The sequence below is a fragment of the Pinus tabuliformis genome, chromosome 2_2 (assembly GCF_031772625.1).
Source record: "Pinus tabuliformis cultivar Carrire ecotype Pingquan chromosome 2_2, CPIR1, whole genome shotgun sequence".
NCBI lineage: Eukaryota > Viridiplantae > Streptophyta > Pinopsida > Pinales > Pinaceae > Pinus > Pinus tabuliformis.
The window spans coordinates 136,383,380-136,455,468 of NC_142300.1; the positions used below are offsets into that span (position 1 = coordinate 136,383,380).

At 40.4% G+C, this 72,089-nt stretch overlaps 2 pseudogenes; both read left to right on the forward strand.

Annotated features, from left to right (window-relative positions):
* Positions 1 to 37,712: 37,712 nt before the first annotated feature.
* On the forward strand, positions 37,713 to 40,213 carry LOC149191687 (protein unc-13 homolog pseudogene; annotated as a pseudogene).
* A 2,979-nt stretch (positions 40,214 to 43,192) lies between these two features.
* Positions 43,193 to 45,692, forward strand: LOC149191688 (protein unc-13 homolog pseudogene; annotated as a pseudogene).
* Positions 45,693 to 72,089: the final 26,397 nt, after the last annotated feature.

Consider the following 72,089-nt stretch of genomic DNA (forward strand, 5'->3'; position numbering starts at 1 on the left):
ATGAGTAAGAGATCTAAGAAATCTCCAAGTGGAACCAATTGTAACAAGTGGAATGACATTAATAAGACCCCATGGATGACTCACACCCTTGCACACATCTATAAATGGATCCCTCATCTAAGAGATCTAGTGGCTGGAATATTGTGAATTGTAAGGAAGTGCTGATAGTTTGTAATTGAGGAAAGAGCATTGTATTGTTGGTGTGATCTTGCTATTTCATGAGCTAAAGAGGGATTGAAGCTGGGGGGATGATGCTGGATCAGACAACTGGGTTTTAATTCTCCCTTTTATTAATAAAGTTCTTCAAATTTTCTTCCATATGATTGTGCAATTGTCAATGTTATCATTTGTGAATGCTATCATTTGTTCATTATATATCTGATTCTGTAATGCTTATGTTGTAAATGATCACGATGCTTTGATGGTTCTTTGTTGCTGTACTTGTGCAGGTACTCTCCAAGCGTGTTAAGTACAAGGAGGAGTTGCAGGATCTGTCAAAGGGGAGAGAGAGCAAGCAAGGGATTAAGCGGAAGTTCTAGGTTGGTTCCATTATCTTTCTCTTATCTGTTACACATAGAAGAAATCATTGGATTGCTTTAAACTGTTGTTTCTAGGGTAGCTGCCAAACATAGAGGGCTAGTCGTTTGACAAGACACTAGTTTTCCCAAAAACAAATTAGCGACTCCGCTGGGGAATGAACAAATGTTTGTTTGTTGTTATTATTTGTTTTATAAACTATAGACAGAGTTTGAAGTCAGCCAGGTAGCCTTCTAACTGCTCTTGCTCTGCAATTGCATAGTAGATGAATGTTGCTTCAGTCAATATTCGTTTAGTTTATGAATTAAACATTTGACTTACAAGCACATCTTGATTCCCTTTGGTAGCTCAGTAACCTCTCAAGACATTCCTTCATACTTTGCTCTTTATTTTTCATCAAAACTCAGCTTAACTCATTGAAAACAATTGCACATCTGAGCCAAAACCCATTTTAGTTGCGCTCCCTGGACCATCGCACTGTCTTCCACTGTAACCCAGTATGCATCACACCTCCCGAGTGTAGTAAGTGTGATGCATCTCTGTTTCTGTGAAGCCCAGGTGTGATGACTGACTGAACTCTTTTTCCATTCTAGAAATTGAGTGTTTTTGACCTTGTTTTTAGTTTTGTTTAGTTGTTTTGCTGCATATGAACAGTGCCTCGTTACTGAAGCCTACTTGCATCACATAGATCAGCCTCAATTACATTAGGACTAGTGAGTGTTTTTGTGTATTTGTTCATCATTTACAATCCTTTGTCGAAAAGTTGTTTAAATCGATTTGTCGCTTTGATACAAAAGTGTCATAATCATCGTTTTGTGTCGAAAAAAGAAGTGTCGTGAATTCTTCCTTCCCTTGATAATCGATTGAACATTTCTTCATATATTTGGTTTGTTTTTTTTTATAATCGAAGTGTCGAAAGCATTTTTATTCAAAATTGAAAAGTGTCGTTGAGTCTTCCCTTCTCTTTTGAAGAAGAAATTGTCCAAAATGTCACTTTGAGTGAAATATTTCAGATATTTGCTGCATTTAGTTTTCCTTTTTGGCATTTTTCACATTAAGAAGAACGAAAACAAATACATGCATTTGCATTTAGCATTTTTTAGTTTGTGTGCGAAAATATGATTTAGGGAAATGCACTAGTGTGTGCTCTTTGCTCTTTTAAGCACTGTAATTTTCTTTCCCTAGTAGCTAGGATTTTCATTGCTCAAAATAAACAAAGATTGTTTATCATTGTAGATTGCATTTTAGGAATTTAAAATCATCATCACGTGGTGAACCATTGAAAGGCAAACTCTAAACAAGATCAATTTTAAAATAAATTTCAATGAACCTAACAACGCTTTGGAACTTAACGCAACATATCTAAAGGTCTAGGCTAGAGACGTGTTTTGGCTTCCTTAAAACTAGCCGCTATCGTTTTCATTGAAGGTTGGGTGATTCCTTCTCCTTGATATGACAAATGCTAGCACAGACTTGTGTTCCCTGTATCGTCGTGTATATATTGGGAGACCATAATAGGCTTAAATCCTTTATCCATAGGAAGTTGAGTCTGCCGGCTTGTTGGTCACAATGCAATGAACACAACATTCAAGAAGATTGACTGCCGTACATAAGTCCTTGGTAATTTCTTTTTAATTTATGACCAAGGTGTATATTGCAGTTTCACGATTGGTTTGGTAACCCTCTGTCTAGATTTTCCAGAGTAGTCACTTGCGTTCCTTTTCGACTCTTTAAAAGAAAAGGTCAATCTGAGCACTTGTCCTTTCAGGCTCATTAAAAATCAAAAGAGACTAGAGTCATCTTTAGCTTTTTCTCGACTCCTAAAAATTGAAAAAGCAAAGTTGTGTCCAAGCATCATTAAAATTAATTTAATTCAGAATAACATCCCTGTTCCTTAGTTGATCTTAATTTGAGATATATGGAGGCAAATCTGGAGTCTACCAATCAAGGAATCCCTTTTGAAGGGAATCCTAGTCCTTTTCCTTCTTTCAGAAATATTGGTGCTCCTTATATGGCTACATTATCCCTTCCGGGGTTTACCATTGGCATACCAGTATGGCTGTTTTCAACCTTTTTGGTTCAAAATGGGGGTAAACCTTCAACGGAACAAAATCAACCCCCAGTTGATCCTGAAGTTGACCCTTCGCTTTCTTCCTCGTTTGTTTCTCCCTCCCCTTCTTCCTCTTCGCTTGGTGAAAGTAGTGATACTAGTAACTAGGTGTCTGAGAAGAAGAAGAAAGGGAAGGAGAAGAAGAAGAAGCCAATTCAACAAGGGGGCAACCAAGCAACCATTGCTTTGAATGCATCATTTGATGAAAATTTTCCCTTTAAACTTCCCAAAGCCAAATATCCATGCATAATTTGTACGAGAGACCATTTTCATCGAGATTATCCTCACTTTCCTCTGATCTTGAAAGAATGCTCTCCCTGTTCACATCATCCCATGTCATTAACCTCTAAAGATCATGTTGATAACACACCATCAACTAGTGATAGTAAAGTTCATGGACAAGAGGGAAAGGTCAGATTCCATGTAGGTCATGTGAAGGTAATCATTCCCTTCACCTTTGTCCTTTTTAGGATGAAGCCAAAAGAGTGTTGGATAACCGTCCTGCTTCACCGCAGTGATTTCCATCTGGTTACAAGAAACTCTCCCTAAATCCTTCACTAGTTGAAAAACCGACTGACTTAAATCAACCATCGGTCGAAACCACTCTCTCTGAAAGTGAATCTTATGAGTCAATACCCGACCAAAGTCAATAGGTCGAGGTAATAGTTGACCCAACTTCACCTTCAGACAATCGTACCTTTCCCGAAGAGAGTGAAAATGATACCATTCAAGTTCTTTTCATTACTTCAGATTCTAACGACCTTGGGGGAAATCTGCCTGTTCCATCAAGACAGGAAGAAAACCCTCTAGTTCTCGTAACTCAAGGGGTGAATTCTCCCATTTCTTCAGTACCCCCTCCAAGTAGTCTAGTCACTTCCTTTGATTGGAATCAACTAGCAAGATCCCGCCTTCCTTCTTATGTACCTTTCCGGATCATAGTTGTTACTGGGAAAACTAGTGTCTATTCAGAGCTACTAGTCCCACTAAGACGGGTAGCTATCTTAGAAACAAACAATTCAAAGTAACTTGTGTTTTCCTTTATGAGAGATAGATGAGAGAGAAGCATAGAGTACCAACCTCAGTCTTTCGCTTGGCTCCTTACTTGTTTCCTCTCTTCTTTGATAGAGCTTCGCCACTCCTTTCACACTTGTCCCGCTTCAAAGAACACTTGTAGAATCAAAGCAGTAAAATACCATCAAAGCATAGAGATCTATAACCATAAACAATGCAGAATCAGATGTACATTAACCATACAAATGCATACAAAAATACAAGATTAAGAAATATACAAGTATATGGAGGAAAACTCAAATAGCTTTATTGATAGAAGTAGTAGAAGAGAGGATTACAACCCAGTTGTCTGATCCAGCATCATCCTCCGAACATGAAAGCCATCTTCACCTCATAAAAATCAAGATCACCCAACAATACAATGTCTCAAAGAGAAACCAACAACACTTCCTTACAAATTACAAAATTCCAGCCTCTAGATCTTTAAGATGAGGGATCCATATATAGATGTTTGCAGGGGAGTGAGTCAACTTCTGGGATTTTGATTAGTGTCATTTCACTGATAGTTCTTGGTTCCACTTGGAGATTTCATTATCTCTTACTCATCCCTGGGCGAATTCAAAGAGGCAAGTGTCATATGAGCAGTTTCTAGAAGATTCTTTGAGTTTCCACCTAGCAAACTATCTCTGCCATTTGTCTGCTCTCACTTATTGCACCCTACAGAAGGGATTTTCAATATGCATCGCACCCTCAACATGGAGCAATCTGTATGGTCCATTTTTGACCAGTTCTGAGCAGTTTTTCAGGGAGAACTTCAGGGAAATGATGTAATCAGTTGACCTTGATCTTTTAGGGTATGAAACAACACTTTTAGGGGTTTGAAAGGCCTTGGTTTATTGACATATGTGATTGGGGTTGCAGTTCCCAAATATGTCTATAACAGTTGCCCCCTAAAGCATGAGGTCGTAAATCTTCTAATGTCGGGTGAAATGCTTTATCATGAGCATCCAAGGTTTTTCGAACTGGATGGTGACCTATAATAAGATACAATACAATACATTATCTTCATAATATTTTAATGATCTAGCTGAGGCAGGAATTCCCATGCTAAACTTTATAAATTCACTTTCATGTACATAGGACATACAATCATCTGTGTGGCAAACTAATGATTCTAGTAGATCCATCATCCCTTAGCTTGGATGATTATCTGTGCAGCTATGATGTACATTTGATGTCTTTATTTTCCTGAATATATCGCAACCCAGATGGATGAAACTAGATCCAGGGTCTTCAAACTCGTTCAATCTTCGCCCGAAGTACAAGTCGATCCATGTGAAAAGATGTTTGATGACGAACATGGAAAGACATAACCTGATTACCAGCCAATGATTTAAGCTATTAACAGGCGCGAGAGGAATCACCGATAATGATGATGACCCTCAAGGTACTACAGTATAATTCATGTGGTGTGAATACATGAGTCGATGTCGAACACCACGCAAAATATTTCGGTCGAAGGCCATTGATATAAACCTGTCGCCGGAAGTGAGAAACTTGCCATTGAGGCATGTAAGCTTCAAAGTAATGAAAGGGTTGTTCCTAAGTCAACTTCTTGAATAATGAACTGATGTTGAAAAGAAGTGACCCATCGTAGGAGGGCCTTAATGAATCCCACATCTATGACACGGAACAGAGCAAATGATTTTGTGGAGGTGAAAATGATCTGACGATACAAGGTTCAAGGTGGCGGTCATGAAAGAATGGAGTGTTAAGGTATTGTAGCGGACGAGGCGTTAGCTGGGTTGGTGAATTCTCTGAGTGACTTGTCTTGAACATATTGGTGACACTGGAATGTATTGGTAGAGTTAACCCCAAAATGGATGGTACTAAGGACCAATGGTGATAAGACTGGTGAATGGAATAACCCAACCTGACTCAATCATGGTGATGGAGTGAAAGTGTCATGTTCAAGAGTGACTTGCTACCAATGAAGTTCTTCCAGTTTTCTTCCCATTTTCCCCAGTCATTTCTGACTAGTACCTCTTTATTTTTGTCAAGCTTGAGGAGGATAACATATGATTGTTCTATAATTTGCCCTTCGGGCAAACCTGTCGCTATGTTTTAGCGAGCTACAGTGAAACTCCCTCTTGTCTACATGGACAAGTTTGTCGCTATTGTTTTAATGAGTTTAATGACAAAGATAGCTCGATCCTTTTCAGTTTTACAGAGTCTGAAAAGAGATGGAAAGGAAACTCTAGTAGTCCTTTTTCATAGTATAATCCGTTAAGTCCAAAAAAGTATAAAATAATATGAAAGGGATGACTTTTCTGATAGTTTTAACGAGCCGAACAAGACAAGCACTTGATATTTTTGTGTAATGATCCCTCAGGTCCAAAAATATTAAAATATAAAGGAGGGATGGCACTTCCAATCACTTTAACGAGGTGGAAAGGCCAATTGCTTGGCAATATTTTCATATTTTACGAGTCTAAAAAGAGCTTAAAGGAGACTCGTTTTTTGAGGAATGAGTGATGTTTTCAGATAGAAACTGATTCCAGGTAAGGTTTGGAACTTTTCAATCATGGCAGTGTAAATAAGGTGGATAATAGAATCAATTGTTGCAGTTGTTTCTCAAAAGGGTAAACAATCAAGTGGAGGCGTATGATCGGCCTAAAAAGTGGAGGTGATGGTAAGAACACGACCAAGGCTCAAAATCTGATAGAAATGCAATCACAAACGTTATTTACCAAAGGCGGGTTTATTTTTTAATGATGTTGAACCTTGTGCCAACATGTGCTCAGTGCAGGTTGATTTTTTAACAAGCTTGAACCTTGCAGGAACATTGCTCTTTTTCCTTTTTATGTAAGCTAGGAACGACCAAACTATAAAGCTAAAAAGCTAAAAACGCTAAATTGGTTGTTTTTTCTTACATAAAAAAAGTTTGGATGCCCCAAACATAAAAAAGTTCTCAGTAGCCATATGGAAACTTATTGTGGTTAAGCAGGATGATTTTCTGTCAATACTTAGACAAAACACTTCCTTCACTTTGTCCACCAAATAGACAAAGTGAAAGGTCACCCGGACTACTCGCGGTAATTAGGTGGATGGAATGAAGGTTCCTTTACGAGATCAAGTGAAAGACTCAACTTGGAACTTTGCTCAGCCTTTTTCATTTTTGACAAGCTTGACACAAGCCAAGGAATTCTGCTTAGATCCTTGGTTTCATTTTTTAATGAGGTTGACACCAGTCAACAAACTATCCTCTGGCGACCTTTGATCACAACTCATAAGGGGTCATGAAGGAAAGATTTGGTTCCAATGCCCCCAGTACATATTGTACCACATCACTTAATTGAGTCATGTCGGTCGGATTTTCAACTATGAAAACCTTGCTATGATCGACATTATCGGAATGGTCAGAGTCCTTTTTAATCTTTGATGATGTAGAAGATATCATATGACAGGTTTCCACTGTGGCCACTTTCGCCACATTACTTGGAGGCGGGAGGGAAAAAGTACCCATGAAGGATGAGCCTTTTAGGAGACCTACTCTGAAATGTTGAAGCGATTGAGAACTTCCATTAATCAATGGAATGATTCCTGTAGCTTGTGAACTGTTGGGGAAATGGTTAGTTGGTCAACGATTGTAATTCCACCTTAAAAGGGGAATGCAATCTTTCTAAAATATGTTGACACAACAGCAGCCATAGCATAAATCCAGGGCCTGCCCATTAGGATATTGTAGTCAAGGTTTCCATCAATGACCTCGACTTCAATTTCTACTGTCTTGCCTCCCAGTTCGACCTGCAAGTTACTTAATATCCCATACAGCGTGTATGTTCTTCTGTCGAATGCGTTTAATGTCGTTGATGATCGTGACAAGGGTAGAGAGCCTAAAGTTTTCCAGTAACTCATTGACATAATACAGGTAGATGCCCCCTCATCAATGATTGTTCGATGAACACTTTTGTTGAGGGCTTTTACTTGTATGAGGAAAGCGAGCTGAGATGGTAATTGAGGTTCGTATCCTTTATGATTAAAGGCCACTAGATTGGAGTCCGTTGGATCAATCCCACCTATCGTTGATAACAAATCCTGCTTTTGGGAGGGGCAATTTTGTAGTACTTCAAGTGTCGACATAGCGGATGGTGGTTAGCCAGATCCTCCACTATATTATAATTATATGTTGCTCAAGCACAAGGATTAAACATCGATTTATGTACTACTCCCTTAGGCAGTTTTATTGTTAATTCAGGAATGATTGGTGGAACAAATTTTGGTGAAGTTGTTGTTGAACTACTGGGTTGATCTGTAGCCTTGCTATTCGACGAATGTGGATTCCCATAATCTTTATTCCTTGTTGATATCAAAGCATCATTTTGCTATTTTGAGATGGATATCATAAGCACTTGGGATGGGGAAGCATGATCGATAGCAACCAGATTTGTTTCTGGGCTCGAAAATAGATTAGTCAACACCGCTGGGGTATTTGAAGTTTTTAAAAATTTCATAACCTTTGTGGACAATATTTCATGAAATGCTTGTCGTCGCATATCTAACATGGATAGCAAGGTTTCTTTTGCCTAGTAGGGGTTTCAGAATATTTTTCAGGAGGCGAATCATCCTTTTTCTTTTCCCTTTCTTCTTGCCCCCTAGTTGCTTCGGTTCTATTCCTTTGTAGGTCGACACAACATTAACCTCCGAGACAGGAAGTTTATCATTTTCCTTTTTACTAGAAACTGCAAGGGCTTTACTAGATGAGACCTTTGCAGTTTGTGTACTTGAGGTGCCAATCACACCATCACCGCATGAGAGTCCTTGTTTGATTTAGGAGGAGGAGGAACGGAAAACTCTAGTCTAGGAGCATCATGAATTTTGTTATAGAGCGTACCAGACTGAGTATAGATCAAGTCTAGATATTTCACATGAGCAATGACTTGCTCTTCAGTGACAACTCCCCCCTTAGCCACATCTTCTATAATAGAAGGTAACAATGACTTAATAAACCATTCAGCTAGCAGCTGATCAGGAACATATGTTTTTACCATTCAACGACAACATCGCCACTCATGAATATGATTAGATATGTGAGTGGCTATCGTTTGCTTAAAATTGGTAAGAAGCTCCGTTCCTGTTTCGTACCTTATTGGTAACTGAAAATGGGTTAAAAAGGTGGCAGCAAGGGTGCTAAAGTTATCGAATGAAGCTCTAGGCAATTTGATGTACCATTTCAATGCCGGACTAGTTAGCGTTCGCTGAAAAAGGCAAAGCATAATCGAATCATCATTGAGAGTGTTGGATGAACACCACAGATGAAAGGTCATCGCATGATTCGATGGATCTTCACCTGGATTTCCATTGAATTTAGGAATATCAGACGGAAGTTTATGAGGAATATTGGATCATTTGTTAGCCTATTCAGATCTGGTAATTCTAGAGTTGCGACAAAAGGCAACTGTTGATTCAGGTTTGGCTAAGCATACCCAGGATAAGATGGGATCGCCTGAGCAGTGGGTCTTTGCATACCAGCATAATGTATTTGATGCTGATAACTTTGATAAGGTTGATGGACATAACCATTATGATATGATTGATGGTAACCGTTTTGAATATATGGCTGCCCATTACCCGCAAAGCTTTGTTGCTCAGGTCCTCGGTAAGCTTGCTGGAATTGCGGTTGTTGATATTGCACCAGCCATGGTTGTGAGGCCATTTTCTGTTGTCCAATACTGGATGTTTGACCAAGATGAGGGGTGATAGTACCTGTTTGAGCCTGAGTCGCTCCAGATAAGGAGGCTCTAACCTGAGGTTGTGATTGAATCATTGAGACGAGAGGCTGTTGTATTGCAACCTGAGAAACTTGAGGTTGACATACAACAGGTAGCGCTTCTACTTGCAATACAATCACAATAGTAGGTGTAGTGGGAATATTCAACACATGATGGATTGGTTGCATTGAATATACAACCCTTGGTTGTTGAGGCAGTATTGGTACCCAACTGCTGGATGTAATTCCAGTTTGACCTGAACTTTGTTGTAAACTCTCATATGGTTGTTCTCCAGGAGGGAACAATGAAAAGGCATACTGCCCCCCATATGGTGGCAATCCAGTACTGAAATGGTAGATTGTCCTTTGAAGACACATTGGATCAACTTGTTGAGTTTCAACATAAGAAATACCAGATGAGAATCCAGATGAAGGAATAGGAACTGACCATGTCGTCAAAACAGTCCCTGATTAGACTCAGGCTTGTTGTTGATAACTTGTCGGGACAGATGGTATACTAGCAATCATTGTAGGAATGGCAGCAGGAAGCTCCACCATAGCTGTGTCGGTTGATACAATCCTAGATGTTGATGGTTGTTTAGACATGTTTAGTCTATCCAAAAGATTTCCTAGCGATTCGACGGGAACTTATGATGAAAAAGAACTAAATTCTGTAGTAGAAGGATGTAAGTGGATCCTAGTTCCAAAATGCACTGGAGTACTGGGTGGAAGATCCTCTACTATCTCTTCTATAGCAATCAATCCAGGTGGAAGAGGTAGACCGTCAGGTCCGTAAAATATTTCTGGAGCCGAAGAAAGTGTAGCTTCTGCAGTAACAGATACTGGAGGGGTGACACCTTCTGAATTCTGGAATTCAACTTCCAGATGTTCAGGTAAGTGAACTTCAGTTTCTTGATCAGTCCTAGGTGGAGTTGCTTCAGGAATAGAGGTGTCTACCATTACACTAGGATCAGTTCTAATGTCCTCTTGTAACTGCGAAACTTCTTCTGTAAAGGCAGATGTACCAGAGATAATTGGAGTAACTGTAGTCTCTGACGATGTTGAAATGCAAGTTTCAAATAAATTAGGTGAATTGGACTTAGTTAAACGAGAACGCTTTGCCCGGGATGGTTTCATTTTCGGGGTCAAAGAAGGTTGATTCTCTAGTCTCCATGAATGACGGGGTTTTGATTGACTTTCTTCCACAACTTCAAATTACTTGATCAACTCAAAAATTAAAGGGGAAAAATGTTATTCCGATTTACATGAATTTTAAGACACTTTGACGCAACTTGCTTTTTCAATTTTTAAGAGTCGAGAAAAAGATAAAGGTGACTCTAGTCGCCTTTGATTTTTAATGAGATTAAAGTGACAAGTGCTCAGATGGAACTTTTCTTTAAGGAGTCGAAAAGGAACGAAAGTGACTGCTCTAGAAGTCTAGTTAGAGGGTTTACAAAATCGATCGTAAAACTGAAAAATACACCTTGGTGATAAATGATAGAGAAATTACCAAGGACTTATGTACAATAGTCAATCTTACCGAATGCTGTGTTCAGTGCATTACGATCGATAGGGTGGCAGACACGGCTTCCTAAGGATAAAGGATAATAGCCTATTGTGGTCTCCCAATATATACTCGACGGTACGGGGAGCACAAGTCCGTACTGGCACTTTTTGTATCAAAGAGGAGGAATCACCCAACCTACGATGAAAACAATAGTTACTAGGTTTTACGACGCTGGAACACGTCTCTAGCCTAGACTTTTAGATGTGTTGCGTTAGATTCCAAAGCGTTTTTATGTTCATTAAGGTTTATTTTATGGTTGATCTTGCTTAGAAGTTTGTCTTTCAAGGTTCACCGTGTGATGTAGATGTGAAATCCCTAAATATGCAATCTAAAATGATAAATAGTCATTTATGTTCTTTTAGCAATGAAAATCCTAGCTACAAAGGAAAGAAGATAACGATTTTTCTTTCAACAGAGAGCATAGAGCACACACTAAATGCACTTTCCTAAACCAAATTTTGCAAGCAGTCAAAATGGAGATGCACATGCATGTATTTTTTTTCCGCTTTCTTAATGTTTGAAGGACAAAAAAGAAAGCTAAGTACAGATCTAAACTATTTTCTTTCGAAGCGACAGTACTAAAAACAAAAGGAAGACTAAGACGACACTTTTCAATTTTGAATTTAAAACTGTTTTCGACACTTGAAATACTAATAATTTCAAAATCAAGCACAATGAAAAAAGTACAATGAACTATCTAGAAGAGGAAGACTTTACAACACTCTTCTTTTGATTCAGAATGACAATTACGACACTTGCATAAAAAATGACAGTTCGATTAGGCTACTTTCGACAAAGGAGGATTGCAAATGGTCGACAAATACACAAAAGCATTTACAATTCCTAACTGATGGAGGCTGAAATAATGTGAAGGAAGATGGTTACAGCAACAATGTACTGATCATGGAACAAAACTACTGAATAAAGCTGAAAAGAGAGAGAAAAAAACCAAATTTCAGAGAAGAAAACACAGTTTACTCAATCATCGCACCTGCAACACAGGGAAACAGGGATGCATCTCACCTGCAACACATGGGAGGTGTGATGCATCCAAGTTGCATAGTTACAGACAGTGCAATGGGTTAGGGAGCGAAACTAAGCTTGGTTTTTGCTCAAAACTTGTAGCTAAGTTCAATGATTTAGGCTAAGTAATGATGGATAGTAAACACAAAGCATAAGGGTAGGATCTGATGAGGTTCTGAGCTACCACAAGGGCACTTAGGATGCTTTGTAAGTCAGATGTTTAGTTCATAAACCAACTCGGAGATTGACTGAAGCAACAATTATCTACTTCGCAATTGCATAGCAAAGGTGTTTCGAAGGCTAGCTGGCTACCTCAGGCTTTGTCTGTAGTTTATAAAGCAAGCAATAATCAAACAAAACAAATTATTCATTCCCCAGTGGAGTCGTCATTTTTTTATCAGGAAAACTAGTGTCTATTTAGAACTACTAGTCTCACTAAGATGGGTAGCTATCTTAGAAATGAACAATTCAAAGTAACTTGTGTTTTCCTTTATGAGAGATAGATGAGAGAGAAGCAGAAAGTACCAACCTCAATCTTTCGCTTGGCTCCTTACTTGTTTCCTCTCTCCTTTGATAGAGCTTTGCCACTCCTTTCGCACTTGTCCTGCTTCAAAGAACACCTGTAGAATCAAAGCAGCAAAATACCATCAAAGCATAGAGATCTATAACCATAAACAATGTAGAATCAGATGTACATTAACCATACAAATGCATACACAAATACAAGATTAAGAAATATACAAGTATATGGAGGAAAACTCAAATAGCTTTATTGATAGAAGTAGTAGAAGAGAGGATTACAACCTAGCTATCTGATCCAACATCATCCTCCCAACATGAGAGCCATCTTCACCTCATAAAAAGCAAGATCACCCAACAATACAATGTCTCAAAGAGAAACCAACAACACTTCCTTCCAAATTACAAAATTCCAGCTTCTGGATCTCTAGGATGAGGGATCCATATATAGATGTTTGCAGGGGAGTGAGTCAGCTTCTGGGATTTTGATTATTGTCATTTCGCTGATAGTTCATGGTTCCACTTGGAGATTTCATGATCTCTTACTCATCCCTAGGTGAATTCAGAGAGGCAAGTGTCATATGAGAAGTTTCTAGAAGATTCTTTGAGTTTCCACCTAGAAAACTGTCTCTGCCATTTGTCTGCTCTCACTCATTTCACCCTACAGAAGGGCTTTTCAATATGCATCGAACCCTTTGTGTGTAGTAGGTGAGATGCATCGCACCCTCAGCATAGAGCAATCTGTATGGTCCAGTTTTGACCAGTTCTGAGAAGTTTTTCAGGGAGAACTTCTAGAAAATGATGTAATCAGTTGACCTTGATCTTTTAGGGTATGAAACAACACTTTTAGGGGTTTGAGAGCCCTTGGTTTATTAACATATGTGATTGTGGTTGCAGTGCCCAAATATGTCTATAACGATAGTGCAAGTTTGTAAAATGATCATGTCTAGCACTATTATAGATGAAGGTGCATCAGTGAGTATCCTGTCCTCAACTGCTTGGAAAGCGCTTGGTTCGCCACTGCTTATGTTTGTTACGCGGAATCTGTTAGGCTTTAACAAAGGAACCAGTCGACCGTTAGGGATCCTTCCTAAGTTACCTATCTGTTATAGACATTTTTGTGCCTTATAGCTATAAGCATGAAATGTCCATAATCTAAGGGGTCCAAAGTCCCTAAACATGTTGTTCCTACCCCTAGAGGAACAAGGCTAACAAACAACAGCAATTCACAGAAGTTCTCCACCAGAAAATGCTCAAAAACAAGTCAATTCAGGATCAATTCAGTGGCTCCACTAGCTGTCTGCGCTGAATGTCAAAGCCAACACTGGCTACCTGCACTGCAACGCAGGTAGAAGCACTACCAGGGTGTGCTGAGCGAGAGTTGAAAAATGGCAAGTTCATTCCAAGAGGTGTCAAGACCCAGGAAGCTTCCAGAATCTTCCTCAATGACACTTGCCTCAGTGAATTCGACTGGTGATGAGTAAGAGGTTCCTAATCTACAAGTGGAAGCAAGAACCTCCAAGTGGAATCAAGAACTGACAGAGGGAGAGGACACTAGTCAGATCTCAAGCTGACTCATCCTCTCTCCAAACATCTATATATGGATCTCTCCTCCATGAGATCTAGAGGCTGGAATTTTGTTATTGCAAAGAATTGCTGTTGGTTTGAGATTGGAATCATTGGGTGCTTAATGCTTTGAAGGGGGTGAAGATAGGAATTCCATTTGCTGGGAAGGAGATGCTGGATTGGAGCCCTCTGGGTTGTATCTCTTCCTGAACCTTGTTATTCATCAATAAAGCTATCTTGGTTTCTCCTATATACTGATGTATCTTTGATGTATGATTGCATTAGTATGTTTAGTTTATTTCTAATCTTGAACTAGTTATGAATATGAATCTATGTCTTTGTGTAGTGTTCTCTTCTTGTGATCTTGCAGAAACCTTTTGAAGCTGGGTGAGTGAGAAGGCAAGTAGCTGGGAACTCCCAAAGAGAAGAGAAACTGGATCGAGGGACAAACGGAAGACACTGGTTAGTCCATCCATCTCTCTTCATTCTTAATTCATAAAGGAAGAATACTAGAATAGCTGTTTCTGTTTGTTGCTAAGGAACTGTCACACCTTAGGTGGATAGGATCGTCCTGCATAGGCATTTTTCCCCACAAAAAATTGGCGACTCCACTGGGGAAATCTGTTTAGTCATTTTATTTGTGTTCCCATCATTGTTTGTTTCATAGACTCAACAGCAACAATCGAACTGCATTTGCTATTCTCAGATGCAAAGTAGACAACTGGTGCTTTGATCCAATCACTGGATTTGTCTATGATCTGAACAATGGACTCACAAATGATTTGATGATCCTTTGTGATAGATCTTAGTAACCCCTCAAAGCATCCCTTTGATTGCACCTTGCTTGTTGCTTTTATTTGGCCTGAAACAGTAGATTAATCAGCAATCTGTGACCCAGAACCCAGTGAGAAACTCTCATTTCTCCTTCAGCACAGACCCTGTGAAGAGGTTCTGCATTTCAACGCAGGTCCCGTGAAGGCTACCTGCGCTGAATGTCAAAACCCCTGTGTTGAGGTTGCGCTGATCCAGTTACGCCTTGTGCAGCTGGGGTTCTTTGCTCTGTTTTGCCTTGTTTTGATCTCTGATTTTTGCAGCCTGTAACCAGCATAGGTACCAGTCTGATAACTCCTTTTCTCTGCTTAAATTCCACCTCCTTTTGTACAAAAAGACTGTGAGTGTTTTTATGTGTTTGTGGCGTCATTTACAGTTTTCCTTTGCAAGAGTGAAATAGTCATCCTGTAGCCCTTGATTCAGATCTGTTGATTGCGATCTTAGGAGAGAGTTCATTGGCTATTTACAGTTGATTATACGTTTACTTTTGCTTTTGGTTTGAGTTTGTCTCTTTTAAGTGTCGAAACAAGTATTCATTTCGAAAATCATTAAGTGTTGTAATCTCTTCTACCCTCTCTGATTTCGAAAAAGTAAACTTGTTTGTATTTGTCATTTAAAAGCAAATTCAAAGTTGTGCAAAAAGCTTTCTTTGTAGGCATCAATACTAAGAAAGCGGAAAACAAACACCTGCATTGTGCATTTGCATCTTGATAGTTTGCATGTTTGATTTAGGAAAAGGGCATTAGAGTGTGCTGATTGCTCTTTGAGAAAAGATGGTGTCTTTCTTTTCCCTTTGTAGCTAGGATTTTCATAAGTTGAAAAGATATAAAGCTTTCTTATCATCTTTAGACTGCATTTAGGAATTGTATCATACATCTCGTGGTGAACCTCAAAAGGCAAACTTCTAAAAAGATCAACCTAAAATAAATTGAATGAACTTAACAACGCTTTGCAACATAACGCACAACATAGAGGTCTAGGCTAGAGACGTGTTCCGGCGTCGTAAAGCCTGGTGACTGTCGATCTCGTTGATGGTGGGTGATTCCTCCTGAGGGACGACAACGCCAGTACGGATTGTACTCCCACGTACCATCGCGTATATATTGGGAGACCCCTATAGGCATAAAACCTTTATCCTTAGGAAGCCGTGTCGGCCACCCTATTGATCGCAATGCACTGAACACAGCATTCAGGAAGATCGACCGCCCGTACCCTAAAAAGTATTCTGTGGTTTTGCGAAAAGTTTGGCACATCCTCTGCCTAAAACTCCAGAGCAGTTCCTTTTGGCATTTTTCAGACTCTATAACGAAAAAAGTCCATCCGAGCATTTGTCACTTCGGGCTCGTTAAAACATCGAAGGAGACTAGAGTCATCTTTAGCTTTTTCTCGACTCTTTAAAATTGAAAAAGCAAGTTGTGTCTAAGCGTCGTTAAAAATTTATTTTAAACGGAACAATCACCCTTTATTCCTGCGTTGATCTTTAGGTTGAGAAAATGGAGCACACCAACCAAGGAATTCCCCTTGGTGGAAATCCTAGTCCCTTCTCCTCTTGGGGAGATGTTGGTGCGCCCCATATGGCCACATTGTCGCTTCCAGGACTGAAAATTGGCTTGCCGGTCTGGCTCTTCTCAACCAATGTCGTTCAAAACACCACTATTCCTTAACAGTCGAGTCAACAGTTAGACCAGACCAGAGTTGCTCACCAGCCTTCTACTTCATCTAATTCTTCCTCTCCTCCTTCCTCTTCGCTTGACGGAAATGGTAGAACAAAAAACCGAGTTCCTAAGGAGATGAAGGAAAAGAAGAACAAAGAAAAGAAGAAGAAGGAGCCAAAGGCGACTGGGGGCAAACAAGTGGCGTCTGACAAAAATCCACACACAGCACTGACTAGGCCTAAATCGCCATGTGTCATATGCAAGGGAGACCACCTCCACAGAGATTGTCCCTGCATCCCTCGGATACTAAGGGACTGGTCTCCCCGTTTGCACAATTCGGTGGCGTCAACCTCTGATAGCCATGTTGACAGCTCACCGTCAACTAGTGAAAGTGAAGTCCCAGGACAGAGAGGGAAAACTAGATTTCCCTGCAAACTGTGTGAAGGCGACCATGCCATCCACCGTTGTCCCTTCTTAGACGAGGCTAAAAGAGTTTTGGAAGATCGCCCGATTTTACGAGCGCAACTTCCTCCTGGATATCAAAAACTCCTGCCAAGTCCTTCACTAGTTGAGAACCCGGCTGGCCCACCCAGGTGGTCAGCCGAAGTACCTATCATTGAAGATGAACCGTCTGAATCCATACCTGACGAAAGTCAAAAGGTTGAGGTGGCAGTTGACCCGGTTTTGCCTTCAGAGGCTCTATCTTCGAATGATACCATCACAGAGGAGAATAAAGACGACACCGTCCAAATTCTCTTCATCAACACAGACTCCGACGAACAAAGGGGCAATTTGCCCATTCCTTCATCGCAGGAAGGAACTTCGTCAGAGTCATACCCGGCCATCTATTCAGTCCCACCACCAAGCAACCTAGTTGTCTCGTTCGACTGGAACCAACTAGGCAGACCCCATTTGCCAGCAAGCATACCATTCAGAATTATCGTTCAAATATACAGAATGGTAATGGCTGGCACTATCATTGATGAGGGGGCATCTGTGAGTATCCTTTCCTCTATTGCTTAGAAAGCGCTTGGTTCGCCAGCGCTTTTGCCTGAAATGAGAAATCTATCAGCCTTTGATAAAGGAACCAGTCGATCTTTAGGGATCCTCCCCAATGTGCCCATAACATTGAAAGGGAAGACCGTTCAAATGAACGTGATGGTCGTTCAAGGACCCTTGGATTATAACCTACTCCTTGGACGAGACTATATATATTGCATGGGAGCCATCGTCCCATCACTCTTTAGAGTAATGTGTTTCCCGCACGAAGGAAGAGTGGTCAAGCTCGTGGACCAGCTTTCATTTCCCGGATCACGCATCGCAAATAGTCATATACCATCCCTAAATGGTCTCTTCACGCAAGAAATGTCTCAACCCATGGTCCATCCTCCTGATGAGCGCGAGTAATCCGGGAGGATATGACTGGAACCCAGGGGGCATGCGTCCTGGTCTGCTTCGGCAGGAAAACTCTGGGTATAGGGTAGGTTTCCGCGGGAGAATATGACTAGTCCGTACCCTGTCCGTGAGTGGAAGAGGGGTTGTTCTAGAATAAGATTCTTTTGTCAAAGTTATGTGAGTTGGCGGGCATCATCACTCACCTTTGTCTATTTCGGTAGACATCACCGAGGAAGTGTTTTATTCGTGGCCGCGAATGGAGCAATCTTTGGTAACATGAAAGAGGTAGGCCTCTCTCGGTAAAACAATTGTTTTGCCGGACTAAAGTAGGGGTAACCTTGAAACTCTGTTTTATACCTGGGGGCATGCAAACCTTTCGAAGTGCAAGCAAGGGACGGCTATTTATTTTTTAAATTTTTAGGTCCTCCCTTTAAACCTGTAGGTCTAACCCTTTAAACTCGTAGGATTAGTCGTTTCCGAACTTGCATAACGAAAGGATGCGGGGCATAGCTTTGTAAGATGAAGCTCCATAAAAAATAGAATCTTAATGAGATATTCTTATCATATGACTGGGTAATCGAGCAGTTTTAACACACAGTTCATGCTCGTTAAAAAATAAACGCAAGATCGAGCAGTTTTAGCACACAGTTCATGCTCGTTAAAAAATAAGCGCAAGATCCGAGCAGTTTTAGCACATAGTTCATGCTCGTTAAAAAATAAACATAAGATCGAGCAAATGTTTCCACCCGCGTTTAAGCTCGTTAAAAAATGAACTATCCCGGTAGATAACCACAGTGAATGTAACATTATCAGCCATTAAAGCCTTGGTCGTGTTTGCCCGTCACCTCCACTTTTCCATTGGCCGATCATTCACCTCCATATGTTTGTTTACCCATTTTGAGGAACAGCTGCGAAGAGTGATTTCACTAGCCATCCTTGTGACACTGCCGTGATTGGAAAATTCCAACCTGTACCTAGAATCAGCTGCTAACCTGCTTCATCACTCGTTCCTCAAAAGTCGAGTCTTCTTTAAGCTCTTTTCATCTGACTCGTAAAATATGAAAAGATTGCCGAGTCCTTGGCCTTCCAGCTCGTTAAAGGGACAGGAAGTGCTATCCCTCCTCTAGATTTTAATCTTTTTGGACTTGAGGGATTATTGCACAAAAAGATCGAGCGCTTGTTTTGTTTGGCTCGTTAAAACTATCGAAAACTCATCCCTTCTGTATTGTTTTATACTTTTTCGGACCTAAGGGATTAGATGACGAAAAAGGACTTTTGGAGTTAACTTTATGTACCTTTTCAGACTCTCTAAAAATGAAAAGGACCGAGTTATCTTTGTCGTTAGACTCGTTAAAATCATTAAATAGCGACAAACTTGTCTTTAGATGAGAACGAGTTTCACTATCGCTAGGCTCGTTAAAACATAGCGATGGGCTTGCCCGAAGGGCAGGTTATAGAACAAGCATATGTTATCCTCCTCAAGCTTGACAAAAATAAAGAGGTACTGGTCAGCAATGACTGGGGAAAAATTGGGAGAAACTCAAGAAAACTTTGATGGTAGCAAGTTGCTCTTGAACATGACACTTTTCCTCCGTACCACAATCGGGTTGGGTTGTTTCATTCACCGGTCACATCCATGGTCTCGCCATACCATCCATATTTGGGGTAATGCTACCGATCCATCGCATCAGTGTCGCCATATGTTCAAGAGAAGTTGTTCAGAAAAGTCAACCGTGTCCCATCCACTGCCGTACATTATCCTTCATCCTTTCATGACCGCCACCCTGAATCATATGTCACAGATCGTTTTCACCTCCATCAAAATCATTAGCTCCGTTCTGTGTCATTGATGTGGGATTCATTAAGGCCCTCCTTTGACGGATTGCTTCTTGTCGACATCAGCTCATTATCCAAGAAGTTGATCTAGGAACAACCCCTTCAGTACTTTGAAGCTTGCATGCCTCAATGGCAAGTTTCTCACTTCCGGCGACAGGTATACATCAATGACCTTCGACCAAAAGATTTTGCATGGTGTTTGACGCTAAGTCCTTTATTCACACCACGTGAATTGTACTGCAGTACCTTGAGGGTCATTATCATTATCGGTGATTCCTCTCGCGCTTGTTAACGGTTTACCTCATTTACCGGTAATCAAGCAATGTCTTTCCATGTTCGACTTCAGAACATTTCTCACATGGATCAACTTGTACTTAGAGTGAAGATCGAACGAGTTTGAAGACCCCGGATCTAGTTTCATCCATCCGGGCTGCGATATATATTCAGGAAAGATAAAGACATTGACATGTACATCATTGCAACAGATAATCATCCTACCCAAAGGATGATAATTTCATCAAAATTATCAGTCTACCATCAGACGATTGTCTGTTCTATGTATAGAAAAATGAATTTATAAAGCTGAGCATAGGAATACCCGCCTCAGCTAGATCATGAAAGCAGTATGAAAAATAATGTATTGAATTGTATATTACTACAGGTCTCCTCCCAGCATTGGATGAACTTCGGATCCTCCTGATAAAGCATTTCACCCGATAAACGGCCTCATACTTTAGGGGGCAACTGTTATAGACATTTTTGTGCCTTACAGCTATAAGCATAAAATGTCCATAATCTAAGGGGTCCAAAGTCCCTAAACATGTTGTTCCTACCCCTAGAGGAACAAGACTAATAAACCACAGCAATTCACAGAAGTTCTCCACCAGAAACTGCTCAAAAACAAGTCAATTCAGGATCAATTCAGTGGCTCCACCAGCTGTCTGCGCTGAATGTCAAAGCCAACACTGGCTACCTGCACTGCAATGCAGGTAGAAGCACTACCAGGGTGCGCTGAGCGAGAGTTGACAAATGGCAAGTTCATTCCAAGAGGTGTCAAGACCCAGGAAGCTTCTAGAATCTTCCTCAATGACACTTGCCTCAGTGAATTCGACTGGTGATGAGTAAGAGGTTCCTAATCTACAAGTGGAAGCAAGAACCTCCAAGTGGAATCAAGAACTGACAGCGGGAGAGGACACTAGTCAGATCTCAAGCTGACTCATCCTCTCTCCAAACATCTATATATGGATCTCTCCTCCATGAGATCTAGAGGCTGGAATTTTGTTATTGCAAAGAATTGCTGTTGGTTTGAGATTGGAATCATTGGGTGCTTAATGCTTTGAAGGGGGTGAAGATAGGAATTCCATTTGCTGGGAAGGAGATGCTGGATTGGAGCCCTCTGGGTTGTATCTCTTCCTGAACCTTGTTATTCATCAATAAAGCTATCTTGGTTTCTCCTATATACTGATGTATCTTTGATGTATGATTGCATTAGTATGTTTAGTTTATTTCTAATCTTGAACTAGTTATGAATATGAATCTATGTCTTTGTGTAGTGTTCTCTTCTTGTGATCTTGCAGAAACCTTTTGAAGCTGGGCGAGTGAGAAGGCAAGTAGCTGGGAACTCCCAAAGAGAAGAGAAACTGGATCGAGGGACAAACGGAAGACACCGGTTAGTCCATCCATCTCTCTTCATTCTTAATTCATAAAGGAAGAATACTAGAATAACTGTTTCTGTTTGTTGCTAAGGTACTGTCACACCTTAGGTGGATAGGATCGTCCTGCATAGGCATTTTTCCCCACAACACTATCACTTTGGGAGGGAAAACCGTTCATCTGAATGTGATGGTAGTCCCAGGGCTATTAGATTACAATTTACTTCTTGGGCATGACTATGTTTATAACATGGAAGCTATTGTTTCAACACTCTTTCAAGTGATGCGTTTCCCGCATGAAGGCAATATTTTCACTGTTGACCAGCTTTCATTTCCTAGTCCAAACATAGCTCTAAGTCAATCATCATCCCTAAATGGTCCATTTACATCAGCGGTATCGCTTGAACCTTCATTCCATCCACCTGATAGGCAGGATTAATCTTTTCAATGTAATGAAGCTTGGGGGGCATGCACCTAGTTGTAAAGATAAGTTTCCTTGTAGGTTATGTGATTGGTGTGACACACCATCACCTTTGTCTATTCTGGACGAAGCCAAAGAGGTGTTTTGTCTATTCTAGATGAAGCCGTCCTACCTCACCACAGTGACTTCCATCTGATTACAAGAGACTCTCCCTTTCATCATGCTAGGGGCATGCAAACCCATTTTCAAGCATAGTTTTTTGTTTCAAGCTTGTGTAAAAATGAACTGAATCCAAGCATAGTTTTTTCATTTCAAGCTTGTGTAAAAATGAAACCGAATCCAGGCATAGTTTCTTCGTTTCAAGCTTGTGTAAAAATGAAACTGAATCCAAGCATAGTTTTCAATTTCAAGCTTGTTTAAAAATGAAACTGAAGCCAAGCATAGTTCCCCATGGTTCAATCTTGTCTAAAAATGAACCCATTTTCAATTTTTAAATCCTTGCGATTGCCATTCTATCAGCCTTTTGAGCCTTGGTTGTTTTCATCTCATCACCACCATCTCTTCGGCTGACCATACGCTTTCACTTGGTTGTTTTACCTTTTTCAGGAACAGTTGCAATGAGTGGTCTTATTAGCCAGCCTCTTCACAGAAATCAACATGTTTTGAGAAGTTCCAACATCACCGGAACCAGTTGCTACCCTTGACACCACTCGTTCCTCAAAATCGAATCCTCTTTAAACCGTTTTCAGACTCGTTAAATATGAAAAGATTGTCGAGCGCTTGTCTTTTTTAGCTCGTTAAAGTGACTGGAAAAGTCATCCCTCCTGTATTATTTTATCCATTTTCAGACCTGAGGGATTATTTTACGAAAAAGAACTTATGGAGTTTTCTTTTCGTCCCTTTTCAAACTCTTTAAACATAAAAAGGAATGAGTTATCCTCATCGTTAAACTCGTTAAATCAATAGCGACAAACTCGTCCACCTAGAAGAGACCGAGTTTCACTGTCACTAGACTTGTTAAAACATCAAATAGTGACAGGTTTACCTGAAGGGAAAATTATAGAACAAGGATATGTTATCCTCCTCAAGCTTGACAAAAATAAAGAGGTACTGGTCAACAATGACTGGGGAAAAAGGGAAAAAACTTGAATAATTTATGGTAGCAAGTCGCTCTTGAACATGACACTTTCACTTCATCTCCATTATTGAGTTGGGTTGGGTTAAGCTGTTCACCGGTCATCTCACCATTGGTCTTTCATACCATCCATATTTTGGAGTTAACGCTACCAACTCATCTTAGTGTTGCCAACATGTTCAAGAGAAGTCATTCAGTTGAGAAAACACCATCCAATTAATGTCTCATCCGCTGCAATACCTCCAACCTTCATTTTTTTATGACTGCCATTCCTGAACCTTGTGTTGTCAGTTCATTTTCACCTCCAGAAATCATTTTCTTCGTTTTGTGTCGTAGATGTGGGATACATCAAGGCCCTCCTACGATGAGTCACTTCTTGTCGACATCAGCTCATTATCCAAGAAATTGACTTAGAAACACCCCTTTCAGTGCTTTGAAGCTTGCATACATCAATGGAAATTTTCTCACTTCCGGCGACAGGTTGACATTAATGGCCTTCGACCGAAAGATTTTGCGTGGTGTTTTACATCGGATTATATATTCACACCACGTGAATTGTACTATAGTACCTTGAGGGTCATTATCATTATCGGTGATTCCTCTCGCATCTGTTAACAACTTACATCATTGGCTGGTAATCAGGCGATGTCTTTCCATGTTCGACTTCAGAACATCTCTTCACATGGATTGACTTGTACATCGAGCGAAGATTGAACGAGTTTGAAGACCCCGGATCTAGTTTCATCCATCCGGGCTGCGATATATTCAAGGACATAAAAACATCAAATGTACAAAGGCTCTACACAGATGGTCATCCTAACCATGGATGATGACTCTATATCTGAAGAATCACTAGTCTGTATCTACAAATGACTATCTGATCTATGTACATGAAATGAATTTATAAAGCTGAGCATGGGAATGCCTCCCTCAGCTAGATCATGAAAATTATATTATGATGATGTATTGTATTGTAACTTATGCAGGTCACCTTCCAGTTCGAAACTTCGGATCCTCATGATAAAGCATTTCACCCGACATCAATATTTACGACTTCATGCTTTAGGGGGCAACTGTTATAGACATATTTGGGCACATCAACCCCAAACTTATATGTCAATAAAATAGGGCTCATCAACACCTAAAAGAGTTGTTTCATACCTTAAAGGAACATAGTCATCTGAATACATCATTCCCCAAAAGTTCCATCTGAGAAACCATCCAGAAATAGCCTAAACTGAACCATACTGAGTGCTCCACTGGCAAAGTGCAATGCATAATATTTGGGCCTTCTATAGGGTAGATGACCGAGGATGGACAAATGTCCGAGGTAGTTTGCTAGGTGGTTGTTCATGGAATCTTCCAGAAACTTCTCCTGTGCCACTTGCCTCTCTGAATTCGCCCAGGGATGAGTAAGAGATCCAAGAAATCTCCAAGTGGAACCAATTGTAACAAGTGGAATGACACTAATCAAACCCCATGGATGACTCACACCCTTGCACACATATATAAATGGATCCCTCATCTAAGAGATCTAGATGTTGGAATATTGTGAATTGCAAGGAAGTGCTGATAGTTTGTAATTGAGGAAAGAGCATTGTATTGTTGGTGTGATCTTGCTATTTCATGAGGTGAAGAGGGATTGAAGCTGGGGGGATGATGCTGAATCAGAAAATGGGTTGTAGTTCTCCCTTCTATTAATAAAGTTCTTCAAGTTTTCTTCCATATGGTTGTGCAATCGTGAATGTTATCATTTGTGAATGCTATCATTTGTTCATTATATATATGATTCTGTAATGTTTATGTTGTAATAGATCACGATGCTTTGACAGTTATTTGTTGCTGTACTTGTGCAGGTACTCTCCAAGAGTGTTAAGTACGGGGAGGAGTTGCAGGATATATCAAAGGGGAGAGAGAGCAAGCAAGGGATTAAGCGGAAGTTCCAGGTTGGTTCCATTATCTTTCTCTTATCTGTTACACATAGAAGAAATCCTTGGATTGCTTTAAACTGTTGTTTCTATGGTACCTGCCAAACCTGGAGGGCTAGTCATTTGACAAGACACTACTTTTCCCAGAAACATTTGGAGAAGGAGTGCTTGGAGAGCTTAAGCTTGGACTTGGACATTCATTCAAGGAGAGTCTATTGACATCAAGGCTTGGTTGTATGCTTCCTCCTTTATTCTATTAATATACAACTGTTAGTTCACTTTCCATAAATGTTTGTATTGATCCATCATTTATCTTAATGCTCCTTGATCTGTTAAGTAGGTTACATTCAATTACACTATTTGTACTTGTATGCTTTGTTGTGTCTTAGATCTCTTTTGTAGGCATTCAAACGCTGTGAGCAATAGGATCGAGCCTGAGGTGCAAGCAATTTGAGGTCTTCAACAAAGGAGGACATTGTAGCATTGGAACGAGGTAGGATATATTCCTCTTTTCATTTCGATTGTAACTTAGGAAAGAGTCTATTATATTGTCACGTAGGTTGGTAGTCCCACTCATTGGGCTAGAGCGATCATCTCTATCCGCAGAGAGGATTGCCTAGACAAAAAATGGTGACTCCATTGGGGAAGCTATAACCATTTCCATCCAATCCTTAACCCTGATTTTGTGATGAGTTTGACCAACCATCAATTTTCTGGCTTGTTTGCTTCTCTGTAGTTATTTTCACTTACTAGTTATTGCTTGAGGACACTCAACATTTTCTGATCTTGAAGTTTTTTTTTTTCCCTCATTTTTCTTGCCCATTGTAGGTTTGGTCTTAACAATCGCAATGTCATTGTTGTTTTGTTAATTACAGTCACACTGATCACCTTTACATCGCCCTTTTGCCTTTAACAGGCACGATGATCCCCGAGGATATGAAAAATTAATGTTTTTTCTTCTTGTTCTTAGTATTTTTTCCCCTCTGTCAATGGTTTTCCAGTGTGTCTATAATGTATTTTTTTATTGATTGTCTTAATTAATTTGTAAAATTTGTCTCATTGGCTTCGAAGTGAAATCTGACTGAGTTCTAGGGTTTCTGGTCAATTGGTCATTGCTGGTTGCTTGTTGGTTTCATTGAGATGTTTGTTTTGTTGTTCTATTGAGTGTTGTTTTCTATAGAAATCATTGAAAACATCATTTTGCATTTGTTTTATCTTGCATTTATAAATTTACTTTTCATGAAAATGCATTAGATTAGCTACATTGAAAAGTTATTTTTTGAGATTCATCATTGAATATCGATCACATTTTTCAGTGATTGAAAGTTAAAAACTGTATTAGGTGCATCAATTAATTCAAAATGAAAAGAAAAGCATAATTCATATAAGTGAATCTTAGTAAAGTTAAAATCATTTTGCTTTCAAAAAAGTTGCATCTTCTTTACTTTTGGCATTGCATTTGGAAGACGAAAGTGAAATTTAGTGGAAGGCATTTTGCATGATGCATTTTGTTTGTGGCATTATTGATCGAAATTTCTTCCCTTTATTAGTCTAGCTTTCATTGAAATGAAAATATTTCCTTTTCTCATATAGTTGCATCATAGGTGTTCAGGTGACATCATTTTGAGCCTTAAAACCGAAACTTAATTGAAGATAAACATTAAAATTTACCTCGATTAACCTAAGGAGAATTTGGAACTTAACGCAAATATCTATAGGTCTAAGCTAGAGACGTGTTCCAACGTCTTTAAACATAACAACTATCGTTAACAACCTGCAGCGTATCCTGGGGGTGAAATATCATCCTAGTATGGAAGTATATAGAAGATTCTCCAGTACTTTCAGGTATATCGGAGGCACTTCAATATGATAAGTATATAGGGACGCTTTCATTGAACGGTTTTGCATTAGATAAATCTGACAAAGACTTGTGCTCCTCGTACCGTCGTGTATATATTGGGAGACCCCACTAGGTTGTTATCCCTTAGCCACATGTGACTGAATCAACTACCTTATAAATGTTATACACCGAACATAGCATTCAGGGAGATTGGCTACCGTACGTTAAGTCCTTGGTTTCAGCTAGGGTGTATATTGCAGTTCACAAATACTTGGTAAACCCTTTTGCGTAGATTACCCATTTTTTTATTTTTGTTTTGTTAATTTATAAAATCAATTAATTGACTACGGAAAAACATCCTTCCTATGGAAATACTCCTTAGTATATCTTAGGTTGATACCAATGGCAACATTTCTTGAGTTTACTAGTCAAGGAAACCCCTCTAATGGGAATCCTAGTCCTTTTCCTTCTTTCAGAAATAATGGTGCTCCTTATATGGCAACGTTGGCCCTTCTTGAATTGACCATTGGTCTGCCAGTTTGGTTATCTTCGACCTCAGTGATTCCGAGTGTCCAAACTGCTTTTCAACTGAGTTCTCCTCCACCTAAACAACATCAACCTCATCTTGATCCTAAAGTTGACCCCTCGCCTTCTTCGCCTATTTCTTCACCTCATTCTTCCTCTTTGCTTGGTGAAAGTATGGATTCTAGTAACCAGGAAGCCAAGAAGAAGAAGAAGAGGCAAAATAAGCAAGGGGGAAACCAAGCAGCCATTGCTACAGATGCAACTGATGTATAAAATTCTTCCAATCAGCCCCAGAAAGTAAAATTCTCTTGCATGTTATGTAAGGGTGATCACCTTCTTCGGAATTGTCATGGTATTCCAAAGGTCTTAGAAGTGTGGTCTACAAGTTCAAATCAACCTTTGTCATTAGCCTTTGGAGATAATGTCAGTGATAAACCCTCAATTAGTAACAATAAAGCTCATGGGAAAAAGGGAATAGTCAAATTTCCTTGCAAGTTGTATGAAGGTAATCATCCCATTCACCTTTTTCCTCTTATGCATGAAGCTTCCAAAGAGTTGGAAAACCTTACAGTTTATCAACCTTGTCTTCCTACCGGGTATCGAAATATTTCCCCTAATCCTTCACTAGTTGATCTAGTGATTGATCAAAAGTCATCTTTGGTCAACCTCGCTCTCTCTAAAAGTGAGTCTCATAACTCCATTCTTGACCAAACATTGGTTGAGAGAACGGTAGACCTAGCTCCACCTTCATTTAACCATACTTTTCCGGTAGAGAGTGAACCTCATACTTCTCAGGTTCTTCTGGTTTCTTTAGTTTCGAATGAACTGGAGGGAAATCCTCCTGTTCCCGAGGTTCATGAGAGCATTTCTCCTATTCCCATCGAGTAAAAGGACAACTCTCACATTCTTATGACACCCCCTGAGTAGTTTAGTCACTTCTTTTGATTGGATTCGACTGACATGATATCACCTTCTGTCTTATGTGCCTTTCCAGATTACATACAGGCTTACCATATGGTCATACCTAACACAGTCGTAGACAAGGGTGCATATGTTAACATCATGTCGTCAACTTCTTGGCAAGCTTTCAGTTCTCTTCAACTTGTCCCTATCACCCAAAATATGTTAGCTTTTAACAGAGGAACCAATCAACCATTAGGGATCCTTCCTAAGTTACCTATTACTTTGGGAGGAAAGACTATCTATATAGATGTGATGGTTTTCTAAGGCCCGTTGGATTTTAATCTACTCCTTGGTCGTGACTATGTTTATGTCATGGGAGCTCTTATTTATTCTCTCTTTCAAGTGATGTGTTTCCCACATGAAGGAAGCATGGTGATCATTGATCAACTTATATTCATTGGTCATGAATCAACTCCCCATCAACCATCATCCCTGTATGGTTCTTATGTGCAAGCGGTATCACCCCTGCCATAGGTTAAGTACGTGACCACCTATTCCATGCCCACATCTACTGATGATCTAGTGGATGATGTAGTACACCATGTACTGGGAGCATTGGAGCTCCATTTTTAATTTGGATCCCTGGATATGTATCCCTTCCAGAGTGTTGTTCTCCCATATGGTCAGAACCTCTTGGAAGCCATGGCCTCTTTTGGGTTATGATAAAGGGCCTTGGTGCAGAGTTCCTTGTATTGTATCAAGCTCCTTAAAATATGAAATAAGGGATATGAGGATAATTCTTTTACTATGTCAACCTCGTTAAAAAATGAAATAAGTCTCCATGAGTAGAGTTCCTTTACTTGTGTCAAGCTCGTTAATAAATGAAACAAGGTGTCATGAGCATGGTTCTTTTCCAGTGTCAAGCTCGTTAAAAATTGAAATAAACCCCCTTCCAATCCGAGTCTTTGATTAGATATCGTAAAATCCTAGTCGAGTATTTCACTTGATCTCGCAAATGAACCTTCATTCCATCCACCTATTATTAACCTGTAGCCTAATTAGGTGATTGAAATGAAGCTTGGGGGAATGTACCTTGAATTGAGTCATTATGTTGGGGGCATGTAAACTCATCTCAAGCGTAGTTTGTTTCTGTTTCAAGCTTGTGTAAAAATGAAACCAATTCCAAGTATAGTTTGTTTCCATTTCAAGCTTGTGTAAAAATGAAACCAAATCCAAGCATATTTTTTTACCATGTTTCAAGCTTGTGAAAAAATGAAACCATCTTCAAGTATCCTCAAGAATATTTTCCCATGTTTCAAGATTGTGTAAAAATGAAACCATTCCCACTTTACATCTCATGAATGACATTTTTATCAGTCGGTTTTTTTGCCACATGAGCCTTGATTCTTTCATTCCATCATTACCATATCTTTGGCCGATCATATGCTTTCACTTGGTTGTTTTACCTATGCTTGAGGAACATCTATGATGAGTGGTCTTATTAGTCAGCCTCTTGACCATTACATGTTTTGAGCAAGTCCATCATTACTGGAATCAATTGCTATCCTTTTATACCACTCGTTCCTCCAGAAGGAGTCATGTTTAAGCTCTTTTCTAACTCTTAGAATATGAAAATATTGTCGAGCACTTGTCGTTTCAAACTTGTAAAAGTAAACAAAATGACGTCTACTTAGTATAAGTTTAACCCTTTTCTGGATTGAGATAGACTATTGTATGAAAAAGGAACACCTTAGTCGAACATGGCTAGGAGGTTCTCTCGAATATTATTTTCTACCTTTTCGGATTCGAGAGAAAAATTACGAAAAAGGGACATGATGGGGTTTTCTTTTTCGCCTCTTTTTCAAACAAAAGATATTGAGTTATCCTTTCATCAAACTCATAAAATTTAAATGACGAAAGACTTGTCATCATGAAAAGACTGAGTTTATCCTTCCTAGGACTCGTAAAACTTACTAGGATGGATTCATCCAAAGGGTGAACTTATACGACAATCATATGGTATCATTTTCAAGCTTGTGTAAAAATAAAGAGGTACCCGCTAGAAGTAGTGGCGGAAAAGTGAAAGTGAAACATCTCTTGTATAGGCAGCATGTCGCTCTTGAACATGACACTCATTTGTTTATTGTGTTGGGTTTGGGATATCCTCACTCAATCACTTGTTCTTTCGGGTTTGGGTGATCCATTTTACCTCTCATCTAACTATTCCACTTCATCATTATTGTTATAGACATTTTTGGGCACTGCAACCCCAAGCATAAATGTCCATAAACTAAGGGCTCCTAAGTCCCTAAAAGTTTTGTTTCATACCCTAAAGGAACAAGGTCAGCTGATTACATCATCTCCCAGAAGTTCTCCATGAAAAACTACTCAGAACTGGTCAAAACTGGATCATCTCACTAGCTCCATGGCCAAGGTGCGATGCATTGCACCTTGTACACATGGGAAGTGCGATGCATTTCAAAAATCCCTTCTATGGGGTGCGATGGACGAGAAAAGACAAGTGGCGGAGACAGTTTGCGAGGTGGATGATCTTGGAATCTTCCAGAAACTTCTCCTGGGACACTTGCCTCTCAGAATCGCCCAAGGATGAGTAGAGATCAATGATATCTCCAAATGGAAGCAAGAACTATCAGAGAGAAGACACTAATAAAAAACCCAGAGCTGACTCACACCTCTGAAAATATCTATATATAGATCTCTCATCCTAGAGATCCAGGAGGTTGGAGGTTGGAATTTTGCATATTGTAAGGAATTGTTGTTGGTTTCTTGAGACAAACATCAGATTATTGGGTGATCTAAGCTTTGTATGAGGTGAAGAGGGGCTTCCTTGCTGAGAGGTTGATGCTGGGTCAGAACAACTGGTTGTAACTCCCCTTGGCTCTTTCTTGTTTATCAATAAAAGCTATTCAAGTTTTCCTCCATGCTCTTGTGTCATTATTGTTTGTTGCATTTGTATGGTCAATTTACATCTGATCCTAGATTGTTTATGATTATAGATCCATGTCTTTGTATAGTGCTATGCTACTGTGACCTTACAGGTACTTTGTGAAGCTGGGCGTGCAAGGGAACAAGTAGCAAAAGACTATCAAGGAATAGAGGAATCAAATCAGGAGATTAGCGCAAGACAGAGGTTGGTATTTCTGTTCCTCTCTATCTATAATTTATAAAGGAAAAACAAAAGTAGCTTTACTCTGTTTGTTTCTAAGGCAGCTGTCACACCTTAGTGGGATAGAGCAGTTCTATATAGACACTTTTCCCTGTAACAAAATGGCGACTTCGCTGGGGACGAATTAGTTTGTTTGTTTATCTTCCTTGTTGTCTATTCCATAAACTTACAGGTAGCATTCGAACTGCATTTGCCATAGCAAATGAAAAGTAGATAAATGCTACTTCAGTCCATCTATGGGATCGGTTTATGATTTAAACAACTGATTCACAAACTCTCTAATTGCCCTTGTGATAACTCTTAGGTCCTCCTTAGATCTACCCCTGATTGTTGCATTACTGATTACCTTTTGCTCGGCCAAAACCCATGAACTGAACTGCAAACTGTGACCTGGAACCCAAACAGAGTCTCATTTCTGGCCCAGCGCAGGTACTATTCAGAGAATTTGAACTTCAGCGCACTTCCCGAGTGGAGAAAGTGCGCTGCATTTCAAATTCCCTGTGTTACAGGTGCGCTGATAAGACTAGGCTTTGTGCAGTTTTGGTTTCTGCGATTCATTCTTTCCAGTTCTATTCCTGAATTTTGCTGCCTGTGATCAGTATATGTCTGTTTGAAACCCCTTTTCCTTGCTGTTATTCTGCCTCCTTTGTACAAAAGAACTGTAAATGTTTTTGTGTGTTTGTTGAGTCATTTTCAATTCTCCTTTGCAAAAGTAGCGTAATCGTACTGTCGTCCTTTGATTTGAAGCTGTCGCAAGTGTCGATTTCGATCATAGGAAAGAGTTTGATTGCTTTTGATGGTCGATTATCCTGTTACTATTGTTTTTGGTCTGAATTTGTGATTTTTCTAGTGTCGAAAACAAGTGTTCATTTCAAAATCGTAAGGTGTTGTGATCGTCTCCATTTTTGATTTCGAAAAGAAACTTGTTGATATTTGTCGCTTGAAAAGAAATTCAAATTTGTGCATCAACTTTCTTTTTAGCATTCATATACTAAGAAAGTGGAAAACAAATACATGCATGTGCATTTGCATATAGACAGTCTGATTGGTTTGATTTAGGAAAGTGCATTTAGAGTGTGCTCTTTGCTCTTTGTGAAAAGATTCTATCTTTCTTTCCTCAGTAGCTAGGATTTTCATTGCACAAAGAAGATAAAAAGATTGTTTATCATCTTAGATTGCATTTTAGGAATTACATCTACATCTCGCAGTGAACCTGAAAGGAAAACTTCATAAACAAGATCAACTATAAAATAAATTCAATGAATCTAACAACGCTTTGGAACTTAATGCACAACATTTAGAAGTCTAGGCTAGAGATGTATTCCGGCGTCGTAAAGCCTAGTAACTGTTGTTCTCACTGATGGTTGGGTGATTCCTCCACTTTGAGACGATAAGTGCCAGTACGGACTTGTGCTCCCACGTACTGTCGAGTATATTTTGGGAGACCCCAATAGGCTTAATCCTTTATCCATAGGAAGCCGTGTCTGCCGCCCTATCGATCGCAATGCACTGAACACAACATTCGGGAAGATTGACTGCCGTACCGTAAAAAGTATTATGCAGTTTTGTGATTGGTTTGGTAATCCCTCTACCTAGATTTCCAGAGCAGTCCCTTTCGTTCCTTTTAAGACTCTTTAACAGAAAAGGTCCATCTGAGCTCTTGTCACTTCAGGCTCATTAAAAATCGAAGGAGACTAGAGTCATCTTTTGTTTTTTCTCGACTCTTAAAAATTGAAAAAACAAGTTGTGTCAAAGCATCTAAAATTCATTTAATTCGGAAGCATACTTCCCCTTTATTTTTAGTTGATCAAGTAATCCGAAATCGTGGAAGAAAGTCAATTGAAACCCCGTCGTTCGCGGAGGCTTATGAGTCAACCATCTTTGTCTCCGGAATCGAAGCTAGTACGGACAAAGCGAACTCGTTTAACCGGTTCCAAATCTCCTGTTAAAGTTAGAACAAGTGTTCCAACAACATCAGAGACTCCGGTTACTCCAAACATTTCTGGAATCCCTGCCTCTACAGAAGAAGCTTAGCAGCCACAGAAGGATAGTAGTACTGATCCTAGTCTGAGGGTAAACACTTGTGTTACCGAACCAGTTCCATTTACAACCGGTTCGGAGAGTCTTGCTCCTCAAACATATGTCACTGCCGATTCCATACCTTCTTTGGCACCAGAAATATTCTACGGACCTGACGGTCTACCCCTTCCACCTAGTCTGATTTCCATAGAAGAGATTGTGGAAGATCCTCCAACTAGTACTCCATCGCAATTTGGAGTCGGGATCACTCTGTATCCTTCTTCATCAGAAGTTAGTCTACCGCCAACGGAAGCTCCTGGAGAATCGCTAGGTAATCTTTTGGATATACTAGAAATGTCTGAACAACCGTCAACATCTAGGACTGTGTCATCTGACACAGCGATGGCAGAACCCCCTGCTATCATTCCAACAATGTTTTCCGGTATACAATCTGTCCCAACTAGCTCTCAATCGCTAGAAGGAGTCCACTCAGGGGCCATTTCGACGGTATGGTCTGTTCCTGTTTGTTCATCCGAAATAATATCTGGGAACTCTTATGTTGAGTCTCAACAAATTGATCCATTTGGAGGTCAATTTGGGCAGTCCGGCCCTCAAGGGAAATCCATTCCCTTGAGTTCTGCATTACCACCGTATGGGGGGCAGTATGCCCTTTCATTATCCCCTCCGGGAGGACAACCATACAGGAGTTCACAACAAAATTCGGGTTATGTTGGAATTACTTCTAGCGGTTGGGTACCAATACTACCTCAACAACCAAGAGTTGTATACTCGATGCAACAATGCTTACCTATGTCAAATATACCAACTACGCCAGCTATTGTGACGGTGTCGCAAGTTCAAGTGCCGCATGTTGTATGCCAACCTCAGGTTTCTCAGGTTGTAATGCAACAGCCCCTTGACCCTGCGACTCAGCCACAATCGCCGATTGGTGGAATGACACAGGTTCAGACGGGTACAATTACCCCTCATCTTGGTCAAACTGTTAGTATCGGGCAACAACACATGGATTCACAACCATGGCTAGTGCAATACCAACAACCGCAATTCCAACAAGTATACCAAGGTTCTGAGCAACAAATCTTTGCAAATAGTGGACAGTCGTATATTCATAACGGTCAAAATCAACCATTCTACAATGGTCATGCCCACCAACCTTACCAAAGTTACCAGCATCAAATGCATTATGCCGGTATGCAAAGACCAACTGCTCAGGCAATCCCATCTTATCCTGGGTATGCTTCACCTAACCTGAATCAACAGTTACCCTTTGTGGAAACTTTAGAGTTACCTGATTTAAATCGGTTAACAAACGATCCAATCGCTTACGCCCCTTGGTGGCCAGCGATTCCACATAAACTTCCATCAGATATTCCTAAATTTAATGGAAATTCGGGTGAATATCCGTCGAATCATGTGATGACCTTTCATATGTGTTGTTTATTAAACACCCTAAATGATGATTCGATAAGGCTTCGCCTTTTTCAAGAGGACGTTAACTGGTCTGGCGGCAAAATGGTACATCGAATTGCCTAGAGATTCATTCGACAACTTCAGTACCTTAGTCACAACCTTTTAAACCCATTTTCAAGTACCAATAAGGTACGAAACAGGAACAAAACTCCTTACCAACTTCAAACAGACGACGACCACTCACATATATGATCATATACATGAGTGGCGACGTCGTTGTAGAATGGTAAAAACGTATGTTCTTGATCAGCTCTTAGCTGAATGGTTTATCAAGTCATTACTACTTTCCATCACGGAAGATGTGGAAAAAGGGGGAGTTGTCACAGAAGAGCAAGTTATCACTCGTGCGCAATATTTGGACTTGATTTACACTCAGTCCGGCACGCTCTATGATAAAATACCTGACACCCCTAGGCCAGAATTCTCAGTTCCTCCTCCTCCTAAATCAAACAATGACTCTCATGCCGGCGATGGCATGATTGGCGCAACAGACACAAAATCGACAAAGGCTACATCTAAAAAGGCCCGTAATATTTCCGGTCAAAATGCAAATGAGGAACTTCTTGCCTCGGAAGTAAATGTCGTTTCGATCGACAAGGGTAAACAACTGAAGCAACCAGGGGGCAAGAAGAAAAAGAAAGGGAGAAAAAAGAAGCAAGATGAGTCATCTCCTGGAAAACCTTCTACAAACCCTTCTGGGCAAAGGAAACCCCCTGCGGTGTGTCATATATGCGATGAGGATCATCGGACGAGAGATTGTCCACATAAAGCTGAAGTTAAGAAACTCTTTAAGAGTTCAAAAACCTCAGCAATATTGACTGATCCGTTTCCAAACCCGAGAACCAAACTGGTTGCTAATCAAAATGCTTCCCGAACCCAAGTGCTTATGTTGTCTATCTCGGAGCAGCAAAATAATGCTTTGACAAGGAATAAAGATTACAGAAATCCACAACTATTGAATAACAAGGCTAATGAACAACCTAGTAGTTCGATAACGACTTTGACAGAAGTTGTGCCACCCATCATTCCTGAACCAATGATAAAGCCGCCAAAGGGAGTAGTACACAAATCGACATTTAATCCTTGTGCCAACATAGCACAGAATTATAATATAGTAGAGGACCTGGCCCAATCGCCATCCGCTATGTCGACACTTGAGGTACCGCAAAATTGCCCCTCCCAAAAGCAGGCTCTATTATCAGTAATAGGTGGGATTGACCCAACGAATTCCAATCTTGTATCCTTTAATCACAAAGGATATGACCCTGAGTTACCAGTTCAACTAGATTTCCTTATTCAAGTGAAAGCCCTCAACAAAATTGTTCATCAAACAATTATTGATGAGGGGGCATCTACATGTATTATGTCGATGAGTTGCTGGAAAAATTTAGGCTCACCACCCTTGTCGCGATCATCAACAATGTTAAAAGCATTTGATGGACGATCATACACTCCATATGGGATTTTAAGTAACTTAAAAGTTGAACTAGGGGGAAAAAACATAGAAATTGATGTTGAAGTAATCGACGGAAACCTCGATTACAACATCCTACTGGGAAGGCCCTGGATATATGCCATGGCCGCAGTTGTGTCGACCTACTTCAGGAAGATTGCATTTCCCTTTCAAGGAGGAATTACAATCATCGACCAACAAACATTTCTCCCCAACAGTTCACAAGTTACAGGAAGCAATCCAATGATCCATGGAAGCAATCATTTGCTTCAAAATATCGGAGTAGGTCTCCTAAAAGACCCTGCCTTAATGGGTACTTTTTCCCTACTGCCTCCGAGTAATATGGCGGAAGTGGCCACAATGGAAACCTGCAATATGAAATCTTCTATAGCTAATGGATTCGAAAGATTCCTAAACATTTTGTCAGCATGGATCATCGCCATTTTAGAAATATTGTAGCAATCAAATTTCTTGGCTTGGGGGGCAAACCCAAATCAATGCTCATCGAGTGTTTGGATAGATAGGTCTAAGGAATATGGCACCTCTTCGGATCCTTGGTCACATGTACATTCTACAAACGAAGGAATCATTCAATCAATGATGACAGGAGAGGCACCATGGGAAGATTACCACCATCGCTCCCATCTTCCAGATTACCACGAAGATTATTCCAGCAACCTTAATCATCCATCAGTTTTTGATTTTCTATCAAATACTGTAAATACGGTGGATTATGAGGATAGTTCTTTGACTGTGTCAACCTCATTAAAAAATGAAACAAATCCCCTTCCCAAATCTCAAAGGTAAACATTCATTCAAACCACCGAGTTGAATGCAATGAAGCTTGGGGGGCATGCACCTCGATTTGCGTTATTATGCTGGGGGCATGCAAACTTATCACGAGCAGTGTTACTGCAGGGTTCAAGCTCGTTAAAAAATAAACTCGCCACGAGCAGTGTTACTGCAGGGTTCAAGCTCGTTAAAAAATAAACCCGCATCGAGCAATTTTAGCGCATAGTTCAAGCTCATTAAAAAATAGACATAATCCATGAGAAAATGTTTCCCCCCGCTTTTAAGCTCATTAAAAAATGAACTATTTCCCGGTAAATCATCATCGTGAATGTAATATGTTATCACTAAAAATTCTGTTTCCAAAAATTACTCAGACTAGCTTAAGGACAAAGTGTTTTCGTAGCGCATAAATCCTTTAGCAGTTTCGCAGCGCTACATGTTTAGGTGGTTTCGTAGCGTGCTACGAAATTGGGGATTTGTTCGAGTTTTCAGTGAAGGCCAAAATCCTAGCATGCCTATTGTACAGAGTTCTGTTTCCCTCCAGAAATGCAGATGAGAGCAGCGACAGTGTTTTCAAGGAAGCAATGCATTAAGCTCGTTTGTAGCAACACAGATTTGCTCAGTGCTCTCCCTGAGACGAATACCTTGAAGATCCTTTCCTGGGACAATCGCCTTTCTCAAGTCAATGAAGCCCTTCTGATCCCAACTCAGGTTAATTATGTTGGAAAAGCAACAAATATATATGAAGCTGGTTATCGACTAAGTGTTAGTATATATATCATCTCCAAGTACATTGGGAATACATGGTTGGGGGATCGTGTACGTGTCAGTGATGAGTTTTTGACAAACGAAATGTGTTTGCATTTAAGTATGTGCCACATGTTCTAATCTTTGTGTTTTGATCGGATACAAGGAACCAAACGAGATGTTGAGGTTTGGCAAACATTACTAGCTGTTCGTGCATTAGTTCTTCCACCGACAAATGACATAGACACATGGTTGAAATTTGCTTCTCTTTGCCGGAACAGTGGTAGTATTAGTCAAGGTCATCCCACCCTGATCAAACTGTTGTAGTATGATCCAGAATTTACGCCTCCAAATACAAGATTGTCAGCTCCGCTTCAAGTTATTTTTGCATATTTAAAGTATTAGTGGTCTCTTGGAGAAGATAGTAAACGGAAGGGAGCATTCCATCGGTTGCAAGATTTGTCTTTTGAGCTTGCTAAAGATGCACATTTTTCGGGATCTATGTATTTCCAATCAAGAAATGGACTGATAAACGGCTTGGAGACTATCATACACACTTTCACGAGGGATCAAATATCATGGAAGGTATAGTCACAGCAGCAATGGTTTCTGGGAGACTCCTAGCAGAAGAGTCTGATCACACAGGGGTAGCGAGAATGACATCGACCTCAGAGATGGCTGCTGTTTCCAAACAGACAGAAGATTACATCTTGCCTTCCATCAAAGCTGCGTATGAAAGAGTATTGGTGGGCATAGATTCAAAGGAGGAGGCAGAACATGACCATCGTCTAGCAGTACTTGCCGAAGATATGAAGAGAATTGCCATAATGGATTCAAAAGTTTTCAGTCCTGTTTTATCACCCTGGAATCCTATGTCTACTGCCATTTCTGCTTCATTACTTCATCAGCTTTATGGTAAAGAGCTGAAACCATTCCTTGATGGAGTGTCACATCTTACAGAGGATGTTTCATCTGTACTAACAGCAGCTGAGAGCCTTGATTAGCATTTGTTGAAACTTGTTTCATCTGTGTGTCAAGATGGCCAGGTGTATGATAACTACAAACAACAGATGATGCCCTACCAGGTTGAAACAATATCTGGTACGTTGATTATGCAGTGGATAAACATGCAACTTGCTAGAATCTCAGAATAGATTGAACGAACAATTCAACAGGAGAAATGGGAGCCTTCATCATCTCAACATCGACATGGTAATTCTATTGTTGAAGTCTACAGAATTATGGAAGAGACAGTGGATCAGTTTTTCAGTTTACAACTGCCTATGAGGGTTCCGCAGCTAAATGGCCTCGTCAGTGGTCTTGACAACGCGTTAAAGCTTTATTCCCAGAATGTTGTTAGCCAGCTAGTTGACAAAGATATTCTTATGCAACCAGCACCTATTCTGACACGGTACAAGAAGGACACCACAATGAATTCTTTTACAAGGAAGGAACTTGCTGACACTGGATCAACTGATGAAAGCCGTTGCAGTCAGTTTAATGATTTGTCCACATCTAAGCTTCGCGTTCGTTTAAATTTGTTGCATTATTTGCTGATTCAATTAAACATACTTAAAGTCAACAGTCGAGCACGTTGGGTTCAAACAAGACCAAGGCGAAGCTAAATTGAAGAGGATTCAGAGTCGTCCTCTGCTTCTAGCAAACGAGTAGATGGTTTCTCAACTATTTTTGATGGCACAAAAGAGGCTGTTAATGGAGCTATTAATAAGATATGTGATTTTACAGGTGTTAAAATAATCTTTTGGGATATGCGACAACAATTTCTCTATGGTTTATATAAAGGAAGCGTCTCTCAAGCTCGAGTGGAAACTATCATTCATGATCTTGACTCTGTGATATTATCGTGCATCCTCTTAGAGACCAAGTTGTGATGGCACTTCTTCAAGCCTCAATGGATGGTTTTGTCCGGGTGTTACTGGATGAGGGTCCTTCTCGTATCTTTTCTCAAGAGGATTCAAGAATGCTAGATGAAGATTTACATTTGCTAAAGGACTTTTTTTATGGCAGGTGGAGATGGGCTTCCACATGGTGTGGTTGAAAGTTCATTAGCTCCAGTACAGCAAATTGCTAACCTGTACAGCCTTGGGACACACACTGTTATTGAGAACTTGATGCATGCAAGTGGGCAGCCTGTGGTAGAATCTGATTCGAGGAGGTATGGAAAGAAATCTGCAGAAGATGCAGATACACTCCTTCGTGTTTTGTGCCATAGAAGCGACAGAGAGGCTACCTTAGAATTCAAGCAAGCAGGTTGCAGACTTAAAGACACAGCTAAGTAAATTAGCTGCTAAATGAAGTTGCTGTTTCAAGAAAGGTGTTGTTCTAAGTTTTGTAAAATTTTGCTGAAGTTCATTATTTTGAAGGCATGTAAACCCTGCTATACATATGCAAGGTAAAAAGGAGTTTTGCAATCAGGTGGCAGAGCAGTTAAAATCTCAGGGGAAATTGAAATTGTTTAAAACAATTTCGCAGTTTCGCAGCGCGCTACGAAACTGCGAAACTGCTGTAGGTGTTGTTTTGAAACGCATATAACAGTTTGATGGCAGAATCAAAAAGTTTGCAAAGGAAACACTTCAGAGACATGAAAGGGATCAAAGAAAGCTGCTACAGCCATTCAACATACGCCATCTGTACCTTTAACAAAAGGTGAAAGATTTTAACCTAAGTTTGGAATTTTTGGTCATAAAGCCACTTTATTCTCGGTGATTAGGGTTTGGAGAAGAGCTGCATACGAAAAGTTTTGGTTGGCACACCTGTCTACCAAGGAAGCTTCCAGCATGTCAGTAAGCATATCAGTAACATGGTAATATCCTATATTCTTGGGTTTTTAAAGGCTTAAGGTAACTACTGCTGCATACTTGGTGATGGGGGACCAGAACCGAAAATTTAGGGTTATTCTCAGCCAACACAGAACAGATCAAAGCCTTCGGTGCTCAAAGCCAACATGGGACATTAATTGCTCATTTCATGCCATCTCAGCCAAGCGAAGAGAAAGCCAGGTGTCAAAGCTGCAAGGAGGAATCAGTTTATGGAAAAGATAGAGTTAGAGTTGTAGTTGGTTTAGGACTCTTAAACACTACAGTTAGTTCCTTATTATATTTATGAGTTAGTTAAAAGTTAGTAGGTGTCATCATAGGCAGTCATTGAGCTCCCCTCAGGCTGGAGGTGGAAGCTCTAAGCAGTTAGAAGTATGTGTCTATATAGAGGAGAATGATCGATGTAATTGGGGTTGGATGTTTTTGAAGAAACAGAGTTTATATTGGCTTATGTAAAGACTTGTTACAGTGAGATAAAATACTACTTTTTCTTCTCAGGATTCATACTTTGTTCAGATGCTCAAGATGTATGTGGCTTTGTTTTATCCTTTATGTTTTACAGCTTTATAGATACACAATCACTCTGAATTCACCTAGCTGCTCAGATTTCCTGTGTGTATTTATGAGTTGAGGTTCATTTGAGAAATGTTTTGAGTGTTTAAACATTACATGCCCTGACTTCCATGAATGAGTAGTTTTATGGTTTACTGAAATGGTGTTTGACTCCATGAGCCCAATGGAAGAAATCTTATGTTGTCTGTCCAACCAGCATGTTTATTAAGTCTTCATTTCAAGAGTTAGCCCTCTTAGTGTTAATCATAATCAATAGTTTGTTTTGAGAGAGCCCTCTCAGACTAGGGAGGCTAATCCTTAGTCAAGAGTCTGGTCTGAAATAGTTACATAGAGTCTAACTGATAGCAGCCATCAGTACATGATTTTGTGATAACATTTTGGTGCGTCTGCCGGGAGTCTGAAGATTACTCATTCCCGAAATTATGAAGCTGAACTTCTGAAGGTAGCAGGAGCTCAGAAGGTTTTTGAGGCTGCAAATCTACCTTGGCGACTCCATTGTTGAAGAATTCGAAATTCATAGGTTCATGGTGATTCCACTGGAGTTATGAAGGACCCAGAAGCTACCATTCTTAGTTCAAGGTATGCATGCATAGATTTTTCTGGAATTCATGGTTTCCCAAATCATTTTCCCAAGGATGCATATTTTCTAAGGAATGGTCCAAAATTCAATGGAGAGGATTTGAGTTTAACTCTGAAGCATATATCAGATTTTTGTGAATTTTCACAGCTTCTTAGAGTTAAGCATGAGGATGTTTGCATTATGTTATTTTATGATTCACTTCAAGGGAAATGCAAACAATGGATTGAAAGTTTTCCTATCAAATCCGTTAAGTCATTTCAAGACTTATGGCTTATGTTTTTGGAGGAATGGATAGATAGGTCAGAGGTGGTGGCAAACTCTCCTTCAGTTGAGGGTTTCAAACAATGGAATGATGATCATATTAATGAAAAAATAGGTGAAAATTTTTCTTTGTCCCTGTCCTCGTATCTAAAGTCATTTGTCTGTAAAGCAGAGGATAAGATGAGATTTTTGGATGAAGTTGCTGAGGACATTGAGAAAGAAATTGAAGGTTTAGAAGGTCAAATTCAGGCATATAGTTTTCATAATTATGATCATTATTTTCAGCAGCTTTCTATGGCAGAACATAAGGAGAGAGTATTGTTTCCTTTCTCTTTTACGCTTGAGGAAATGCACACTGCTGTTGAAGATCAGTTTGCACAGCTGGAAAGTTACAAGAAAAATCAAGCTGATCATGTATTCTGGGATCCTGTAGCTGACTACATGGAAGATTTTCACTCTCAAGTTTTTCAGTTTTCCAATAAAGATCAGAGACAATTTCAGTGGAAGCGGTCATCACACTATCAGAGTGGCTCTGAACTCCGATGCAGTCAAAAAACTCAAATATCAGATAAATCAGAGGATTGGCTACATTGGAAATTTCATGTTGATTGAGCAGAAAGAAGTTGAAAGTGTTAGGGTAGGTAGGTAGGTAAATGCAAATAAGCTCAAGGTTAACTGAGCATTTTTCAGTAGATGTAGCTTTCTTTCTCCTACAGTCATGCTTGTCAAGTAAATTTTTGTTTGTCATAAATAGATAAGGCACTGGACCTACGAGTTCTTAGTGTACCACAAGGGCACACTATCCCAAGTGGAGCCACTGTTATCACTGAAAATTCTGTTTCCAAAAATTGCTCAGACTAGCTTAAGGACAAAGTGTTTTCGCAGCGCATAAATCCTTTAGCAGTTTCGCAGCGCTACATGTTTAGGTGGTTTCGTAGCGTGCTACGAAATTGGGGATTTGTTCGAGTTTTCAGTGGAGGCCAAAATCCTAGCATGCCTATTGTACAGAGTTCTGTTTCCCTCCAGAAATGCAGATGAGAGCAGCGACAGTGTTTTCAAGGAAGCAGTGCATTAAGCTCGTTTGTAGCAACACAGATTTGCTCAGTGCTCTCCCTGAGACGAATACCTTGAAGATCCTTTCCTGGGACAATCGCCTTTCTCAAGTCAATGAAGCCCTTCTGATCCCAACTCAGGTTAATTATGTTGGAAAAGCAGCAAATATATATGAAGCTGGTTATCGACTAAGTGTTAGTATATATATCATCTCCAAGTACATTGGGAATACATGGTTGGGGGATCGTGTACGTGTCAGTGATGAGTTTTTGACAAACGAAATGTGTTTGCATTTAAGTATGTGCCACATGTTCTAATCTTTGTGTTTTGATCGGATACAAGGAACCAAACGAGATGTTGAGGTTTGGCAAACATTACTAGCTGTTCGTGCATTAGTTCTTCCACCGACAAAGGACATAGACACATGGTTGAAATTTGCTTCTCTTTGCCGGAACAGTGGTAGTATTAGTCAAGGTCATCCCACCTTGATCAAACTGTTGTAGTATGATCCAGAATTTACGCCTCCAAATACAAGATTGTCAGCTCCGCTTCAAGTTATTTTTGCATATTTAAAGTATCAGTGGTCTCTTGGAGAAGATAGTAAACGGAAGGGAGCATTCCATCGGTTGCAAGATTTGTCTTTTGAGCTTGCTAAAGATGCACATTTTTCGGGATCTATGTATTTCCAATCAAGAAATGGACTGATAAACGGCTTGGAGACTATCATACACACTTTCACGAGGGATCAAATATCATGGAAGGTATAGTCACAACAGCAATGGTTTATGGGAGACTCCTAGCAGAAGAGTCTGATCACACAGGGGTAGCGAGAATGACATCGACCTCAGAGATGGCTGCTGTTTCCAAATAGACAGAAGATTACATCTTGTCTTCCATCAAAGCTGCGTATGAAAGAGTATTGGTGGGCATAGATTCAAAGGAGGAGGCAGAACATGACCATCGTCTAGCAGTACTTGCCGAAGATATGAAGAGAATTGCCATAATGGATTCAAATGTTTTCAGTCCTGTTTTATCACCCTGGAATCCTATGTCTACTGCCATTTCTGCTTCATTACTTCATCAGCTTTATGGTAAAGAGCTGAAACCATTCCTTGATGGAGTGTCACATCTTACAGAGGATGTTGCATCTGTACTAACAGCAGCTGAGAGCCTTGATCAGCATTTGTTGAAACTTGTTTCATCTGTGTGTCAAGATGGCCAGGTGTATGATAACTACAAACAACAGATGATGCCCTACCAGGTTGAAACAATATCTGGTACGTTGATTATGCGGTGGATAAACATGCAACTTGCTAGAATCTCAGAATAGATTGAACGAACAATTCAGCAGGAGAAATGGGAGCCTTCATCATCTCAACATCGACATGGTAATTCTATTGTTGAAGTCTACAGAATTATGGAAGAGACAGTGGATCAGTTTTTCAGTTTACAACTGCCTATGAGGGTTCCGCAGCTAAATGGCCTCGTCAGTGGTCTTGACAACGCGTTAAAGCTTTATTCCCAGAATGTTGTTAGCCAGCTAGTTGACAAAGATATTCTTATACCACCAACACCTATTCTGACACGGTACAAGAAGGACACCGCAATGAATTCTTTTACAAGGAAGGAACTTGCTGACACTGGATCAACTGATGAAAGCCGTTGCAGTCAGTTTAATGATTTGTCCACATCTAAGCTTCGCGTTCGTTTAAATTTGTTGCATTATTTGCTGATTCAATTAAACATACTTAAAGTCAACAGTCGAGCACGTTGGGTTCAAACAAGACCAAGGCGAAGCTAAATTGAAGAGGATTCAGAGTCGTCCTCTGCTTCTAGCAAACGAGTAGATGGTTTCTCAACTATTTTTGATGGCACAAAAGAGGCTGTTAATGGAGCTATTAATAAGATATGTGATTTTACAGGTGTTAAAATAATCTTTTGGGATATGCGACAACAATTTCTCTATGGTTTATATAAAGGAAGCGTCTCTCAAGCTCGAGTGGAAACTGTCATTCATGATCTTGACTCTGTGATATTATCGTGCATCCTCTTAGAGACCAAGTTGTGATGGCACTTCTTCAAGCCTCAATGGATGGTTTTGTCTGGGTGTTACTGGATGAGGGTCCTTCTCGTATCTTTTCTCAAGAGGATTCAAGAATGCTAGATGAAGATTTACATTTGCTAAAGGAATTTTTTATGGCAGGTGGAGATGGGCTTCCACATGGTGTGGTTGAAAGTTCATTAGCTCCAGTACAACAAATTGCTAACCTGTACAGCCTTGGGAGACACACTGTTATTGAGAACTTGATGCATGCAAGTGGGCAGCCTGTGGTAGAATCTGATTCGAGGAGGTATGGAAAGAAATCTGCAGAAGATGCAGATACACTCCTTCGTGTTTTGTGCCATAGAAGTGACAGAGAGGCTACCTTAGAATTCAAGCAAGCAGGTTGCAGACTTAAAGACACAGCTAAGTAAATTAGCTGCTAAATGAAGTTGCTGTTTCAAGAAAGGTGTTGTTCTAAGTTTTGTAAAATTTTGCTGAAGTTCATTATTTTGAAGGCATGTAAACCCTGCTATACATATGCAAGGTAAAAAGGAGTTTTGCAATCAGGTGGCAGAGCAGTTAAAATCTCAGGGGAAATTGAAATTGTTTAAAACAGTTTCGCAGTTTCGCAGCGCGCTACGAAACTGCGAAACTGCTGTAGGTGTTGTTTTGAAACGCATATAACAGTTTGATGGCAGAATCAAAAAGTTTGCAAAGGAAACACTTCAGAGACATGAAAGGGATCAAAGAAAGCTGCTACAGCCATTCAACATACGCCATCTGTACCTTTAACAAAAGGTGAAAGATTTTAACCTAAGTTTGGAATTTTTGGTCATAAAGCCACTTTATTCTCGGTGATTAGGGTTTGGAGAAGAGCTGCATACGAAAAGTTTTGGTTGGCACACCTGTCTACCAAGGAAGCTTCCAGCATGTCAGTAAGCATATCAGTAACATGGTAATATCCTATATTCTTGGGTTATTAAAGGCTTAACGTAACTACTGCTGCATACTCGGTGATGGGGGACCAGAACCGAAAATTTAGGGTTATTCTCAGCCAACACAGAACAGATCAAAGCCTTCGGTGCTCAAAGCCAACATGGGACATTAATTGCTCATTTCATGCCATCTCAGCCAAGCGAAGAGAAAGCCAGGTGTCAAAGCTGCAAGGAGGAATCAGTTTATGGAAAAGATAGAGTTAGAGTTGTAGTTGGTTTAGGACTCTTAAACACTACAGTTAGTTCCTTATTATATTTATGAGTTAGTTAAAAGTTAGTAGGTGTCATCATAGGCAGTCATCGAGCTCCCCTCAGGCTGGAGGTGGAAGCTCTAAGCAGTTAGAAGTATGTGTCTATATAGAGGAGAATGATCGATGTAATTGGGGTTGGATGTTTTTGAAGAAACAGAGTTTATATTGGCTTATGTAAAGACTTGTTACAGTGATATAAAAGACTACTTTTTCTTCTCAGGATTCATACTTTGTTCAGATGCTCAAGATGTATGTGGCTTTGTTTTATCCTTTATGTTTTACAGCTTTATAGATACACAATCACTCTGAATTCACCTAGCTGCTCAGATTTCCTGTGTGTATTTATGAGTTGAGGTTCATTTGAGAAATGTTTTGAGTGTTTAAACATTACATGCCCTGACTTCCATGAATGAGTAGTTTTATGGTTTACTGAAATGGTGTTTGACTCCATGAGCCCAATGGAAGAAATCTTATGTTGTCTGTCCAACCAGCATGTTTATTAAGTCTTCATTTCAAGAGTTAGCCCTCTTAGTGTTAATCATAATCAATAGTTTGTTTTGAGAGAGCCCTCTCAGACTAGGGAGGCTAATCCTTAGTCAAGAGTCTGGTCTGAAATAGTTACATAGAGTCTAACTGATAGCAGCCATCAGTACATGATTTTGTGATAACATAATACTTCAGCCTTTAAAAGCCTTGGTCGTGTTCTCACCATCACTTCCACTCTGTATTGGCCGATCATTCACCTCCATTTGATTGTTTACCCCTTTTGAGGAACAACTGCGAAGACTGATCTCACTAGCCATCCTTATAACACTGCCGTGATTGGAAAATTACAAACCTTACCTGGAATCAGCTGCTACCCAATTTTATCACTCGTTCCTCAAAATACGAGTCTCCTTTAAGCTCTTTTCAACTGACTCATAAAATATGAAAAGATTGCCGAGCCATTGGCCTCTCCAGCTCGTTAAAAGGACCGGAAGTGCTATCCCTCCTCTAAATTTTAATCTTTTTGGACCTGAGGGATTATTACACAAAAAGATCGAGCGCTTGTTTTGTTCGGCTTGTTAAAAGTATCGAAAATTCATCCCTTCTGTATTGTTTTATACTTTTTCGGACTTAAGGGATTAGATGACGAAAAAGGAATTTTGGAGTTTCCTTTATGTTCCCTTTTAGACTCTCTAAAATTGAAAAGGACCGAGTTATCTTTGTCGTTAAACGTGTTAAAACTTAATAGCGACAAACTTGTCCATAGCAGACAAGAACAAGTTTCACTATCGCTAGCCTCGTTAAAACATAGCGATGGGTTTGCCCGAAGGGAAAATTATAGAACAAGCATATGTTATCCTCCTCAAGCTTGACAAAAATAAAGAGGTACTGGTCAGCAATGACTGAGGAAAAATTGGGAAGAAAACTTGAAGAAACTTTGTTGGTAGCAAGTCGCTCTTGAACATGACACTTTCACTCCGCATCCAAGTCGGGTTGGGTTGTTTCATTCACCGGTCACATCACCATGGTCCCATCACACCATCCACATTTGGGGTTAATGCTACCAATCCATCACGTCAGTGTCGCCGATATGTTCAAGAGAAGTCATTCAGAGAATTCACCTGTGTCTCACCCGCTGCAATACATTTACGCTGCATTCTTTCATGACTGCCACCCTGAACCTTATATCACCAGATCGTTTTCACCTCCATTAAGATCATTTGCTCCGTTCTGTGTCATTGATGTGGGATTCATTAAGGCCCTCCTATGACGGATCGCTTCTTGTCGACATCAGCTCATTATCCAAGAAGTCGATCTAGGAACACCCCGTTCAGTACTTTGAAGCTTGCATGCCTCAATGGCAAGTTTCTCACTTCCAGCGACAGGTTTACATCAATGGCCTTCGACTGAAAGATTTTACGTGGTGTTCAACGCCAAGTCCTTGATTCACACCACGTGAATTGTACTGCAATACCTTGAGGGTCATTATCATTATCGGTGATTCCTCTCGTGCCTGTTAACAACTTACATCATTGGTTGGTAATCAGGCGATGTCTTTCCATGTTGGACTCCAAAACATCTCTCACATGGATAGACTTGTACTTCGAGTGAAGATCGAACGAGATTGAAGACCCCAGATCTAGTTTCATCCATCCGGGCTGCGATATATATTCAGGGAAATAAAGACATCAAATGTACATCATTGCTGCACAGATAATCATCCAATCAAAGGGATGATGGCTCTACCAGAGTCATCAGTCTACACTCAGACGATTGTCTGTCCTATGTACATGAAAATGAATTTATAAAGCTGAGCATGGGAATGCCCGCCTCAGCTAGATCATGAAAATATTATGAAGATAATGTATTGTATTGTATCTTATTACAGGTCTCCTCCCAGCTTGAAAGAACTTCGGATCCTCATAATAAAGCATTTCACCCGACATCAAAAGATTAACGACCTCATGCTTTAGGGGGCAATTGTTATAGACATTTTTGGGCACTGCAACCCCAAGCATAAATGTCCATAAACTAAGGGCTCCTAAGTCCCTAAAAGTGTTGTTTCATACCCTAAAGGAACAAGGTCAACTGATTACATCATCTCCCAGAAGTTCTCCATGAAAAACTACTCAGAACTGGTCAAAACTGGATCATCTCACTTGCTCCATGGCCAGGGTGTGATGCATCGCACCTTGTACACACGGGAAGTGCGATGCATTTAAAAAAGCCCTTCTATGGGGTGCGATGGACGAGAAAAGACAAGTGGCGGAGACATTTTGCGAGGTGGATGATCTTGGAATCTTCCAGAAACTTCTCCTGGGACACTTGCCTCTCAGAATCACCCAAGGATGAGTAAGAGATCAATGAGATCTCCAAGTGGAAGCAAGAACTATCAGAAAGAAGACACTAATCAAAAGCCCAGAGCTGACTCACACCTCTGAAAATATCTATATATAGATCTCTCATCCTAGAGATCCAGGAGGTTGGAGGCTAGAATTTTGCATATTGTAAGGAATTGCTGTTGGTTTCTTGAGACAAACATCAGATTGTTGGGTGATATAAGCTTTGTATGAGGTGAAGAGGGGCTTCCTTTCTGAAAGGTTGATGCTGGGTCAGAACAACTGGTTGTAACTCCTCTTGGCTCTTTCTTGTTTATCAATAAAAGCTATTCAAGTTTTACTCCATGCTCTTGTGTCATTGTTGTTTGTTGCATTCGTATGGTCAATTTACATCTGATCCTAGATTGTTTATGATTATAGATCCATGTCTTTGTATAGTGCTATGCTACTGTGACCTTACAGGTACTTTGTGAAGCTGGGCGTGCAAGGGAACAAGTAGCAAAAGACTATCAAGGAAGAGAGGAATAAAATCAGGAGATTAGCGCAAGACAGAGGTTGGTATTTCTGTTCCTCTCTATCTATAATTTATAAAGGAAAAAAGAAAGTAGCTTTACTCTATTTGTTTCTAAGGTAGCTGTCACACCTTAGTGGGATAGAGCAGTTCTATATAGACACTTTTCCCTGTAACAATTATGACCTTTAGTCCTATGTTGAGTCAAATGCTGCCACACTATGGAGTTGTGTCGCCAATGTTCAAGAGAGGTCCTATCTGTAGTCTGTTACCTATACATTGTCTGACCATTTGTTACAGTCTTGGATCTTAACCATTTCATTCTACTTTATTCCTCGTTCGTGTCGATGATGGGGGACTCATCATGGCCCTCCTTCGACAGGTCACTTCTTGTCAACTTCAGTTCATTATTCAGGAAGGTGACTTGGAAACTCCCTTTCAGTACCTTAGAGCTTGCATGCCTTAATGCCAAGTTCTTCGCATCCGATGTCAGGTTTTCACCATTAGACTTCAATCAGATGATTCCACGAGTGTTCGACTTCAATTTCATTTTTCACATTCAATTATTGTACTATTGTACCTTGAGAACCATTGTCATTACTGGTGGTTTCTCTCGTGCTTGTTAAGGTTCCATTATTGACCGGTAATAAGGTGGTTTTCTAGCATGTTTGACTTCAACAAATTCATTTGCATGTTAGAATTCATACTTTGATCAAGGTGGGATGGAGCGCAAGACCCTGAGTCTTGTCTGATATGACTCAAGCTGTGTGGGATTATGTATTATTCATGATTGTACTCATGTTTATACTATACAGATGGTTGTGACCACACCATGGGACTTTACATTTATGATGATCCTTCTATATTGGGTGGCTGTGTCCATACCTTGGATTTTAGATTTACAGATGATCCTTCTCATTCGAATTGATGTGCCCATATCGCGGAACTTTTTTATAGTCCTTTATTCAGATGGTTGTGTCCATACTGTGGATTCATGTTTTGATATCAGATATGTATATGCATATGCGTCCTTGATTTGCAGGTCTTCGAACAATGTTTGTTCTCGTCCTTGCAAAAGCTCGTAAAGCATCTCAACCATCACTCCTTGTTCTGCCTTCATGCTTTAGGGGGCATCTGTTACACAGTATTTTGTCACACCTCCTACACTTCCCCTTGACATTTCCCAAAGTACCCAAAACATGACCATCATGTAGTGTACTCATCCAGATATGCAGCTCAAATCCTCCCTAAAACAATGATGAAAAATGCATTGAACTTCCTGTTGTTGGGAAAAGTATCCAATTCGGAATGCCCCTATCCCACTCTAAGAGGTGATAGTGCCTTAGCAACAAACAGGTAAACTTATTTGAGTATTCTTCTTTATAAGATGTAAGTGAGGAAGAAGGATCTAACTAACCTGTATCTTCCGCTAGTTTGTCGATCCAAATCACTCCTCTCTTCAGTAGCTCCCAGCTTCTTTCTCCTTCACCGGCCCAGCTTCACCGAATTCCTGCAAGATCACTAGAGAGAGCAACTACACAAAGATACAGATATACATTCATAAAAAGCTCAAGATCAGATTAAGCTAAACATGTAAGCATAACAAAACATCATTGGTATACAACATGTAGGAGAAAATCAAATAGTTTATTGATATGATAATAAAGTCCAAGAGGAGATACAACCAAGTGAGTTCTGATCCAGCATCTACCTCCCAGCAAAGGAATCCCTTCCTCTCTTCCAACAAAGCATAAATCACCCAATGTGCTAATCTCAATCTCAAACCAACAACAATTCTCTGTAAAGTACAAAATTCCAGCCTCCTGAACCTCTGGGTGAGAGATCCATATATAGATGTAAGCAGAGAGGATGAGTCAGCTTATGTTTTGACTTGTGGCTTCTCTCTGTCAGTTCTTGCTTCCACTTGGAGGTTGAGAACCTCTTACTCATCACTAGTTGAATTCATTGAGGCAAGTGTCATTGAGGAAGATTCTGGAAACTTCCAGGGTCTTTCCACCTCGTTGAATGAACTTGCCATTTGTCATTTCCCACTCAGCGCACCCTGGTGGTGCTTCTACCTGCATTGCAGTGCACCTAGCCAGTGTAATCTCTGCATTTCAGCGCAGACAACTAGTGGAGCCTCTGAATTGATCCTGAATTGACTGTTTCTGAGTGGTTTTTGGTGGAGAAATTCTGGGAGAAGCTGTCATTGGTTGGCCTTGTTCCTTTAGGAGCTGTAACAACATCTTTAGGGACTTTGGATCCCTTGAATTATGGACATTTCATGCTTATAGCTGTAAGGCACAAAAATGTCTATAATAGTTGCCCCCTAAAGTATGAGGCCGTTTATCTGGTGAAATGCTTTATTAGGAGGATCCGAAGTTCTTCCAATGCTGGGAGGAGACCTGTAATAAGATACAATACAACACATTATTTTTCATACTGCTTTCATGATCTAGCTGAGGCGGGCATTCCCATGCTCAACTTTATAAATTCATTTTTCTGTACATAGAATAGACAATCGTCTGATGGTAGACTGATAATTTTGATGAAATCATCATCCTTTTGGTAGGATGATTATCTGCTGCAATGATGTACATGTCAATGTCTTTATCTTTCCTGAATATATATCGCAGCCCGGATGGATGAAACTAGATCCGGGGTCTTCAATCTCGTCCGATCTTCACTCTAAGTACAAGTCGATCCATGTGAGGAATGTTCTGAAGTCGAACATGGAAAGACATCACTTGATTACCGGTCAATGAGGTAAACCGTTAACAAGTGCGAGAGGAATCACCAATAATGATAATGACCCTCAAGGTACTGCAGTACAATTCACGTGGTGTGACTAAAGGACTTTGTGTCGAACACCACGCAAAATCTTTCGGTCGAAGGTCATTGATGTATACCTGTCGCTGGAAGTGAGAAACTTGCCATTGAGGCATGCAAGCTTCAAAGTACTGAAGGGGTTGTTCCTAGATCAACTTCTTGGATAATGAGCTGATGTCGACAAGAAGCGATCCGTCAAAGGAGGGCCTTAATGTATCCCACATCAGTGACACGGAACGGAGCAAATTATTTTGATGGAGGTGAAAACAATCTGATGATATATGGTTCAGGGTGGCGGTCATGAAAAGATGAAGGATAATGTATGGTAGTGGATGGGACACGGTTGACTTCTCTGGATGACTTCTCTTGAACATATCGGTGACACTTGTGTGATGGATTGGTAGCATTTACCCCAAAGATGGATGGTATTGGCGAGACCATGGTGATGTGACCGGTGAATGAAACAACCCAACCCGACTCAGGCACAGAGTGGAAGTGTCATGTTCAAGAGCAACTTGTTACCAATAAAGTTCTTTGAGTTTCTTCCCAATTTTTCCCCAGTCATTGCTGACCATTACCTCTTTATTTTTGTCAAGCTTGAGGAGGATAACATATGCTTGTTCTATAATTTTCCCTTCGGGCAAACCCATCGCTATGTTTTAACGAGCCTAGCGATAGTGAAACTCGTTCTCGTCTAAAGACAAGTTTGTCACTATTTAATGCTTTTAACGAGTCTAACGACAAAGATAACTCGATCCTTTTCATTTTTAGAGAGTCTAAAAAGGTACGTAAAGTCAAATCCGAAAGTCCTTTTTCGTCATCTAATCCCTTAAGTCCGAAAAAGTATAAAACAATACAGAAGGGATGAGTTTTCGATAGTTTTAACGAGCCGAACAAAACAAGCGCTCGATCTTTTTGTGCAATAATCCCTTAGGTCCAAAAGAGATTAAAATCTAGAGGAGGGATAGCATTTCCGGTCGCTTTAATGAGCTGGAAGGCCAAAACTCGGCAATCTTTTCATATTTTACGAGTCAGATGAAAAGAGCTTAAAGAAGACTCGTCTTTTGAGGAACAAGTGATAAAACGGGTTAGCAGCTGATTCTAGGTAAGGGTTGGAATTTTCCAATCACGACAGTGTCACAAGGATGGCTAGTGAAATCACTCTTCGCAGCTGTTCCTCAAAATGGGTAAACAATCATATGGAGGTGAATGATCGGCCAATGGAAAAGTGGAGGTGACGGTGCAAACACGACCAAGGCTTTAATGGATGATAATGTTACATTCACGGTGGTTATTTACCGGAGGGTAGTTCATTTTTTAACGAGCTTAAACGCGGAAAAACACTACTCAATCTTATGTTTATTTTTTAACGAGCATGAACTATGTGCTAAAACTGCTCGATCTTATGTTTATTTTTTAACGAGCATGAACTATGTGCTAAAACTGCTCGATAATCCAGTCATATGATAAGAATGTCTCATGAAAGATTCCATTTTTTATGGAGCTTGCGCCTTACAAAGCTATGCCCCGCATCCTTTCGTTATGCAAGTTCGGAAACGACTAATCCTACGAGTTTAAAGGGTTAGACCTACAGGTTTAAAGGGAGGACCTAAAAATTTAAAAAATAAATAGCTGCCCCTTGCTTGCACTCCAAAAGGTTTGCATGCCCCGAGGTATAAAACAGAGTTTCAAGGTTACCTCTACTTCACTTCCGCGAAAACAATTGTTTTACCGAGAGAGGCCTACCTCTTTCAGGTTACCCAAAGATTGTTCTGTTAATCTTTCAAACAAAACACTTCTTCGGCGATGTCTACCGAGATAAACAAAGGTGAGTGACTCTATTCTGTCAAACACATAACTTTGACAAAAGAATCTTATTCTAGAATAACCCCTCTTCCAAGACGGACGGGGTACAGACTAGTCATATTCTCCCGTGGAAACCTACCCTATACCTAAAGTTTTCCTGCCGAAGCAGACCAGGACGCATGCCCCCTGGGTTCCAGTCATATCCCTCCGAATTACTCGCGCTCATCGGGAGGACGGACCATGGGTTGAGACATTTCTTGCGTGAAGAGACCATTTAGGGATGGTATATGACTATTTGCGATGCGTGATCCGGGAAATGAAAGCTGGTCCACGAGCTTGACCACTCTTCCTTCGTGCGGAAAACACATTACTCTAAAGAGTGAGGAGACGATGGCTCCCATGCAATATATATAGTCTCGTCTAAGGAGTAGGTTATAATCCAAGGGTCCTTGAACGACCATCACGTTCATTTGAACGGTCTTCCCTTTCAATGTGATAGGCACATTGGGGAGGATCCCTAAAGGTTGACTGGTTCCTTTATCAAAGCCTGTCAGATTTCTCATTTCAGGCAAAAACGCTGGCGAACCAAGCGCTTTCCAAGCAGTGGAGGAAAGGATACTCATAGATGCCCCTTCATCAATGATGGTGCCATCCATGACCATTCTATATATTTGGACGATAATTCTGAAGGTATGCTTGCTGGCAAACAGGGTCTGCCTAGTTGGTTCCAGTCGAAGGAGACAACTAGATTGCTTGGTGGTGGGACCGAGTAAATGGCCGGGTATCGCTCTGACGAACTTCCTTCCTGCGAGAAAGGAATGGGGGGAGTGCCCCCGTGTTTGTCGGAGTCTGTGTTGATGAAGAGAATTTGGATGGTGTCATCTTTATTCTCTTCAGTGACTGTATCATTCGAAGACAAAACCTCTGAAGGCAAGACCGGGTCAACTGCCGCCTCGACCTTTTGACTTTCGTCAGGTATGGATTCAGCTGGTTCATCTTCAATGACCGGCGTTTCAGCTGACCACTTGAGCGGGCCAGCTGGATTTTCAACTAACGAAGGACTCGGCAAGAGTTTTTTATATCCAGGAGGAAGTCGTAACGGTGAAACCGGACGATCATCCATAACTCTTTTCGCTTCGTCTAAGAAGGGACAACGGTGGATGGCGTGATTGCCTTCGCACAGTCTACAGGGAGATCTAGCTCTCCCTTTTTGTCCAAGGACTTCACTTTCACTGGTTGACGGTATGCATTCAACATGGCTATCAGAGGTTGATGCCACCAGATTGTGCAAACGGGGAGACCAGTCCCTTAGTATCCAAGGGATGCAGGGACAATCTCTGTGGAAGTGGTCTCCCTTGCATATGACACATGGCGATTTAGGCCTAGTCAGTGCTATGTGTGGATTTTTGTCAGACGACACTTGTTTGCCCCCAGTCGCTTTTGGCTCCTTCTTCTTCTTCTCTTTCTTCTTCTTTTCCTTCTTCTCCTTAGGAACTTGGTTTTTTGTTTTACCAGTTCCGTCAAGTGAAGAGGAAGGAGGAGAGGAAGAATTAGAGGAAGTAGAAGGTTGGTGGGAAACTCTGGACTGGTCTAACTGTTGATTCGACTGTTCAGGAATAGTGGTGTTCTGAACAACATTGGTTGAGAAGAGCCAGACCGGCAAGGCAATTGTTAGTCCTGGAAGCGACAATGTGGCCATATGGGGCGCACCAACATCTCCCCAAGAGGATAAGGGACTAGGATTTCCACCAAGGGGAATTCCTTGGTTGGTGGGTTCCATTTTCTCAACTTAAAGATCAACGCAGGAAAAAGGGGTGATTGTTCCGTTTAAAATAAATTTTAACGACACTTTAGACACAACTCTCTTTTTCAATTTTAAAGAGTCGAGAAAAAGCTAAAGATGACTCTAGTCTCCTTCGATGTTTTAACGAGCCCGAAGTGACAAATGCTCGGATGGAATTTTTCTGTTATAGAGTCTGAAAAAGGCCAAAAGGAACTGCTCTGGAGTTCTAGGTAGAGGGTGTGCCAAACTTTTCGCAAAACCGCAGAATACTTTTTAAGGTACGGGTGGTCAATCTTCCCGAATGCTGTGTTCAGTGCATTGCGATCAGTAGGGCGGCCGACACGGCTTCCTAAGGATAAAGGTTTTATGCCTATAGGGGTCTCCCAATATATACTCGACGGTACGTGGGAGCACAATCCGTACTGGCGCTATCGTCCCTCAGGAGGAATCACCCAACCATCAGCGAGATCGACAGTCACGAGGTTTTACGACGCCGGAACACGTCTCTAGCCTAGACCTCTATGTTGTGCGTTAAGTTACAAAGCGTTGTTAAGTTCATTCAATTTATTTTAGGTTGATCTTTCTTAGAAGTTTTCCTTTTTGGATCACCACGAGATGTATGATACAATTCCTAAATGCAGTCTAAAGATGATAAGCAAGCTTTTATATCTTTTCAACAATGAAAATCCTAGCTACAAGGGGAAAAGGAAGATACAAACTTTTCTCAAAGAGCATAGAGCACACTGTAATGCACTTTTCCCTAAATCAAAGCATGCAAACTATCAAAATGCAAATGCACAAATGCATGTATTTGTTTTCGCTTCCTTAATATTGATGCCTAAAAAGAAAGTTGTTGTACAAATTTGAATTCGATTTCAAGTGAAAACATAAACAAGTTTTTTTTTTTTTTTTAAATCAAAAAGACGATTACGACACTTTATGATTTACTTGTTTCGACACTAGAAATGCATAAATTCAAACCAAATGAAAAAAGTAAAAGCTCAATCAACTGTGAACAGCAAACAAACTCACTCCTAAGATCAAAACGACACTTACGACAGGTCTAGATCTAAGGGCGACAATATGACTAGTTTACTTTTGTAATGGGAAACTGCAAATGATGTAACAAATACACAAAGAAAAAATACAGTTTCTTTATACAACTAAGGTGGAATTGAGGCAAAGAAAAGGGGTTTCAGATAGGAACACTGACTGATAACAGGCTGCAAAAAACAGAGATAAAACTGAGCAAAAGGAATCAGGGAACCACAACTGCACAAGGCAAAGACTGATCAACGCACTCCCAACACAGAGGATTTGACATTCAGCACAGGTAGCCTTCATGGGACCTGTGTTGAAATGCAGAACCTCTTCACAGAGTCTGCGCTGAAGCAGAAACGAGAGTTGTTTCTGGGTTCTGGGTTACGGTTTGCAGTTAAATCAACAGTTTTTGGCCGGATCAAAGCTATCAATTAGGTACAATTAGGAGGATGACTTAAAGGAGGACTAAGATCTATCACAAAGGGCTGTTAGAGCACTTGTGGATCAATTTGTTCAGATCATAAAAACAGGCCCAGTGAGTGGACTAGAGTGGCAGATCTCTACTTTGCATTTGAAAATGGAAAATGCATTTCGATTCGGCACTCCTGAGTTTATGAGAAGAACAACACCAGAAACACAAATAAACTAACAAGATACTTTCCCCAGCGGAGTCGCCAATTTGTTATTGGGAAAAGTATCCAATTCGGAATGCCCCTATCCCACTCTAAGAGGTGATAGTGCCTTAGCAACAAACAGGTAAACTTATTTGAGTATTCTTCTTTATGAGATGTAAGTGAGGAAGAAGGATCTAACTAACCTGTATCTTCCGCTAGTTTGTCGATCCAAATCACTCCTCTCTTCAGTAGCTCCCAGCTTCTTGCTCCTTCGCCGGCCCAGCTTCACCGAGTTCCTGCAAGATCATAAGAGAGAGAAACTACACAAAGATACGGATATACATTCATAAAAAGCTCAAGATCAGATTAAGCTAAACATGTAAGCATAACAAAACATCATTGGTATACAACATGTAGGAGAAACTCAAATAGTTTATTGATATGATAATAAAGTCCAAGAGGAGATACAACCAAGTGAGTTCCGATCCAGCATCTACCTCCCAGCAAAGGAATCCCTTCCTCTCCTCCAACAAAGCATAAATCACCCAATGTGCTAATCTCAATCTCAAACCAACAGCAATTCTCTGCAAAGTACAAAATTCTAGCCTCCTGAACCTCTGGGTGAGAGATCCATATATATATGTAAGCAGAGAGGATGGGTCAGCTTATGTTTTGACTTGTGGCTTCTCTCTGTCAGTTCTTGCTTCCACTTGGAGGTTGAGAACCTCTTACTCATCACTAGTCGAATCCATTGAGGCAAGTGTCATTGAGGAAGATTCTGGAAGCTTCCAGGGTCTTTCCACCTCGTTGAATGAACTTGCCATTTGTCATTTCCCGCTCAGTGCACCCTGGTAGTGCTTCTACCTGCATTGCAATGCACCTAGCCAGTGTAATCTCTGCATTTCAGCGCAGACAGCTAGTGGAGCCTCTGAATTGATCCTGAATTGACTGTTTCTGAGTGGTTTTTGGTGGAGAACTTCTGGGAGAAGCTGTCATTGGTTGGCCTTGTTCCTTTAGGAGCTGTAACAACATCTTTAGGGACTTTGGATCCCTTGAATTATGGGCATTTCATGCTTATAGCTGTAAGGCACAAAAATGTCTATAACACTTCCCCTAAAGGAAATGGATCTAAAACCCTAATTTTGGCATCATCGCCCCCTCACATTGAAAACCGTGATGGTTGCTAGTTGCACTATACTAGCCCTACGATGCCATCACACTTTTTGCTTGGATACCAATGATGATCCCTAAAAGGAAATTTTCCTAAAGAGGACAAGAAGCTTCGTGATCTAGATGCTTCTAGAACGATGAGCTGGAGCTTGTTCGACATGGATGAGGTCGAGTTCTCTCAACTTGGCATTTTGGCATTATCCCTATGAGCTACCTCCTTGAGATGAGGGCCTTCTCCTATCTTTGAAGAGATCCTTACTCCCTTTCCCTACCTATATATTCATCTTTTCCCATTCCCAAATAGTTGGTGTTTGGATATTTGTACCCTTATGCTGAGATTGTGCCTAGATGCTACTCATTTGGATTAGAGAAGGAGTTCTTGGAGAGCTTAATCTTGGACTTTGACATTCATTCAAGGAGAGACTATTGATATCAAGGCTTGGTTGTATGCTTCCTCCTTTATCTTATTAATATACAACTATTGGTTCACTTTCCATAAATGTTTGTATTGATGCATCATTATTCTTAATGCTCCTTGATATGTTAAGTATGTTACAATCAATTACGTTATTTGTACTTGTATGATTTATTGTGTCTTGGATCTCTTGTGTAGGCATTCAAACACTGTGAGCAGTAGGACCGAGCCTGAGGTGCAATTGATTCGAAGTATTCACAAAGGAGGTCATTGTATCATTAGAACAAGGTAGGATATCTTCCTATTTTCATTTCGATTGTAACTTAGGCAAGAGTCTAGTAGATTGTCATGTAGGTTTCTAGTCCCACTCATTGGGCTAGAGGGATCATCTATGTCCGTAGACAGGATTGCATAGACAACAACTACCACCATGAATGTTTGCACTCTTGGTTATAAAACAAGAAGGTGTCAGAGTGGGACAAGAATGAAATGCTCAGGCAGTGAAACAAAATTAGCCCAAGATTGACAAATTGCAGAAAGAGGTACAAACAAGTCTTAGCAAAAATAAGAAGAGATATGCCATGAGAGGGATCAGGGAGCTAACACCCAATCAGATATACAATAAATAGGAACATGCCAAATTGCAAAGTATTTCACAATAGGTCACTGACATGGAAAGGAACAAGTAAACACAGATTCAAAAGCACAACATACATGCAACCACTATGTACCATTCCATAACATATTGTGTATATGAAAGCACATATACAAATATAGTGAAGTATCAGACAACTAATACAACTACCATAAGCAAACATGGGAATCAGTTCCAAAGATAAATATCATCTTATTAATGTGGTTGTAACTTCAAATACATATCATGCAATAGGTCAAAACCAAATAGTGGAACATGGGTTTCTCATACCATTGCCCAATTCCGAAACCCTAGCCCCACTGCAAATCCACCCTATTAGTTTCCAAGAGCCGAGTGGCTCTAGCTCTCAATCATAAATCAACTATCTCCCTATCCCCAACTCAAGCACCAAATTCTTGCTCAACTAAAGCATGAGGTCACATTTATAGAAATCAAGTGATTGCTCACCTACCGTGACCTTTGACCTTCCCTCGTGCCCTTTCAGTTACCCTCATGAATCTTCAGTTTCCTGACTCCTCTCTCATGCCTACCGCCTAGTATAGGCTTAATTGATCTCAAATTAATTGTTGATATCATATGAGAGAATTTATATAATGATGAAAGAGAAGAGGAAGATGTAGAGGGTTCTTGTAAACCCTAGAGCGATTATCGCCAAGGTAGTTTCCATAGTACAAGACCAAATTGTGTGGTTCATTGGCTACATGGAATGACCATTTGTTTACTATGAAATCTTCCATCGCGGCTGACATAGTGCATCGGTTAGCTATGTGGATTCATCTTGTTTACTGGTTGAAATTATCATTCTCCTATACCCTAAAAGAAAATAACAATAGTTATACATGTTGATGATCAAAGAACCATACCATAAATGTAAAAATAGATAAATAACAATAATAATCATGAAGAACCAAAATCAAATTTGGACCCATGGATATTCCTTTTTCGTGCTATGGTGTTGTCAAAGTGAGTGGATTTGTAGGGTCTTCCTGGACTTCCATGGATATTTTTCTGTTTATGGCTTGTTGGTATCCATAGGGGAAGTGTTAAGTGTGGTTTCTTTGCCCTAACTTGCATAGCAATCTTCCATTCAAGGAGCGGCACAAATATAGATTTCCTTAGGAGACCATGAAGGGATAGCCCACCCCACCAAGCCGTAATTTCTTGATGGTATTTGTCTTCCATGTCTTTCTTTAAATTTAATCATATTAAATCCAAACCCTAATGCTGTGATGCAGCCCTAATGAGCGACTAAACAAGGTTGCGTTCCAAATCAGCCCATAGCTTATTGCGTGGTGAGAATGCTAGCACGACCTTTATTGATTTGGGTTGTGCCCTTATCATTGCTCTAAGCACAATGATCATCACCCAATGCTAAAACCTCATGTGCTCCTTCCATCCTAGGAACATAGATGACTACTTCAAATTCGATGTGTTCATTCGGATATATGCTCAAATAATTTTCCTTTAAGTTTATAAGTCCAAACATGTCTACAATAATGAGCATTAGGGTCACTTATAACCTCAAACCCCCATGCCATTCATAAAGAATGTGTTTCTGTTATAGACATTTTTGTGCCTTACAGTTCTAAGCATGAAATGTCCATAAACCAAGGGATCCTAAGTCCCTAAAAGTGTTGTTCCTACCCCTAGAGGAACAAGGTCAACCAATTACAGCTTCTCCCAGAAGTTCTCCACCAGAAACTGCTCAGAATCAGTCAAATCAGGATCATTTCAGCTGCTCCACTAGCTAGCTGCGTTGCATAGCACCCAAGTACACTACCTAGGTGCGTTGCAACGCACCTAAAAGCACTACCAGGGTGCGCTGAGTGGGAAATGACAAATGGCAGTGTCATTCCGCGAGGTGGACAGACAATGGAAGCTTCCAGAATCTTCCCCAATGACACTTGCCTCATTGAGTTCGACCAAGGATGAGTAAGAGGCTCTCAGTCTCCAAGTGGAAGCAAGAACTGACAGAGAGAAGCCACTAGTCAAATCATAAGCTGACTCATCCTCTTTGCATACATCTATATATGGATCCCTCATCCCAGAGATCCAGAGGCCGGAATTTTGTACATTGCAGAGAATTGCTGTTGGTTTTGAGATAGAGATCAGTGTATTGGGTGATTTATGCTTTGTTGGAGGTGAAGAGGGGATTCCTTTGCTGGGGGGTTGATGCTGGATCAGGAATCATCGGTTGTAACTCCTCCTGGACCTTCTTGTTATATCAATAAAACTATTTGAGTTTCTCCTACATGCTTGTGTATCAATGATGTTTTGTTATATTTGCATGTTTAGCTTAAATATGATCCTAAGCTATTTATGAATATAAATCCATGTCTTTGTGTAGTTTTCCTCTTCTGTGATCTTGCAGGAACTTGGTGAAGCTGGGCAAGTAAGGGAGCAGGTAGCTGGAAGTTGTCAAAGAGGAGAGAGATTGGATCAAAGGACTAGCATAAGACACAGGTTAGTTCATCCTATTCCTCTTCGTTTATAGTTCATAAAGAAGAATACGAAAGTAGTTTTCCTTGTTTGTTTCTAAGGTACTGTCACACCTTAGTGGGATAGGGGCGTTCTGAGTAGACACTTTTCCTGTTAACAAAATGGCGACTCCACTGGGGATCGTGTCTAGTTAGTTTGTTTGTGTTTCTCTTATTGTTTGTTTCATAAACACAGAAGTAGCAATCGAACTGCATTTGCCATTATCAAATGCAAAGTAGACACCTGCTACTTCAATCCATTCACTGGATTTGTTTATGATTTGAATAGCTGATTCACAAATGATCTGATTACCCTTGGTGATAGCTCTTAGACCTCCTTTAAATCCACCCTCTGATTGTGCATTACTGATTGCTTTTACTCGGCCAAAAACCATAGATTAAACTGCAAACCGTGACCCAGAACCTGGAAGGAATTCTTGTTTCTGCCCCAGCGCAGGCTCTGTGAAGAGATTCTGCATTTCAACGCAGTTCCCAAGAGGGATACCTGCGCTGCAATCCAGTTTCTCTGTGTAATAGGTGCGCTGATCATCCTAGCCCTGTGCAGCTGAGGTTATTTGCTTCATTTTTTCAGTTTTATCTCTGATTTTTGCAGCCTGTAATCAGTGTGTGTCTGTTTAAAAACCCTTTTTCTTTGCCTTAATTCCGCCTTCTTTGTACAAAAAGACTGTAGATGTTCTTTGTGTGTTTGTTACATCATTTACAGTTTTCCATTGAAAGAGTAGAATAGTCATACTGTCGTCCTTGGATTTAGATCTGTCGCAAGTGTCGATTTTGATCTTAGGAGAAAGTCTGTTTGCTGTTGACAGTTGATTATGCTTTTACTTTTGTCTTTGGTTTGAATTTCTCACTTTCTAGTGTCGAAACGAGTGTTTATTTCAAAATCATAAAGTGTCGTAATCTTCTCTACCTTTTGATTTCGAAAAGAAGCTTGTTTGTGTTTATCACTTGAAAGCAAATTCAAATTTTTACATCAACTTTCTTTTTAGGCATCAATATTAAGAAAGTGAAAACAAATACATGCATATGTGCATTTGCATATTGATAGTCTGTTTGGCTTGATTTAGGAAAAGTGCATCTACAGTGTGCTCTTTGCTCTTTGAGAAAAGATTGTGTCTTTCTTTTCCCCTTGTAGCTAGGATTTTCATTGCTGAAAAGAGATAAAAGCTTGCTTATCATCTTTAGATTGCATTTTAGGAATTACATCTACATCTCGTGGTGATCCAAAAAAGGCAAACTTCTCAGAAAGATCAACTTAAAATAAATTGAATGAATCTAACAACGCTTTGGAACTTAACGCACAAAATTTAGAGGTCTAGGCTAGAGACGTATTCCGGCATCGTAAAGCCTGGTAACTGTTGTCCTCACTGATGGTTGGGTGATTCCTCCACTTTGAGACGATAAGTGCCAGTACGGACTTGTGTTCCCATGTACCGTCGAGTATATATTGGGAGACCCCTATAGGCTTAAAACCTTTTATCCATAGGAAGCCATGTCGGCCGCCCTACTGATCGCAATGCACCGAACACAGCATTCGGGAAGATTGATTGCCGTACCGTAAAAAGTATTCTGCAGTTTTGCGATTGGTTTGGTACTCCCTCTACCTAGATCTCCAGAGCAGTCCCTTTCGTTCCTTTGTAGACTCCTTAACGGAAAAGGTCCATCTGAGCACTTGTCACTTCAGGCTCATTAAAAATCGAAGGAGACTAGAGTCATCTTTTGTTTTTTCTCGACTCTTTAAAACTGAAAAAACAAGTTGTGTCAAAGCGTCTTAAAATTTATTTTAAACGGAATATTCATACCCTTTTCCTACGTTGATCTTAGGTTGAGAAAATGGAGTCTACCAACCAAGGAATTCCCCTTGGTGGAAATCCTAGTCCATTCTCCTCTTGGGGAGATGTTGGTACACCCCATATGGCCACATTGTCGCTTCCAAGATTGATAATTGGCTTGCCAGTCTGGCTCTTCTCAACCAATATCGTTCAGAACACCACTATTCCTGATCAATCGAATCAGCAATTAGACGAGTCCAGAGTTTCCCACCAACCTTCTACTTCCTCTAATTCTTCCTCTCCTCCTTCCTCTTCGCTTGATGGGGCTGGAAAAGCCAAAATTCAAGTTCCTAAGGAGAAGAAGGAGAAGAAGAAGAAAGAGAAGAAGAAGAAGGAGCCAAAGGCGAATGGGGGAAAACGAGTGTCGTCTAATGAAAATCCACACAATGCACCGACCAGGCCTAAATCGCCATGTGTAATTTGCAAAGGAGACCACTTTCACAGAGATTGTCCTTGCATCCCTCGGATACTAAGGGACTGGTCTCCTCGTTTGCACAATCCGGTGTCATCAGCCTCTGATGATCATGTTGAAAGAACACCGTCAACTAGCGAAAGTGAAGCCCCAGGACAAAGAGGGAAAGCTAGATTTCCCTGTAAACTGTGCGAAGGCAATCATGCCGTCCACCATTGTCCCTTCTTAGATGAAGCGAAAAGAGTTTTGGATGATCGTCCGGTTTCACCGTTACGACTTCCTCCTGGATATAAAAAACTCTTGCCGAGTCCGTCGCTAGTTGAGAATCCAGCTGGCCCGCTCAAGTGGTCGGCTGAAGCGCCTATCATCGAAGATAAACCATTTGAATCCATACCAGACGAAAGTCAAAAGGTCGAGGCGGCAGTTGACCCGGTCTTGCCTTCAGAGGTTTTATCTTCGGATGAAACAGTCACTGAAGAGAACAAAGATGACACCGTCCAAATTCTCTTCATCAACACAGACTTCGACGAATATGGGGGCAATCTACCCATTCCCTTACCGTAGGAGGGAAGTTCATCAGAGCCATACCCGGCCGTCTACTCGGTCCCACCTCCAAGCAACCTAGTTGTCTCCTTCGATTGGAATCAACTAGGCAGACCCCGCTTACCAGCAAGCATACCATTCCGAATTATCGTTCAAATATATAGAATGGTCATGGCTGGTACCATCATAGATGAGGGGGCTTCTGTGAGTATCCTTCCCTCTATTTCTTGGAAAGCACTTGGTTCACCATCGCTGTTGCCTGAGATGAGAAATCTGACAGGCTTTGATAAAGGAACCAGTCGACCTTTAGGGATCCTTCCCAATGTGCCCATAACATTGAGAGGGCAGACAATTCAAATGAATGTAATGGTAGTTCAAGGACCCTTGGATTATAACCTACTCCTTGGACGAGACTATATTTATTGCATGGGATCCATCGTCTCCTCACTCTTTAGAGTAATGTGTTTTCCGCACGAAGGAAGAGTGGTCAAGCTCGTGGACCAGCTTTCATTTCCTGGATCACGCATAGCAAATAGTCATATACCATCCCTAAATGGTCTCTTCACGCAAGAAATGTCTCAATCTCCAGACCGTCCTCCCGATGAGCGCGAGTAATTCGGAGGGATATCACTGAAACCCAGGGGGCATGCGTCCTGGTCTGCTTCGGTAGGAAAACTTCGGGTATAGGGTAGATTTCTGCGGGAGAATATGACTAGTCTGTACCCCGTCCGTGATTGGAAGAGGGGTTATTCTAGAACAAGATTCTCTTGTCAAAGTTATGTGAGTTGACAGAATAGAGTCACTCACCTTTTTTTATCTCGGTAGACATCGCCGAAGAAGTGTTTTGTTTGCACCGCGAATCGAGCAATCTTTGGGTAACCTGTAAAAGGTAGGCCTCTCCCGGTAAAACAAATGTTTTATTAGACTGAAGAAGGGGTAACCTTGAAACCATACTTTTTACCTGGGGGCATGCAAACCTTTTGGAGTGCAAGCGAGGGGCGGCTATTTATTTTTTAAATTTTTAGGACCTCTAACCCTTTAAACTTGTAGGATTAGTCGTCACCAAACTTGCATAAAGAAAGGATGTTGGGCAAAAATCTAAAAGTTGCCGTTTTATATGAGACAGTCTTATCATATGACTGGATTAATCGAACAGTTTTAGCGCATAGTTCAAGCTCGTTAAAAAAATAAACATAAGACATGAGCAAGTGTTTCCACCCACGTTTAAGCTCATTAAAAAATGAACTATTCCCCGGTAAATAACCACCGTGAATGAAGCATTTCAGACATTAAAGCCTTGGTCGTGTTTGCACCGTCACCTCCACTTTTCCATTGGCCGATCATTCACCTCCATTTGATTGTTTACCCATTTTGAGGAACAACTGCGAAGAGTGATTTCACTAGACATCCTTGTGACACTGCCGTGATTGGAAAATTCCAAACCTTACCTGGAATCAGCTGCTACCCATTTTATCACTCGTTCCTCAAAAGACGAGTCTTCTTTAAGCTCTTTTCAACTGACTCGTAAAATATGAAAAGATTTCCGAGTTTTGGCCTTCCAGCTCGTTAAAGCGACCGGAAGAGCTATCCCTCCTCTAGATTTTAATCTTTTTGGACCTGAGGGATTATTGCACAAAAAGATCGAGCGCTTGTTTTGTTCGGCTCGTTAAAACTATCGAAAATTCATCCCTTCTGTATTGTTTTATACTTTTTTGGGCTTAAGGGATTAGATGACGAAAAAGGAATTTCGGAGTTACCTTTACGTACCTTTTCAGACTCTCTAAAAATGAAAAGGACCGAGTTATCTTTGTCGTTAAACTCGTTAAAAATATTAATAGCGACAAACTTGTCTTTAGACGAGAACGAGTTTCACTATCGCTAGGCTCGTTAAAACATAGCGATGGGTTTGCCCGAAGGGAAAATTATAGAACAAGCATATGTTATCCTCCTCAAGCTTGACAAAAATAAAGAGGTACTGGTCATTAATGACTGGGGAAAATTGGGAAGAAACTCAAAGAATCTTTATTGGTAGCAAGTCGCTCTTGAACATGACACTTCCACTCCATGCCTAAGTCTGGTTGGGTTGTTTCATTCACCGGTCACGTCGCCATGGTCATGCCATACCATCCACATTTGGGGTAAATGCTACCAATCCATCACATAAGTGTCGCCGACATGTTCAAGAGAAGTCATCCAGAGAAGTCATCCGTGTCCCATCCACTACCATACATTACACTTCATTCTTTCATGACCGCCATCCTGAACCATATATCATCAGATCGTTTTCACCTCTATCAAAATCATTTGCTCCGTTCCGTGTCATTGATGTGGGATTCATCAAGGCCCTCCTTTGACGGATCACTTCTTGTCGACATCAGCTCATTATCCAAGAAGTTGATCTAGGAACACCCCATTCAGTACTTTGAAGCTTGCATGCCTCAATGACAAGTTTCTCACTTCCGGCGACAGGTATACATCAATGACCTTCGACCGAAAGATTTTGCGTGGTGTTCAACGCCAAGTCCTTTATTCACACCACGTGAATTGTACTGCAGTACCTTGAGGGTCATCATCATTATCGGTGATTCCTCTCGCGCTTGTTAACAATTTACATCATCGACTGGTAATCAAGCGATGTCTTTCCATGTTCGATTTCAAAACATTTTTCACATGGATCGACTTGTACTTCGTGTGAAGATCGGACGAGATTGAAGACCCTGGATCTAGTTTCATTCATCCAGGCTGCGATATATATTCAGGAAAAATAAAGACATTGACATGTACATCATTACAGCACAGATAATCATCCTACCAAAAGGATGATGACTTCATCAGAATCATCAGTCTACCATCAGACGATTGTCTGTCTTGTGTACATAAAAAATGAATTTATAAAGCTGAGCATGGGAATGCCCACCTCGGCTAGATCATGAAACCAGTATGAAGATAATGTATTGTATTGTATCTTATTACAGGTCTCCTCCCAACATTGAAAGAACTTCGGATCCTCCTAATAAAGCATTTCACCTGATAAACGGCCTCATACTTTAGGGGGAAACTGTTATAGACATTTTTGTGCCTTACAGTTCTAAGCATGAAATGTCCATAAACCAAGGGATCCTAAGTCCCTAAAAGTGTTGTTCCTACCCTAGAGGAACAAGGTCAAGCAATTACAGCTTCTCCCAGAAGTTCTCCACCAAAAACTGCTCAGAATCAGTCAAATCAGGATCATCTCAGCTGCTCCACTAGCTAGCTGCGTTGCATAGCACCCAAGTACACTAGCTAGGTGCATTGCAACGCACCTAAAAGCACTACCAGGGTGCGCTGAGCGGGAAATGAAAAATGGCAGTGTCATTCCGCGAGGTGGACAGACAATGGAAGCTTCCAGAATCTTCCCCAATGACACTTGCCTCACTGAGTTCGACCAAGGATGAGTAAGAGGCTCTCAGTCTCCAAGTGGAAGCAAGAACTGATAGAGAGAAGCCACTAGTCAAATCATAAGCTGACTCATCCTCTTTGCATACATCTATATATGGATCCCTCATCCCAGAGATCCAAAGGCTGGAATTTTGTACATTGCAGAGAATTGCTGTTGGTTTTGAGATAGAGATCAATGTATTGGGTGATTTATGCTTTGTTGGAGGTGAAGAGGGGATTCCTTTGCTGGGGGGTTGATGCTGGATTAGGAATCATCGGTTGTAACTCCTCCTGGACCTTCTTGTTATATCAATAAAACTATTTGAGTTTCTCCTACATGCTTGTGTATCAATGATGTTTTGTTATATTTGCATGTTTAGCTTAAATCTGATCCTAAGCTATTTATGAATATAAATCCATGTCTTTGTGTAGTTTTCCTCTTCTGTGATCTTGCAGGAACTTGGTGAAGCTGGGCAAGTAAGGGAGCAGGTAGCTGGAAGCTGTCAAAGAGGAGAGAGATTGGATCAAAGGACTAGCGTAAGACACAGGTTAGTTCATCCTATTCCTCTTCGTTTATAGTTCATAAAGAAGAATACGAAAGTAGTTTTCCTTGATTGTTTCTAAGGTACTGTCACACCTTAGTGGGATAGGGGCATTCTGAGTAGACACTTTTCCCGTTAACAGTTTCCTCTCTCTCGTGGTCACACTCTATTGCCTTTTTGATATACCTGGGAATAATTCTTTTCGTGAATGACATAGAACTTTCTTCATTCTTTCACCAAAGCGCATACCATTTCCCCTTAATTTGAATGCCCATTATGCATCTAGTCCATTTTAATTTGTATATGTATTGAATTTTCATGCTTTTACGAGGTTCATGTGAAACAATTCAAACATCCCTCACCCCTTCATCTAAGTGATGTCACATCAGGGCATCAGCTTAACATAAGCATTTCCTCATCTGATATGCATCCAATCTACCTTCCTTCGATCTCCTGAAGAGAAGATGAAACAAAACCTATTAGTTTACCAAAATGATGTACTCATGTATATATTTTTCATGTGAAAGCATGGAAATTAAATAAACTGAGTAAAAATACATAAAAAATAAAAACAATTCACTAAAGAAACAAGAATCACAACATTCCAAATCAAAGTGTTACCAATTTCTTGGGTTGAGCAAATCGTGCTTCAATCTGGGAATCATTTTCAAATTTAGGCATTTTCCAGAGGCACTAATTTTAAGTGACTTTAATATTATGTGTTTCTTATAGTGGTGTTGTACTTAGAGAGTAAGTTTCTAGAAGTAATCCTTAACATGCATCTTGGATCTGCAATCACATGAGCCTAGTGCTACAAGGATGCAAACAAAAGTTACAATCCTCCCAAACCCTAATGCGCATGCTGGGGATGGGGAACTAGTTATGAATCTAGGGGAACCCTGACATACAATGATTCTTACCATAATGCCAAACAACATCGATGAAAATGTCCCCCCCACTGGTATATGAATTGGGTTAGATTATAACAACAATCTAGGGTTCCTCCCAAACCCTAATATGGTCAACCATAGGGAAAGTCGGATTAAGGTCATGTCCACCTACACCCAGGTGCCTCCACTAATCAACTATAGGGTATATGTTTCGAATTCACGGGGCTCCCAATGTTCCTTTAAGCAACACACCCACAAACCCTAATGCAATCATAAGGCTTATAAGTAAGATAAATTATTACGCGTGGATGTACCATATGAAACATGAGAGGGTGCATCAACAGGGTTTGCCAAGAAGGGTCACAGGGAGAGTAACCAGTTGAAGGCCTTATTGAAGCCCTAGTAGCCTAGGGAAAGCAGTGGGGTATTCAAAATTTTGGATATGCCCAAAAATTTGGGTGGTGTTGTAGTAGCTACAACAATTGGAAAACCACTGGTAGAATCCAACATCTCTGCCAACATCCTTGTAGTAGTTTGAGTTCAGATAATCATGCAAGGGAATATTGAACAGTTGCTAGGGGAATCTCTTGCGTTGCCTCAACCTTTGTAGATATGCCTTCCCTTTGTGTCTCAGCTATTTCTTTCTAGTCGGTAAACACCCAATTAGAAGTTCACGCATGCCGGTAGTTGATGATGATGCAAAGGGCTTATTGTATTTAGAATTTTAAAAGTAATTTTTTGGTGTTGCTCCACTGCCAATGGGCTTCGATAATAGTTCAATGGAGTCACTCCAAGAAATCACAAATGTTACTTTGCTACCAGCGTGCCTGGTCAGTACCCCTGTGGATTCGTTGCATTACCTCTCTACGCAGGAAGCCTTTCTCATTCCCCTACCCTTTATTTAATTTAATTATATTTTTATGTGTGCATTTTCACTTATTACTGGGAGTTCATTGCACTAGGGAAAATGAGGAATCCTAACTTATTTTACGAGAAAGAGAGGTTGTTTCTTGTTTGATAGAAACTAAGAGATATTCAGATTTATATTTCCCTCATGCCAATATCCAACATCTCATCTCCAGTTAAAAAGTGAACAATGAAAGCTAATTCTTGAAACACTCAAGACCACGTTGCGCATAAGGTTCAACTTATGGGTATACACCATTCAAACTGATTGGGGTTCCCACGAGCAATTTGTTCTTATCTTCCTTGTTAATAAATTAGAGTTGTAGGAGAGACAACTAGGAGGCAACTTTGATGATTGGTTCTAAGAGAAGCTACCCATTGTGTAAGCATCACAACTTCACACAATCATTAGGGCTAGGGTTTTAATTGTTGGGTTAGGTGACCATGGAAACTTTTCTAGGGTTTCAACATGTGTGAAGAGTTCGAAGCAATCACTTTAAGGTTTGAGCATGCACAAAAGGGGTGTGAAAGCTATTCATAGTACCAAAGGTTCAAAAGCTTCAAGCTCTTGAAGGCTCATGTAGGTGGCATGAAACATAAAGGGGATTTCCAGGCTGGGTCAAAGGTGAATGTATGCCAAGCAAGAAGAAAGATGTAATGCAGAAGACATGGATTTATATGTAATGTAATGCTATGTGCAGAAGAAATTAACTAATTACAATTAAAATACCAATGCAATGCATATGCAAATATTTCATGAATTCCATGCAACAATGAGAAAATGCAATGACATGAGTGAAAATAAAATTGCAGAAAACTAAACTACCTATAGTAAGGAAAATAAAACATAACAAATTTAAACCATAAAGCAAAATTCTAATAAGCAAATTAATAAT